Source organism: Zootoca vivipara, chromosome 15, assembly GCF_963506605.1.
Source record: "Zootoca vivipara chromosome 15, rZooViv1.1, whole genome shotgun sequence".
NCBI classification, from domain to species: Eukaryota; Metazoa; Chordata; class Lepidosauria; order Squamata; family Lacertidae; genus Zootoca; species Zootoca vivipara.
In genome coordinates this window covers 37694313-37766401 of record NC_083290.1, presented here as the reverse complement: position 1 = coordinate 37766401, position 72089 = coordinate 37694313, and positions in this window count along the sequence as shown.

Sequence of the window (72089 nt, the reverse complement as noted above, 5' to 3'; positions counted from 1 at the left end):
GGTGCCTTTCAGTGTTGTCTCAGGTTTCTGCAGCTATTCTTGTACTTCGCGTTTGGCCACTGGGGAAGTATAGTATGGGGATCACAAGTTTATGGTAACAGCAGCATTGGCATATTACTTCCTAAAAGACCATCTTCCCTGCCATTGCTGAGTAAGGACATTCAGATATACATATGGAACCAGGCAAGTCCTCCCACAGCTTAATGATTATTTGCTTGTGGTGATGTGGAAGTAGGAATTTCTACTGCTGGCACCTGTTTTGTGAAATGCACTACCTATCTGGCATTCATTCAACATTTGAAGATGCACCTGTTTCACACAGCCATTCCATTGATCACTCAGCCCAAGTCTCCTGTTTCAGTCATTGAGTTTTATTTACATAGGAGGTAAGGATGCAATCTTGCTGATTTATTATTACAGTTCAGGATCTCATAAACCAATATTGACCTCAAAGCCTTTTGCCTTTATGTGGTTGAATTAAGCTTTACTGAACATATAGCTGTCCATATTTGACATAGGAGACATGAAAAAAGATGGCTTGATGAAACAGTTCATGAAGGCATTAAATACTGAAGGTAAATGTTTTCAAATACAAGCACAAATTCTTACAACAGCTTGTATATACTGTTTTCCAAGGGAATACATTTTGTTTGCATACCTCCAACTGTACATAGATATACATGTCATGTTCAATGCTATATAAGTCACTTACATTTATAATCATATTGTACTACTTTGGCTATGTGTTTAATAAAATATTTAATTCTTGCATTGTGAAAAATGAATATTCAGGTGAAAAGTGAAAAACATGAATTGCAAAAAACCCAGGGCTTACAAAACAAAAACGACTTCAGATATGAAATCAGCACGTTGAAATTAGGTTAGAACAACTGCAGGTGTCAATGCAACAAAAAATTTGTTCCCCAGTGTTACATTTCCCTCTTCCCATTTGGATTGTGTTTCCTTTTGTGTTGAATTGAATGGGGTAGAATAAGTTACAGGTAGGTAGCCGTGTTGGTCTGACGTAGTCGAAACAAAATATTAAAAAATCCTTCCAGCAGCACCTTAAAGACCAACTAAGTTTTTATTTTGGTATGAGCTTTCACCTGAAGAAGTGTGAAAGCTCATACCAAAATAAAAACTTAGTTGGTCTTTAATGTGCTGCGCGGTAGAATAAGTTAATGACAATGTAATTGATGTAATGACTTGCGTCAGTTGCACAAGCTACATAATTTCACCATAGTGGATAGCAAGGCGAATGACATAGTTTTTGGTGGAAGGAGAGATCCAGCGGAATGGAAACACTGCTGCATGTGGGGTGAAACAGAAAGCAATCCCTTCTTCACCCCCACCTGCAGCTCAGCATAACTCTTTGCGCACCATATTCCATAACAAGTTTACTAGCCACAAAAAGCTCCACTGTTTTAGCTGCATGAGACTAACAGGGTGTGACAGATTGGCCTGGTGGGCAAAAGAACTCCAGGGTGCAGAGAGTTAAACCCCAACCTCCTGGATAAATGACGCATTCCGTTCCTGAGGGGCGGGACTGCCAGGAGTTTAAAAGGAATGGGAGGCAGTTAATTCGGTGAAGAGGGTTGTGGGAGCGAGGGAGAGTGTGGGTAGGCGTAGGAGGTCTTAAAGTGTTCTGAGGAGTTTAATTTAATATTATCTAGCCATTGTTAATTGAAACTAAGAATATGATCTAAGAGCCTGTACACATGAAACCATTACGCATTTAAAAGTCATCTAGTCTAAATAAAGCTTTCTTAAATGTTAGTGAATGTGCTTAGTTATTCCAGCTGGGTATCTAAACTCACAGAAGTGGTGGCTCAATAGAGGACAAAACTTACCTCAGGAATAGAGGCAACGGTTTGTGTCTTAGAGTTACACTGAGGAGGCTTAGGAGGATAACCTGGGGTGCTACAAAGTTGCCAGAGTGGAAAGGGCAAACTTTTGCAGTGGGGAATCAAACTGAGTGAGACCCTTTACTGTAGGCAGGAGGTTATTCCGTCAAACAGCCTAGAGTTTCTCATGATACCAGGCCACGTAAGCTGGAAGACTCTCTTTACTAAGGAACCCAAGTAACAGGGGTTTATTTTAAGGCGGCAGGAGAAGAGGGGGGTGGTGGTTTCACCCCTGGATTCCTGTGGCGCATTTTTAGTAATAGAGAGGGAGGACCTTTTTTCGTTACACAGGGCTACCCCTCTGGAAACGTCAGTGGGGAACGAGTTCTCCTGTAAAATGGATGAGGATCAGCACTGGGTGCACAATGATATTACTTTGGATTTAACACAGACTGTCTATGTGATTTAGTGGATAGAAGCTATGGATGGCAGACATGACGGTAGCAGAATCCAAGGGCAGACATTTCATAATAAAAGTGGGGGGAAATTGTGTGTACAGAGTACAATTCCCTTGGCAATCCAGTCTTTTCGGAAGTGAAATATTTTTAATTGTTTCTTCCAATCATTCATTCCTAATAAAAATCATATTTTAACAGAATTATTCAATTCTTTTAAAACAAAACAAAACAAAACAAACCCAAATTATTCCACCCTCTGTAAATGTTAAAAACCGAGAGCTGTATAATGAGGCAAGTACTTGTATTGCTCTCACAAATCCTGTCACTGGGTATGAGATGGATTTGCAGAGGTTAGTGAGGTCCATAGATAAATCTGTTACCTGTACAGTTAAAAATTGAAAGGGGGAGAATTGAAAAATAAATGTTCATATACTGGTTTTCTTCCTCTTGTTGTTACTTTATTTATCCAGAGAGCCAGGTGCAATGGGGCTTTCTAGAGAGCTGTAAATGTCACCCTCTCAACTAGGGTTTGGTGACATTTGAATATTAGTTATGGTGTGCATCAAGTTTTTATTTTTAGAGTGGGGGGGATAAAGAGAGAACACCCCATGAGGAATCCACAAGGTTGACAGGAGGGCAGTAGACCATTTTTAACATGGCTTCTATTGAAGTTTGTTTGCATTGGTTCAGTTCAGTCAAGACAATCAATTTTGCTTGCTTGAAGGAATTTAGAAGTAAGATGGGGCACCAATCAGCATATTGGAGCAGAGATTTAATCCTTGATTGGGGGCAAAGAGAATTCAAGGGCTTCTCTTTCTTTATATGTGAAATAACTAGGAACTTCCCTTTTAACAGGTTTTAGAAAGGATGGTGCTAAATAATGGGCCCTGTTTCAAATTTTGACAACCAACGTACCTCACAATTTAAGAAACTCTCTCTCATTAAGAAATCAAACTTCTAGAGTGAATCTTATTTCAGGGACTAGGACATATCAAAGACTAATGTTAATTAACAGTGCTCCAGCTGTTTTATAGTAAATCAGACCATCAGTCCACCTAGCTCAAGGCTGGGGTACTTATGACCTTCCATATGTTGATGGACTCCAGCTCCCAGCATCTCTGACCATTAGCCATGTTGGCTGGTGCTGCTGTAAACTGGAGTCCAGTGACATCAGCTGATTGGCACTGACAACTGCACTAGGTAAAGGTAAAGGGACCCCTGACCATTAGGTCCAGTCGTGACCGACTCTGGGGTTGCAGCACTCATCTCGTGTTATTGGCCGAGGGAGCCGGCGTACAGCTTCCAGGTCATGTGGCCAGCATGACAAAGCCGCTTCTGGCGAACCAGAGCAACACACAGAAACGCCGTTTAACTTCCCGCTGTAGTGGTACCTATTTATCTACTTGCACTTTGACGTGCTTTCAAACTGCTAGGTTGGCAGGAGCAGGGACCGAGCAACGGGAGCTCACCCCACTGCAGGGATTCAAACTGCTGACCTTCTGATTGGCAAGCCCTAGGCTCTGAGGTTTAACCCACAGCACCACCCACATCCACAGTGCCACCCGCAACAACTGCACTTGTTGTTGTTTAGTCATTTAGTCGTGTCCGATTCTTCGTGACCCCATGGACCAGAGCACGCCAGGCACTCCTGTCTTCCACTGCCTCCCGCAGTTTGGTCAGACTCATGTTCATAGCTTCGTGAACACTGTCCAACCACCTCATCCTCTGTCGTCCCCTTCTCCTTGTGCCCTCAATCTTTCCCAACATAAGGGTCTTTTCCAGGGAGTCTTCTCTTCTCATGAGGTGGCCAAAGTATTGGAGCCTCAGCTTCAGGACAATTTGACTAATCCCTGGATCTCTGAATTCCCTTCAAAGGGAGGCCTTGGTGGGAGGTGGAGATTAAGATGGTTGAGAAAGCAATGTGAGCTATAGGTGTTGTACAAGATTCTGCCAGGAGAAAGGGTCCATTCAGACGTAATCCTAATGAGTGGGGATGGGCTCTGAAGAAGCAGTTTGGTGTGTCCTCAACTTTTCAACTTGTGGCTTTGAGTTGCCTTGAGCCTGTCTCTGTGACCATGAGGCAAACGCCAAAAAATATCCACGTGGCCCCAGATTACTAAGGAGGTCTAGCAGAATTTATTGATTGTTATATCAACAAATGCATCTTCACTTTCCTTTTAGGATCATTCTTGGGGAAGAAAATCTGCCCCTTCTTCCATTTGGGGCTGGGAGTCAATCAAAAGTTTAGAATTTTGTGTGTAAGAGAGAAAGTAGGGGAAGTCCCACTAAACCCAGCACTCTAAGAGGAGATGGCATTCTAGAACTTTCTCTGTGGTTGCATACCAGTCAGAGAAAGGGGCTAGATAGTCTCAAATGGCATTCAGGCAGGACTTCCAGTTCTGAGCCGCAGGTTTTACCATCCGCCACCGCCCCCCAAACAATTGTGGGGTTCAAGGATTCGTTTGGTGGTTCTACTTGGAAAGAAATACAGTATCTTAAATATCTTAAGGGCTGTCACATGAAAGATGGAGCAAGCTTGTTTTCTACTGCTCTGGAGGTGAGGATCTGAACCAATGGGTTCAAGTTAAAGGAAAGGAGATTCTAACTAAACATTAGGAAGAACTTTCTGATAGTAAAAGCTGTTTGAGAGTGGAACTGACTCTCACAGGAAGTAGTTGACTCTTCTTCATTAGCTGTGATTCCTGCATTGCAGGGGGTTGGACTAGATGACCCCCAGGGTACCTTCCAACTCTGTGATTCTATGATTGTATGAATAGGCCTGAGCAAGTCTGTACATGGCTAGCCAGAAGTCAATACTTCAGTGAGGTTTACTTGCTGATGAGTCTGTGTATAGGATTGCAACCTGAATCTAAGAAGGTGTCATTACCATGGAAGGAAATATTGTGCCAAGAGACCTTGCAGAGTGGATGAATCGGTAATAAAGAATAATAATAATCACATCCTGCTATGTTTCTGGAAATAAAAACTGTTAGGGGGATAAAATATGAAGCTAAATTATGCACAAGGAACACCAATTTTGACAGGAGACTTCTTTGCAAACAATACTCTGCGTTTGCAAATATCAGCCATACTTCTGGAATAAAGTATGATTTCTTTTTGAAATAAAATAAAATAAGCGTAATTAATTTACGTATCAGCAGATGTGCAATTAACAACTGGCTGATCGTTGGAAGTGTTTCTAGAAGAACCAAGGGAGAACTGCTGCTCTGCACTTACTTAAATTGCAATGCCACTCAACACCCCCGCTACAACATCAGGGAATCACAGCAGGCATTGCGTGGGGCAACAGAATAGCTCACTTGGTAGAGCATGAGTCTCTTAATCTGAGGGTTGCGGGTTTGAGCACCAAGTTAGGCAAAAGGTTCCTGCATTGCCGAGGGTTGGCCTAGATGACCCTCATGCTTCCAACTGATTCAGTGATCAGTACATCCCTTGTTAAGGATACATCTAAACTCTCTGTGCCGGCATATCTACCTCAAAAGAACCATCTTCAAAAAAAGTTGTGGCCAATCTTACAAGCATTTTGTAAAGGAGAAATTCAGGTTTAGTGGGAGCATTGAGACTCCCTTCCTAGAGAGAGATAACTGTCACTCCTTCGTTTTAGGGAAGCAAAGTTGGTTCATTTTTCACTTTAATGCAAAACTACCGGTACCTAATTCACACTTTGCAAAACAATGCACAGATCAAAATGTAGCTCTCCTTCAGAATTTGCACTCCTTCTGATTTTGCAACGCAGTTCTCCAAACAAGCAACATGCACAGAAATGCATATATAACAGGAAACTGTTCATAAACTCATACATATTAGTGAAAGTGTTGTTGTTGTTGTTGTTTAGTCGTTTAGTCGTGTCCGACTCTTCGTGACCCCATGGACCATAGCACGCCAGGCACTCCTGTCTTGCACTGCCTCCCGCAGTTTGGTCAAACTCATGTTCATAGCTTCGAGAACACTGTCCAACCATCTCGTCCTCTGTCGTCCCCTTCTCCTAGTGCCCTCAATCTTTCCCAACATCAGGGTCTTTTCCAAGGATTCTTCTCTTCTCATGAGGTGGCCAAAGTATTGGAGCCTCAGCTTCATGATCTGTCCTTCCAGGGAGCACTCAGGGCTGATTTCCTGAAGAATGGATAGGTTTGATCTTCTTGCAGTCCATGGGACTCTCAAGAGTCTCCTCCAGCACCATAATTCAAAAGCATCAATTCTTCGGCGATCAGCCTTCTTTATGGTCCAGCTCTCACTTCCATACATCACTACTGGGAAAACCATAGCTTTAACTATACGGACCTTTGTCGGCAAGGTGATGTCTCTGCTTTTTAAGATGCTGTCTAGGTTTGTCATTGCTTTTCTCCCAAGAAGCAGGCGTCTTTTAATTTCGTGACTGCTGTCACCATCTGCAGTGATCAAGGAGCCCAAGAAGGTGAAATCTCTCACTGCCTCCATTTCTTCCCCTTCTATTTGCCAGGAGGTGATGGGACCAGTGGCCATGATCTTGGTTTTTTTGATGTTGAGCTTCAGACCATATTTTGCGCTCTCCTCTTTCACCCTCATTAAAAGGTTCTTTAATTCCTCCTCGCTTTCTGCCATCAAGGTTGTGTCATCTGCATATCTGAGGTTGTTGATATTTCTTCCAGCAATCTTAATTCCGGCTTGGGATTCATCTAGTCCAGCCTTTCGCATGATGAATTCTGCATATAAGTTAAATAAGCAGGGAGACAATATACAACCTTGTCGTACTCCTTTCCCAATTTTGAACCACTCAGTTGTTCCATATCCAGTTCTGACTGTAGCTTCTTGTCCCACATAGAGATTTCTCAGGAGACAGATGAGGTGATCAGGCACTCCCATTTCTTTAAGAACTTGCCATAGTTTGCTGTGGTCGACACAGTCAAAGGCTTTTGCATAGTCAATGAAGCAGAAGTAGACGTTTTTCTGGAACTCTCTAGCTTTCTCCATAGTCCAGCGCATGTTTGCTATTTGGTCTCTGGTTCCTCTGCCTTTTCGAAATCCAGCTTGCACTTCTGGGAGTTCTCGGTCCACATACTGCCTAAGCCTGCCTTGTAGAATTTTAAGCATAACCTTGCTAGCGTGTGAAATGAGCGCAATTGTGCGGTAGTTGGAGCATTCTTTGGCACTGCCCTTCTTTGGAATTGGGATGTAGACTGATCTTCTCCAATCCTCTGGCCATTGCTGAGTTTTCCAAACTTGCTGGCATATTGGGTGTAGCACCTTAACAGCATCATCTTTTAAAATTTTAAATAGTTCAGCTGGAATATCATCACTTCCACTGGCCTTGTTATTAGCAGTGCTTTCTAAGGCCCATTTGACTTCACTCTCCAAGATGTCTGGCTCAAGGTCAGCAACCACACTATCTGGGGTGTACGAGACCTCCATATCTTTCTGGTATAATTCCTCTGTGTATTCTTGCCACCTCTTCTTGATGTCTTCTGCTTCTGTTAGGTCCTTACCACTTTTGTCCTTGATTATGGTAATCTTTGTACGAAATGTTCCTTTCATGTCTCCAATTTTCTTGAACAGATCTCTGGTTTTCCCCATTCTATTGTTTTCCTCTATTTCTTTGCATTGCTCATTTAAGAAGACCCTCTTGTCTCTCCTTGCTGTTTTTTGGAAATCTGCATTCAGTTTCCTGTATCTTTCCCTATCTCCCTTGCATTTTGCTTGCCTCCTCTCCTCCGCTATTTGTAAGGCCTCGTTGGACAGCCATTTTGCTTTCTTGCATTTCCTTTTCCTTGGGATGGTTTTCGTTGCTGCCTCCTGTATAATGTTACGAGCCTCCATCCATAGTTCTTCAGGCACTCTGTCCACCAAATCTAAATCCTTAAACCTGTTCCTCACTTCCACTGTGTATTCATAAGGGATTTGATTCAGATTGTATCTTACTGGCCCAGTGGTTTTTCCTACTTTCTTCAGTTTAAGCTGGAATTTTGCTATAAGAAGCTGATGATCTGAGTTACAGTCAGCTCCAGGTCTTGTTTTTGCTGACTGTATAGAGCTTCTCCATCTTTGGCTGCAGAGAATATAATCAATCTGATTTCGATGCTGCCCATTTGGTGATATCCATGTGTAGAGTCGTCTCTTGTGTTGTTGGAAGAGAGTGTTTGTGATGACCAGCTTGTTCTCTTGACAGAACTCTATTAGCCTCTGCCCTGCTTCATTTTGAACTCCAAGGCCAAACTTGCCAGTTGTTCCTTTTATCTCTTGATTCCCTACTTTAGCATTCCAATCCCCTGTAATGAGAAGAACATCCTTCTTTGGTGTCATTTCTAGAAGGTGTTGTAGGTCTTCATAAAATTGGTCAATTTCACTTTCTTCAGCTCCGGTAGTTGGTGCATAAACTTGGATTACTGTGATGTTAAAAGGTCTGCCTTGGATTCGTATCGAGATCATTCTGTCATTTTTGAGATTGCATCCCATTACAGCTTTTGCCACTCTTTTGTTGACTATGAGGGCCACTCCATTTCTACTACGGGATTCTTGCCCACAGTAGTAGATATGATAGTCACCCGAACTGAATTCGCCCATTCCCTTCCATTTTAGTTCACTGATGCCCAGGATGTCGATATTTATTCTTGTCATCTCATTTTTGACCACATCCAGCTTACCTCCACTCATGGTTCTTACATTCCAGGTTCCTATGCAATATTTTTCTTTACAGCATCGGACTTTCCTTTCGCTTCCAGGCATATCCGCAACTGAGCATCCTTTCGGCTTTGGCCCAGCCGCTTCATCAGCTCTGAATCTACTTGTACTTGTCCTCCGCTCTTCCTCAGTAGCATGTTGGACGCCTTCCGACCTGAGGGGCTCATCTTCCAGCGTCATAACTTTTATATGCCTGTTGTCTTTGTCCATGGAGTTTTCTTGGCAGGGATACTGGAGTGGCTTGCCAGTTCCTTCTCCAGGTGGATCACGTTTAGTCAAAACTCTCCACTATGACCTGTCCATCTTGGGTGGCCCTGCATGGCATAGCTCATAGCTTCTCTGAGTTATTCAAGCCCCTTCGCCACGACAAGGCATTGATCCATGAAGGGGATTAGTGAAAGTAGCATACAATAATGCCTTATATTAGAGTAAATGGTTCTGCAAGAAGGTGTACTGTATATTTTTCAAAAAAAAAAGTCCAGTAAACACTGGTGAATTTTTTGTGAATTAAAAAAAAATGAAAATGAAAATGAAAATTGATATGGCAATGTGAACTGAATTTAAGAGTGCAAAAAATGAGAAATGAAGACAGTTGTTTAAGATTGCACTGTTCTGGTGAACTTTGGTCTTGGCCTAACAACCTGACACACACTGGAAATTTGAAGTGTGCATGCACATGAAAGCTCATACCAATGACAAAATTAGTTGGTCTCTAAGGTGCTACTGGAAGGATTTTTTTGTTTGTTTGTTTCGTCTATGGCAGACCAACACGGCTACCTACCTGTAATTGGAAATTTGGTTTCTCTTCCATTGCTTGCTTAATTTGATGTTGTTGTTTGATGTCATTTCCTTTTTTAAAAAATTCATATTTGATGTTAATGCCATTAGCTGCCTTTCCTTCCTTGCAGTCTTCCCACCCAGCGCTGCCCCCAAAGTGGGGAAATGTCCCATTTCTTCCAAGGGGTTCCAAGTTCAACTACCTTAGTTTAGCTCCAGATAGATATGGTTATTAGATACAGATAGAAGCTCTTTAAAAGCATTATATATTTGGGAAATTGCCGCAGGAGGGAGAGCAACAGGAACAAGAGCACAGACTCCTCACCTTCATCCTTGCTTTTGTCATCTTCCAACATCTTGTAGCCATGGAGGCTCTTGGAGATGGAAACTGGGATTGAGAGGGCAGAACTTGTGTGCTTGCACAAGCTGCCCACCCTTGTGTACTCATCTGTGTTATGCTTGAAGAGGGCTGCAGATATAAATATGGATCAGGAACTAACAGCACAATCCTATGCATGTCTAGAGGTCCCATTCAGTGGAGAGTAGGGTTTAATCCAGCAATTGGACTTCTGTTCATACCAGTGTCTGGAGGCAGTTGGAGGATGGATGGCGGCTAACAGATTGACAAGACAATCCTGACAAGACAAAAGTACTGTTTTGGGGGGACAGGGCTGTGTGGGGGACTCCCTGGTCCTGAATGGGGTAACTGTGCTCCCTGGTCCTGAATGGGGTAACTCGTCTAAAGAAGTGTGCATGCACACGAAAGCTCATACCAAAATAAAAACTTAGTTGGTCTTTAAGGTGCTGCAGGGTAGAATAAGTTGACAAAGAGAATTCAAGGTCTTCTCTTTCTTTATATGTGAAATAACTAGGAACTTCCCTTTTAACGGGTTTTAGAAAGGATGGTGGGGCCCTGTTTCAAATTTTGACAACCAACGTACCTTACAATTTAAGAAACTCTCTCTCATTAAGAAATCAAACTTCTGGGGTGAATCTTCTTTAAGGGGACTAGGACATATCACAGACTAATGTTAATTAACAGTGCTCCAGCTGTTTTATAGTAAATTAGACCATCAGTCCACCTAGCTCAAGGCTGGGGTACTTGTGACCTTCCTTATGTTGATGGACTACCAGCTCCATCTGGTGCACAGGCTGAGACCCTACCTGCCCGCAGACTGTCTTGCCACAGTGGTGCATACTCTACTTATCTCCCGCTTGGACTACTGCAATGTGCTCTACATGGGGCTACCTTTGAAAGTGACCTGGAAACTACAATTAATCCAGAATGCGGCAGCTAGACTGGTGACTGGGAGTGGCCATCAAGACCATATAACACCAGTCCCGAAAGATCAGGACTGGTGTTATATGGTCTTGATGGCCATTGGCTCCCAGTATGTTTCTGAGCACAATTCATAGTGTTGGTGCTTTAAAGCCCTAAACGGCATCGACCCAGTATACCTGAAGGAGCATCTCCACCTTCATCATTCAGCCCAGAAACTGAGGTCCAGCTCTGAGGGCCTTCTGGCAGTTCCCTCACTGTGAGGTTATAGGGAACCAGACAGAGGGCCTTCTCAGTAGTGGTGCTTGCCCTGTGGAATGCCCAGGCCCGTCCTAGCCATAGAGGCTAGTGGCGCGGTGAACCATGGCGCTGGGCGGTGGAGAGCGCTGGAGGGTGCGAGGGAAGTGGTCTGGGGGCCACGGCTCGGCAGCTGTGAACCGGGCATGCAGCGGGGCAGGCAAGGGAGCTCCTGAGCTTGCACAGTGCCCTTTCTCTTTCCCGTCCTGGCCCCGCCCCTCCTGTGCCGGCTGGGCAAGGCGATTGGCTGTGTGGTGGAGTCGCCCTTCACGACAAGGCCTCCGGCACGCCTCTCGACGGGCCACCCCTCGGGCGCCGCCTGCCCACCCGCCCTCCCGCTTGCCCTGCTCCTTGCCTCCCACCCGTCACGGGTTCGAGTCCCGACCTCGGCCTGGCAGGGCAGGGCGGGGAGGGGCGGGGCGGAGGCATGAGGAGAATGAGAGGCAGGCACTGCGCGGCACCGCCCCCCCCCCCAGCAGAGGCCTCCGCGCCAGAGGTGGAGGCGGCGGCGCCCCGGATGACGACCAGGCAGCCCAGCCCGCCCTCGGCGCCCGGCCCACCCGTGCCATGTCCCTTCTCTGCGTCCGCAGTGAGTCCAGGGGGGCGGCAGACCTTTGCGCCACGGCACTCAATGTGGTTAAGACGGGCCTGGGAACGTCCTCCCATCAGATGCCAAGGAAATAGACAAGTATCCAACTTTTAGAAGACATCTGAGGGCAGCCCTGTTTAGGGAAGTTTTTAATGCTTGATGTTTTATTGTGTTTCTAATATTCTGTTGGAAACCACCCAGAGTGGCTGGGGAGGCCCAGCCAGATGGGCAGGGTATAAGTAATAAATTATTATTATTATTATTATTATTATTATTATTATTATTATTATGGCACTTCTCCCCTGTACACCCCATGAAATTCCCCCCAAAATAAATGTTCCAGGGAGCTGTGGGTGGGGGCACATGGGAGATGAAGTTTCATTCCATGAATGGAAGCCATTGCATGAGCAGATAGTTCTGCTTGCACAGTGGATTTTTTTTTTTTTTTTTTTTTGCTGCAACCCATAGGCCTGGGTAGAGTGGGTGTAAGTTTGCAGCCTAAGGTAGGGATGGATGCCAGCACTGCAAGGTCACTCCAACAAAGAAGCCTTATTCCAAGCAATGCATCATTTGAAGGGAAATGCAGCAGTTTCCTTTCTTATTACATCCCGTAGAAGCAAATGCCAACAACGGTTCTGCACTGGAAAATGTTTTGAGAAAAACCAGAGTCAAAGGCAAATACTAGAAGGAACACTTCATTGCAATTGCTGTGGTTCAGTGTTCCAGTGAAATTTCAGGTGCAGCTCATGTTGAAGAGGAAAGAGTGTTTCAGATAAAGGATAGAGGAGGTCAGGCAAGAGAGAAGCCACTGAGATCATTATTTTTGTCCATTAGTTTGGATAACGGACTGAACTAACAAACCTTGGTGGCCCCTTTCAGATCTATTATCAAAGGGACCCCATTGTAAAAAGGAGAGGAGGTCAATCAGTAATGACATATTATTGGTTGATTGAAGAAGCAGTGGTTGGTTGTAAAGAGACAAAGTGGAAGTAATGTAAAAAATAAGATTGTTATTGTTGGAGATAGAAATGGGAGTCCACCAATATATACACAACATGATGTGCCATCAGGGCTACAGACTGGAGCATCTCCCCGGTTCTCAGGCACCCATGACCCACTCATCTATTGGTATCTGACAAGAACATGGGAGCTAATATGTAGTAACAAGAGTACAGCTATTGACTCCTCAAGATGTGTGAGGAATTCATGTGTATATTTATGTGTATGTATAGAGTTGGTCCTTGTTATTCACACATTCTTCAGTTGTGGTTTGGGAACTGTTCAGAAATGCATGCTGACATTCTCCTGGTAGCAGCCTAAGACAGTCTTGTTCCTGGGTACTTGAGGGTAAACTAAGAGCTGAAACAAAGAAAGGAAGAAAAAGTGAGAAGTGCAAATTCAAAAGCTTTAAGGTTCTTTTTTTATTATTAAATGCTGCACTAATGTCAATATAAATGCAAACAAAGAAAGAACAGCTGGACTGAGGCTTCTGAGAAAGAATCCATTATTTGCCTTAAAGTCTTCCGAATTGTATTAATCCAGTGTCTGGCAACAGATGCTTTTCTTCCACTCCTTGTTCATTTTAAATGATTTAACAGCTCTGGAAGTATTCATGAATTCAGGTTTCCACAGTCCCCTAATCATGTTGTCAGCTTAAAATTCACATTTAATTAACCTCTTCACCGAAGGCATAAATCAATACTAAAACTCCCAATGCTTGCCATACTGATAGTGATTTTCATTTGGAGAGGAAGTGGCTTGAAAATTAGGCATCAGGATACCTGGACGAAAGTAGAAAGTCAGTTGTGTAAAGTGAAGGCACAGCTACCAGATAAATGTCATCCTGAATGGCCTTGGAATAGGATGAGAAATCTCTTCACTTAGGATTCCAGTGATGAGTGCTCAGAGCAGCATGGAAACTGATGCTGTACCAGTACTAAAAAGAGTGGAATCCACTTGTTATAAGAATTTAAGGTCTCAAATATATAAATTAAATGTTCATAAATTTACAATGCAAACACATACATAAGTATGTAAACCACGTGTCTGAAACAGTACAGGACAACAATCCTGAAACCGTTTTTACTCCAAATGATTCTCAGCAAGGAGGAAGGTAATGGGAAATAATAATAATAATAATAATAATAATAATAATAATAATAATAATAATAATAATGCCACTCTGGGCGGCTTCCAACAGAGATTAAAATACATTAAAATGTCACACATTAAAAACTTCCCTAAACAGGGCTGCCTTCAGATATTTTCTAAATGTCAGGTAGTTGTTTATCTCTCAATTGTCTTTAGGGCATCTTTGTGTATGAATACGGTGAGCCTGTGACCTGGATTCAGGAATTAAAGTACAGTATTTACCATCACAAAAGAATGGCCAGGCTGCCCAAGTAAGCAATCACTGGCCATTGTCAGGTATCCAGGCAGACAGCCCCTTCTGTGATGTATGTATGATGTATTTGGGGGTGGTCTTGAGTTACAGGGTGGGCAATTTCAAAAGTCTTGCACACCGTGGTTCCTCCTCCCTCCTGCATGTGGTGAGTGAGGGCCCAGTTGCAAGAGTTTAATCAAAGCTGCCAAGTTTTCCCTTTTCTCGCGAGGAAGCCTATTCAGCATAAGGGAAAATCCCTTTAAAAAAGGGATAACTTGGCAGCTATGGTTTAATAAAGATCAGGCTTACTAGCTGCTTTGCTTCTCAATATTCTCTGGTTGGCCTCTGTTATTTTCTCCTGCATATAGGGAACCCACTTAGGGACTCTATACGGGCTCTTGGATACCCCATAGGGGGAAAGGAGCAGATTTTGTTTACATCGCACTTTTTGAAATGTGTGCAGCTCTACATTTTGCACCTTAAGCAACTAAATAGCAGCACAAGCAGAAGCAAGCAGAACAAGGCCCACTTGTGCAATGGGGCTTTCCCTTTTCTCTGCTCACTATGTGTGACCTTATCCTCTCCCAAACTGAATTGGGAGAACTCCCAAAACAATCCACAGAGGGAGGAGAGAGAGGGGAGATCATTCCACTGGGCACAGGGCAGTCTGGAGCAGATCGGGCGCCCTGGCACTGAGGCGCGGAGATCGCTCCGGCGCCCCCGCCCTCGCAGCGTCCCGCCCGGTTTCCGTGCGGCTTCGCTGCACAGCGCCCCGCCTCCCGGCCCGGCGCCCTAGCACGCCGCGCCACCGGGACCTTACCTAGAGCCGGCCCTGACTGGGCAAGCAAAAATGCATGCACTGATGGAACAATCTCCTTAGCACTATTATTAATACAATTCTTCTTCAAACACACACACCAAAAAACAACACCACCACATTTCAAAAGTTGGCAGTATTGGTGGAGGGTTTTTCTTGTTTTTTGCAAATGCAAAACTTTTTGAGTTCCAAAAGGAAGAGGCTTTGAAGGAGGCACGCATACCCATTTGGAACATATCCATTTCTCTTGCATTCATTTGATGACAAAAACAAATGAAATAAATGCCCCCCCATTTGTTTTCATTTTATTTTACATTCGCCACGAAACAAATGCATACGCCGTGCTTGTTGTAATTTTTAGAAATTATCCTAGCTAAACCCGAGCGGAGCGAGCATGGGGAACAATAAAGGAATGGAACCAGGAAATAGCACCTGGAAAAGAAATAGCACCTGGAGAAGAAAGAACATTACTTCTCTTTTTAAAAATAAAAAAAATGCCAGGTTGGATGTGCATAGCTGGCTGATGGAGAACCAGGGACATCTCCTTTTAACTTGAAAGCTGAGAAAATGTTATCATTGGGAGACAATGTTCCTTTTACAGGTTTGCTCTACAGAGGCCAAATGCACTTTAAGCCCATTAACTTCCTGCTCTGCCCTAGTTGTCCAATGATAGTAATTAGCCTCTGTGCACTTTATTGCCTCATTTTATTACCAGAAGGCTGCTAACCTGTCTGTTTTCTCTCTCCCAGATCAGTCAGAAGGTCACCAGGAGCTTTAAGGACACTAGTGATGTGACTTTTAAAAATATTGGCTGTTTCCCCCAGCTCCTTCTGTAGTCATGCCATAGTATGGTGTGGTGAAGATTATTTTATCACCATTCTTTATTAATTTCCCCGTTTTTTTTTCAGTATTCAGTAAGCTAAAATAAAAGTGTAAAAATAAAACAAGCTGCTTGATAAGAAATATTGAATATTTATTTTACATTACCAATATAAGGTCGAATTCAACTTAATCATTATGCAAGTGGTACAACTTCCACAAGTGCAATGGAACCTCCTCTCCTTCTCTTCCCCTGCATGCCCCTCCCCCACCACAAAATCTGCTCCAGAGGGTTTGGGGATCCCCTAAAACAGATTTAGTGGGTGCACAAGGGAAGGAGAGGGAAGTTCTGTTGTGCCCCTAGAAGTCATTCCTCTTGCTCAATGGCAATTGAATATAGCCCAATATTCTTTTAATGAAGTAGTAGCAGTAGTAATAATAAAAAAATAATAATAATTTATTATTTATACCCTGCCCATCTGGCGGCTTCCAACCAAATATTAAAAACAATACAGCATCAAACATTAAAAACTTCCCTAAACAGGGCCGCCTTCAGTTGTCTTTTAAAAGTAAAATAGTTGCTTATTGCCTTGACATCTGCTGGGAGGGTGTTCCACAGGGTGGGCGCCACTACCGAGAAGGCCCTCTGCCTGGTTCCCTGTAACCTCATTTCTCACAGCGAGGGAACTGCCAGAAGGCCCTTGGTGCTGAATGATGGGGGTGGAGACGCTCCTTCAGGTATACAGGACCAAGGCCGTTTAGGGCTTTAAAGGTCAGCACCAACACTTTGAATTGTGCTCGGAAACGTACTGGGAGCCAGTGTAGATCTCTCAGGACCAGTGTTAGGTGGTCCCGGCGGCTGCTCCCAGTCACCAGTCTGGCTGCCGCATTCTGGATTAATTGCAGTTTCCGGGTCACGTTCAAAGGTAGCCCCAAGTAGAGCGCATTGCAGTAGTCCAAGCGGGAGATAACCAGTTCATCAATAGGATACAAAGGTAAAACGGATTCAAAATATAAGAATGAAATCAATATAAATTAACAAAGAAATCACACCCAGTTTTGAGATAAAACCTTAGGATCATAAGAAGATTGGGTAAAAAGCCTCTCTCACCCAAAACATGTCAGAAGATGTACTGGACCAGAACAAAGTCCCATCTAATCCGTCATTCTGTTCTTCCCATGCCTGATCAGATGCCTTCAGGAACAAGCAGTATCTGTACAAAAAGAATGACGAGCTGGGAAGTGACTTGGGAAGCAATGGTCACAATTATTACATGGATGTAAAAGGATGCCAAACTTCATAGGTTTTAGGTTTGACGAAATCAAGCTTCATGCATCAATTTCTCATGAGTTTGGAATTAATCTACAAAACCCGACATGATTTGGAACTCAAGTGCTTGATGGACGTTTTCTCCTGGTAGCAGCCAGTTTGTGTTTCTCAAAATCAACAAATGAGGCCTTGCTTGTGGTGACACCACCAGGAGTGGCTTGGGAAGTAGCTTGAGACAGGGCCTTTTCAGGGGTCGCTCCCAGACTTCAGAGGAACCAGTGGCGAAGCTGCATGCTCCGGCATTGGGGATGGAGAGCAGGTGGGAGCGTGGCTGGTGTGTATCCCAGGGGTGTTTCATGCCACCCACGGGGGCGTGGCAAGCATCCTGGGGGCATGGCGCACCACCCATGGGGGCTTGGTGCCTGGCGCGGGGTGTGTGTGTCCAGCCTCCCGCTGAAAAATGCGGGATCAGCAGCGGCGCGGCACCGGGCGTTGCGTAGAAGCAACTTCTGGGACCACTCTGCCCATGTGTTGGGCACCGGAAATAGGGCAGAGCAGCGCCGGAAGTCGCTTCTACGCATGCCCGGTGGCCATCTTGGTGGTGGCCATATGGTGGAGGCCATCTTGGTGACAGCCGCTGCCATGCAGCCACCACCAAGATGGCCGCTGGGCATGTGCAGAAGCGACTTCCAGTGCCACTCTGCCCTATTTCCGGTGCCCACACATGGGCAGAGCAGCACCCAAAAATGGAGGCTCCCTGGCAGGTAGGAAATCAGGGGGGTTTCCAGGATTTTTCTCCATTCGGGAGAACAGTGGGAAACGGATTAAAATCCAGGAGTTTCCCGTGAAAAATGGGATACTTGGCAGCTAAGGTCCAGGGCCCCCACGGTGGTACCCCCCTCCCTGATGGTGCCGGGGTGGTGCACTCCCCCCGCCCCCCATTCCTCCACCAGTGAGAGGAACTCCCTTCTTTGTGAAAAATGATGCCCCCCGGTTTCACTGCTGTTTTTCAGGTGTCGGCTAAAGATATTCACCTGGGTTTGGGGAGATTAAGTATCCTAGGACTCAACAGTTGTACAGATGGAGCTCAGTATTGCAAAACAGCAACTTCGTTTTAATGACGTTATGAATTATAGAAATTCATTGGCGTTTTAAATCTAATTTTATCTTGATTTTAATCATTTATGTTGATGTGTTAATTATGCTGAACACTACATCTAGGGTGGAAACATCATTTCTGCTCGAGTGGCAACCTGCCTGTGTTACATGTACTGAAGGTGACTAGACCAACATCCGAATCTTACTTCAACATTGGTGATGGGACACTGTCCTTCATGGCTTCTGAGGGTAACAGTCAAGGTTAATTAAGGGAGCATAGGACAAGGTGGGAGACAGGCACACACAGCCCCATCTTCCAACAACCTTAATGTTGTCCCTCAGCATCTGCTGCCTGAGGCAGCTGCCTCAGTTTGCTTAAAAGTCGGACTGGCCCTGCTTCAATGAAAGCTACACTAATAGCCTCAATCTATTCTGAGAACAGAATGGGCACAAGTGCAATTTACAAGCTACAGTACTGCTACAACCTCTTGCATTGATGCTGTTTTTTTCCCCTGCAACTCTTTGCAGATTTGCTGGTTGCTTCTTTCACCATCTTCTCACCTCCTTCATGGTTGCCTCTTTCCTCAAATTTAGTTCTATAGTGCTGCCAGTAAAACATTTACCAGCAAAGATGGGGAACAAATTTGATTCGGTTCACATTTAAAAGTGAACCTACTAAATCACACTTTCCAAAGCAATGCACAAATCAAAACGCAGCCATCCTTCGGAATTCATGCGTCTTCAAATTTTGCAGAGCAGCTCTTCTGCGAAGCAAAAAAGGGGCAAATGCTAGGGCAAAGTGTGCATAAAAATGTATCAATGAGGGGAAATAGCACAGAACAACGCATTATGTTAAAGAAAATTGCTCTGCAAAAATGGGCGAAATTGCAGACCACAAGTATATAAGAGAAACTCACACTGAAATAATTATGGATTTTCATGAGGACATTTTTTTAAAAAGTTTCACATACTAATGTGGGAATGTGGAGAACTGAAATTGAGATTGGAAAATGAGAAACTGAGAAAACACAAAATTGATCGTCTCCCTCACCCTTACTTACTAGAAATCTAGCAAAATGGCTTAATCAAATCTCCCTTCTTCTCATGGTGATAGGAGTGCATGTGCAATTATTCCTTATAGTCAGTTATCCTTTGCCTCTGAAGTCCATTGATGTTTGACTCTTGACTTCCATGAACTCCAGATTCTGCAAGCTTAAAACACTCCCCTTTAAACAGTGGCAAACTAGCATAAAATGAATATGTAAACATATTAAAGAAAGCTTGAGATGTTTTCAGATTTACTTTCCTGTCTGGAAAATCCTCTAACATGGTTGATTAAGGTTGCCACTGCAATTTACTCAAAGCTGGAAGTCTTGAAATTTCTCTTTGTGGCCAACATTGCATGACTTGGATTTTAAAAAAAAATGGGGGTGGGGAGGGAGGTGCTTATTTCATTTAAACTTCAGAGAAAGGCCATGCTGAAGACATTGGGATGCAATCAGCCCTGTCCATTTCTCCTTAAAATGAGAAGGATGGCAAGAAGATGGTAGCAAAGGTCCTGGAAAATTGTACACACTTTGACTTGCAGGTTATATGGCAAGGATGGGGAACTAAGCCCTGCAGATGTTGTTGAGCTGCAACTGACTTCATCCCTTGCTATTGATCAGCCACGCCCAACAGGTAGATTGTGATCTACCGGTAGATCACTGGACGTCTGTGGTAAATCACTGGCTCCCCCCCAAAGAAGCTCAACAAGTTTGGCTTCCCTAAAAAAAGCTCAACATTTTTGTCCTGGATGCCAAAAAAACATGGCTTTCCCCCTCCCTAAAAAAGGTCAACAAGCTTGACCTGAACCCCTAATAAAGGGGGTAGATCACTGCCAGTTTTTAACTCTGTGAGTAGATCACAGTCTCTTGGGAGTTGGCCACCCCTGCAATTGATTAATGGATTGAGGTTGAAACTCAACAATACAGAACTACTGGTTCTGGGGGACAGGAGGTGGGCAGATGTGGGGGACACCCAGGTCCTGAATGGGGTAATTGTGCCATTAAAGGCTGAGGTGAACAGCCTTGGGGTCATTTTGGATTCCCAGCGCATGAAGCAAAGGTTGATTTTGTGTCCAGTACTAAAATAATACCGTGTTTCCCACATTTTAAGACACCGTCTTATATTTATTTTACCCAAGAAAATAAGTTGTCCTGCTCAGCGCCGGATCAAGGAAGCGGCCTGCCAGGTCGGCGCCCAACAGCTCCGCACGAAGCACCGCCTCCTCAATCCAGCGCCGCGCTGCTGGGCGCTGACTCTGCAGACCGGCTCCTCAATCCGGCACTCTGTGCGGTGCTGAGCTGCGCCGACTTGGCAGGCCACCTCCTTGATCCGGCGCTCTGCAGGACACCTTTCTTTTGGGCAAGGAGTTTGCAAGCAGTTTAACGGCTCAGCCCTGTCCCTGCGCATTCGGAAGCGAGCCCTGAACCGTTCGGGCGGCCTTACTCCACCTCGAGCAAGGAGTGGGGGGTCCTAAGCATTGCCGTTTTCGGCAGCGGCAACAGGCAGGCGGCACGCTGGATCCATGGGTGGGGGGCGCCTCAGCTCTGACATCTCTCCCCCGGGCTGTTTCCTTGGCAATGGGGGATGGAAGCTGCATCTCCCCCGGGAGCAGGAGAAAGGGCGGCAAGGCAAGAGCTCATCAGTGGCTGCAAGTCTCTGGCAGCGTGATGCCGCAGTGGCTGCTCAGTCTCCTCTCTCCCATGCCCAGCGCCGACCCTGCAGGCATGGCTTATTTTCGGGTTATGTCTTATATTTTACAAAGGCTTTAAAATCCTGCCATGGCTTATATTATGACTCCGTCTTAAAAAAGGGGAAACACGGTATACAGTGAATTGCTCTAGTTCATATGTACCAATGCCTTGGTCATCACTGAAAATGTATGCTTAGCTTCAGGCCTTATGCTTAAAGAGCAAACTTCTAATTTGTATTTGCAAAGCTTTCTTCTACAGCATGATTGTTTGCTTCCTGCTAGTGCATGTAAGTAATTTATTTTTCCTATGTAATCTGAAAAGCCGATTCATGTCTTTCTGTGGATATTTGAAATCTTTTTGAAATGCTTCAGTCATACCATCTATTTGCTATCTCCAGGATGCACTTGCTCTGAAATAAAGCTAAGGATAGGTTGGATTTATCTTTCTGCTTTCATGAAATCATTCCTCTCCCCTCCAAAAATGTTATTTTCAAACTCCTAAGATGTGTGTGTATGTGGGTCAGTAGGGGGGAAATGGGCTTACATTCCATGGCTGATAGTTGTTCTCCCCTATTATTTAGCACTTTAAAAAGGGATGGTGAACCTTAGGTCTGGACATCAAATGTGGCTCCTAGACCTCTCTGTTTGGCCTTTGGGGTTTTTTCTTGGCCTTACCACCTTCCCAGTCACACCCCCTCTTCCCAAAAATGCTTTGTACCCTCCTTGAGGTTGTTGTAGTTCTTGCCTGGTTGGAATGTGCCCTTGGACTCTGATGATGGACAAACCTACTGTACCTGGAACGAGTGTGGAGAGTGATGGAACATAGCAGTGCCTGAGAAAGTGCCATCCGCCTTGGGCCTGCCCATAAAAAAGCAAGCCTAGAGCGAGAGACTAGGGTGGTGGCCACTATTTCCAGGAACTCTTCTCATTAAGAGACTTTTGTGGGGGAGCTGAGAGTGAGAAATCGGGTCCTCCCTAACAAGAGGGCATGCGTTGTGGTGGGACCCGGCAATCAGGCCTAGGTGTTGCAGCGGGATCATTGGAGCGGCCACAAGACCCTATTGGTGGTCCCTCCAATGGGGAGCAATTGGGCTATGGGCATGCCAATCAAATAGTTAGAGGGAGCACTATTTAACCGCTGCACATGACCCTGAGCTTCTCTTTCGGGTCTCAGTGCACCAGAACACCCAGCCCACCTCTCCCTATCTTTAGGGCTTGCGCTTGACCTTGCCATGCCGTTCTGTGTCGCCTGTCTTTGGGACAGGGGCACAACAGGAATTTTCCCCATTTGGCTGAATGGCTGATGCCACTTGGGTTTTGCCTGCCGCATAGCAAATCGTCACAACTTGTAAGATTGGCAGATAGGCTCTGGTTCTTGTTAATAGGGGTGGCAGGATGCCTAGCCATCCCTATGTGTTGGGGATTCCTTTAAAAGAAATCAAAGGACTCATGGTTGGTCTTCCCCAAGCAGGGTTGTGCCCTGAGCCTGAGTTCAAGGCTCATCTGGGGAGGCGTGGCCGGCATCCCACCTGCTTCCGTCCCAGGTGTTCACCCATGGCTGACTTATGGTTGCTGCCCAGAGTCAGCGCTGCCTTCAATGCTGCAGGAGCTAGTTGAACCAGAACCTATGCAACCACTCACTTGATTTGTAATCAATAAAGTTGTGGCCCAAATTCTGCCAAAAACCAAACCAAAAATATGAGTCCTGTTTGAATTTATTTCTAGGTGGGGCTAAAGGGTCTCCACATGCAACTGGAGGCTGAGAGGAGGAAAACGAATTGATATTGATTTGTATATTAGTACAGTGTTACCTTGGTTTACGAACTTAATCCATTCCTGAAGTCCACGCTTTCCCTAATGAGGCCTCCCACCGCCGCCACCCTTCCACCGTTTGCCTTCCATCCATAGACCAAGGTAAAGTTCACAAACTAGAACATTACTTCTGGTTTTGCGAAGTTTGTAAACCGAATAGTTCATAAACAGGACTGTTTGTAAACCGAGGTACCACAGTAACTTTGTATTAATGTAACGTTTGTTACATTTTTGCAATATTTTAAGTTGTCTGTTGTTGGTTCTTTTTTCCTACACCACTTAGAGATATTTTAAATACATATATTAAGTGGCGTAGAAAATAAATAATCAATCAGCCCATTATGCTTCCTGCGTGCTTGGATAGAGGACACAGCAGGCTGTGTGAGTGAGCAGAAACTAACTTGCTGTAAAAAGGCAATATTCATATTTGCTGCTCTGCTCTTTTCAGCCTCTGCCCCTGCCCACCGCTGGCATGGAGTTTCTAGAAGATTGTCCAGGTGGGTATGCAGCCCTTGGACTGAGAGAGGCTCCTCACCCTGATTTGAGAAAAGCCTTGCCAGCTTTTACCAGAGACAGTAAGGCTCCCCATCTCTGCAGTCTTTTTTCTGTGACCCTTTGGGTATCTTCTGGCCACATTGCTCTTCCTTGTGCCAGAACAACATGGAAACAATGCAAATCAGAAGGCTGTGGAGAGAAGGCTGCAGAGAGGCATTAAAAATATTAATAATAATAAATGGAGGGTAAATTTGTCCCCCTCATTGGTCAACTAAGTGAATCTAACGACTACACCAAAATTGCCAGGAGTTTATCCCACTGCGTCTCCAACTTTACAAATTGCCCAACTGAGATCAATGGAAAATATTGGGTTATAGTTCACATGGGGCCACAGGTGATCCAATGCTTGAGATTTGAAGAACTATCCAAGCCCACACAAGGCCTGCTGAAGATGTACCCTAGAAACACATTGCGTGTCAAGATCCCGAGGCCACACACCCCAAAGAAGAATAACGACACTAGGACACAGTATATTAGGTTAATGGTTATTGAGCAAATTTAGGACACAACTTTATTGGTTACAGAATGTGAGTGGTATTGGCTTAGGCATTGGAATAGACCCAACTATATCTGACTCCTCCCTGCCATGCAGGGAGTCCTGTAAGGGTCAACCACCGATAGGGGGAGCCCCGTCAATGCAAACCATCTTGAGCTCACCCCAGGGTTCCTGATGGGGTCGTGGCCTGGCCCTAGCCCCACCCTGGGCTTTGGATAAGACCCACACCCCCGGATTCCTTTAATGGAATATCCTTAATATTGGAGGGACAGGTGATGGCCACACCTCACCTCCCCCAAAATAAGTTCTACCAATGCATAACCGCCAAACCTTGCAAAGTTGTGATGATTGCTACGAGGTAGGCAAAAACAAAATGGCCCAAGCCCATTTGGCAAGTGGGAAAATCCCTACCAGGCCTCTCAACGGCGACCAACCGTGATCCATAGCAAGGCCAGTATTGGAACCTGAAAATAGGGAGGGTAGGGCGGAAGAGTGAGCCAGAAGGAAGTTCCTTGGCCCACGCAGCAGCTTAAATGGTCCCGGCCACACACACACACACCAGCCAATCACATTGGTCAGCCAAAATTATGGCGCGGCCAGGACGCTCCTGGTTATGCAGGACACTGTCCCGTCCCGTCCCCGGAGCAGAGTTGATGACCACTTGGTCTGCCCGCAACTTCGCCCCACTCAGAAGTGGAGAGGACTTTTCATTTGCAGGTGAGAAGTGAGCATGCCAAACATATTTGAGTGGGGGATTTTTCAGGATTGGAGACATACAGGGAGTCATTGTGACAGCCTAATATTTTTTTATTCTCCTGTTGGTAGAAACCTTTTCGCGATTTGTCTTTGTCTTGGAATGAGCCAATGGTAGAGCACATTTGTCAGCGAAGCTCAGAGGCTGACAGGAGGAGAAGAAGCAGGCATAGGGAGAGGACAGTTAGCAGCGGAAGGCAGGGAATAGGGGGAGAGCAGCTGTAATCTGAGCTTGGAATAAAGGGGAGGAGAAAAACAGGGCCAGAGTGACAGGCATCTGTGTGAGAGCGGCAATAGTGAGTCAGACTTTGGAATGCAGGAAGCATTCTCTCCCAAATCTCGTAGGATCTCAAAAGTGGCCAAGACGTGTGAAAGATACAGGAAGAGAAGGTGGGGGCTTCCGTGGTGGGGAAGGGGGAGGAGGAGCTCAGTCCAGGCAACTCCATCTCCTGGGGAGGAGGATGAATAGAGGAGCTCTGTCCTAGTTTGTTGTTTTAGCAATAAATCTGAAATAATTAACAGCCAGAGACGTCTCGCATTTGTGGGAGAGACCAAGCCATAACAACATTCTTTACATGCTGAAGACTGTAGGTTTAATTCCTAGTACATCTAGTTAAAAGGGTTGAACAGTTTATGACCTCTCTTTGACTAGGACGTTGGAGATCTACTACCAGTTAAAGTCGAACACCTTTCCCTAACCTAGTACTATCCAGATGTTTCAGATGCAAACTCCCATCAGCCTCAACCAGCCTCAACTAATTGTCAGTGATGAAGAGAGTTGTAGTCTGCAACATCTGGAGAGCATTGGTTTGAAGATGGTTCAATGCCACACACACAAAAATAGGCATATAATCTGACCTGGTGTAAACTAGCTTCCTATGATCTATAGGCCCATGTGAACATCCCGCTTAAAAGAAAATATAGGAAGTAATAAATCATCACTAAGTTTCTTTTGTAATGGATATTTCAGTCTGTTTATTAAAAGAGCTTGTCACAATTTCAAGGCTTTGGTGTGTGACTTAATTGAAAGCCCTAACATTCAAAATATAAAAGAGAACGCTGCCTTTGATCTGATAACCACAAAACAGCCTGAATACTTTACTGCAGAGATGAGAGTAAGCTTGTCCTTGTTCAAAGAAACCTGGTCATTCTAGCTAATACCAGGGAGGTCTCAAATCAAAAGGGAAAAGACTCTTAATACCCTACCAGGATGAGAAGATTTTCAGCTCTTCAAACCTCTGAACATGTACACGTATCAAAGCCGGGGAACAGTTACATATTTTTTTTATCAGTTCCCCGATAATCCTGCACTATAAAGCTGCTGCTTTAATCCTGCTCAAGTCCTCAAAACTCTCCTGTTCATAATCCTTAGGCCTTTGAGAATTAGTGGAAGACCCACTTGATGACAAAGATGCAGAAGAATTGCACTTCTATCCTGCCTTTCTTCCCAAAGGAGCTTAGGCCAGCAAACAACAAAGTAGTAGAAAAATACATGCATTTATTTAAAGGTAAAGGCATAAATGAATGAATGAAACAAAAGATCATTGGGATGTACAAAGAGCAAAATAAACCATAAACATTTGTTTGTGTGTGTGTTTTATTTAAAAAAACCAAGAACATCAAAAATTATTTGAAAACATGTTCTAAAAACATTTTTAGAGAGGAGCAGGGAAAGTTCAAGTAATATATCATTCTCTTTAACTCCATCGATCAACCTTGCTTCCTGAATATGTGATACCTCACTGCATGTACCTGCACTACAGGTGCATAGTTTGGGGTGATCCTGGATCCATTTTGTCACTTGAGGCTCAGGTAGCCTCCATGGCTAGGACGCTATTCATCAGCTTCTGCTGGTTTGAGAACTGCAGGGGTAGCATGGCTGCAGTGATTTGTGCACTGGTATCTTCCAAACCTGGTTAATGCGCTGCGCTTTACTTGGAATTGTGTCCAGAAATGGATGGCAAGATAGTGAAACCAATCAGTCCTGGTAAAAATCTAGTTGCAATGTCTTTGCCAACTGGAGTAATTTTCAAAGTCAGCCCCAAGCATTACACATGGCAGCAGTCTAACCTGGATCTTACCAAGGCACAAATAAAAGCTGTCTAGACTTTGTCTGTCCAGAATCAACTGTGGTTACCAGGCCAAAAACCCATGAAAGAGATGGGTTAGAAATTTAGATTGAGGGTAATGAAGGTTTGGGTGAGCGTCAGTCTGCATAATGCCCTGAGTCTATTCCAATTCTTGGATTCCTGTATTTGTGCGGTTGTTGTTGTTGTTGTTGTTCCCCGCCCATCTGACTGGGTAGCCCCAACCACTCGTGGGGGCTTCCAACAAATATAAAAACATAATAAAACATTACATATTATAAAGCTACCCTATAGAGGGCTGCCTTCAGATGTCTTCTAAACCTTATACTTACTCATCTCCTTGACATCTGATGGGAGGGTAGAAGATATGAGAGAAAACTTCCCAAACCAGTCCCTTTGTCTAGGACTCTAGGCAATGGTTGTGACTGGCTTGTTAAGCACCATAGCTAGCATAACCAAAGAAGTTGCATTATGCCATACAATGAATGGGTGGGTCTCACCACCACCATCGCCGCCACCGCTCTTTGTTGTTGTTTAGTCATTAAGTCATGTCTGACTCTTTGTGACCCCATGGACCAGAGCACACCAGGCACTCCTGTCTTCCACTGCCTCCCGCAGTTTGGTCAAACTCATGTTGGTGGCTTCAAGAACACTGTCCAACCATCTCGTCCTCTGTCGTCCCCTTCTCCTTGTGCCCTCAATCTTTCCCAACAGTGTGTGAGAGCTGAGCTGTGAGCCTCTCCATCTTATGCTCAGGTTGGATTTATTGGTAAATAAAACCATATATTCGGAAGACACCGCAGTCTCTGCTGAACTTCAGTCAAAGAAAACCAAACTCTGGGAAAGGGTCTCGATCCCTGGAGTCTCCCACCGCTCAAAGAATAAGATGGTGTGTAACTGGGGTGAGGGACGCTATCCAATGGAGAAACCGATACCAACCGTGATTAATATACTTTTCAGCCTGAGATTCAGGTTGTCGAAACAATAAAGGCCACCAGAGAAGGGAGGGGACTGCTTTTCTCTCCTCTTAACTTTAGCAAAACACTTTAATTCGCAGCATTATGGATTAGCCGAAAACGGCCTACTTAATGTTCAGTGTAACTCTGGTTATAAAATTTTAAATCAGATACAAATTTATGCCTTTTTTTTTATTTCATGGGCTCTCATAAAAAGCATCCTGGGCTGTTAGTGAAACTTATAAGTGGGTTGAAATATGCAAGCCGAGTGCTATGCACATTTAAGTTTTACATTCCAAATACGAGTATATTAAAGGACATAAAAACTCTGTTATATTTGTGATGCTAACTGAAGGGCGGAGGAGAACTGGAGACCATTGCAAGGGATTAAGACCTGACTATCACTTTCTCTGTCAGGACAGAGGGTGGCTTCAAGTAGTCATTATTAAGTGGTAACCTGCAGGGAATGGAACCCAGCTACGTGCCAGGCATGAGATCTGTGATCATTAGGGATGGAGGAGGAATCTCTTACAGCCGAGTACAATGGGGCATGAGGGAGGTGTGTAAAATTATGCATAGTGTGGAGAAAGTAGATAGAGAAAAGTTTTCTCCCCTCTCTCTTAATACTAGTACTTGGGAAGATCAAATGAAGTGGAATTCAGGGCAGGCAAAAGAAGAAACTTCTTCACACAGTGCAGTTCCCGCACTGCGAGAAGCGAGGGCCTTCTCGGTGGTAGCACATGCCCTGTGGAATGCCCTCCCATCAGATAGATGTCAAGTAAATAAACAACTACTGTATCTGACTTTTAGAAGACACCTGAAGGCAGCCCTGTTTCGGGAAGTTTTTAATGTCTGATGTTTTATTGTATTTTGATTCTTTTGTTGGAAGCCGCCCACAGTGGCTGGGAAAACCCAGCCAGATGGACGGGGTATAAATTATTATTATTATTATTATTATTGAATTCATTCCCACAAGAGGCAATGATGCCATACTGGGATAGCTCAGTTGACAGAGCATGAGACTCTTAATCTCAAGGTTGTAGGTTTGAGCCCCCTCCTTGGGCAAAAGATTCCTGCATTGCAGGGGGTTGGACTAGATGACCCTCAGCGTCCCTATGATTCTATGGCCACCAACTTGGATGGCTGTAAAAGAGGATCAGAAAAAAGTGTGTGGAGGATAAAGCTATCAGTGGCTAGCAGTCACAATGTCTATGTTCTGTTCGCATATTGGAGGCAACTTGCTTCTGAACGTTGGTTAGTAGGAAGCACTAGCGGAGAGAGCATTGTTGTGCTCAGGTTCTGTCTGCTCGAGGGCTTTCTGCAGGCATTTGGTTGGTCACTGTGAGAACAGAGTGCTGGACAATATGGGCCTTTGGTGTGATCCAGCAGGGCTCTTCTTATATTCTATAATAATAATAATAATAATAATAATAATAATAATAATAATAATTTATTTATACCTCGCCCATCTGGCCGGGTTTCCCCAGCCACTCTGGGCGGCTTCCAACAGAAACATTAAAATACACTAATTTGTTAAACATTAAAAGCCTCCCTAAACAGGGAGAAACAATATGAAATTTGGGGATTCAAACCTGATTAACCACCTCTTCCATCAAGTGCCCATTTAGGTTCAGACAACTTGTGCATGGTAGATTGTTGTTTTTAAAGCCTGGCTCTAAAATTATGCAGAAAAAAATGTATAATATGTGCCAAATCCCCATGTGGTAATATATTTCTGAATACAGGTGAACTGATACCAGTGTACTGGAAGAAGCAAAGATCACCAGTGTTGATGCAATGATTCTTCAACATCAACTTTGTTGGACTGGTCATGTTGTGCGGATGCCTGATTATCGTCTTCCAAAGCAACTACTCTATTCCGAACTTTAAAATGGAAAGCGTAGCGCTGGTGGTCAACAAAAGAGGTTTAAAGACTGTCTCAAGGTAAATCTAAAAGAAGTAGTATAAACACTGACAAGTGGGAAACACCGGCCTGCGAGCGCTCCAGTTGGAGAACAGCCTTTACCAGAGGTGTCATGGGTTTTGAAGACACTCGAACTCAGGACACAAGGAAGAAACGTGCTAAGAGGAAGGCACGCTTGGCAAATCCACACCATGATCAACTCCCGCCTGGAAACCAATGTCCCCACTGTGGAAGGCTGTGTGGATCCAGAATTGGCCCTCACAGTCACTTATGGACCCATTGTTAAAACTGTGTTTATGGAAGACAATCTTACTCGGCTACGAGTGATCGCCAAAGAAGAATACTTGTATGTGTTGTATTCTATGTCTATGTGCCGGTTACTGGAAATCTGAAGGATTATTCTTATTTTTAGGAGAACTGGTTAAAAAAAGTGCCCCTTATCAATATTATGTAACAAGACAGGCATTTTTAAACATCCATTCAGATAAGCTTGAGGTTTTCATAAAATTTCATCCCTAGTGATCATATCTCCACATCCAAGTGAAGGGCTCAGCATTTAGCCTCTGAGTACGCCCATCGCACTCAAAGGTGCCTAAGGATGCTCCTTGTTAAATTCCCTACACCTTTCTGCCCAGCAAGCAAACGGATTGAACTATATCCCTAGGCCATTATTTAAAGCCTCCAGTACACAGCAGGCAAAAAGAAAAAAGAAAAGGAAAACAGCCCATGGCCAAAAAGAAAGAAAAAATACTACTCAACCTTGAAGTTACAGGATAACAGGGTGGGCAGAGAAAGTGAGACATGCCAAAGGAGGCCTTAAATATCCTATTGCCATGCTGCTACCATTGCCATGCATTTGAGTGCACATTTCCCAGCATCAGGCACCCTCATTCCCTGGCCAGAGGGATCAGAATTCTCTCACAATCTCATGATTGTATTGCACACTTTGGGCAAAGTGGCGATCTAGAGGCAGCTCTGACGCCCAGCTCAGTGACTGGTGATATGGACACCACTGATATTTATTACTTTTAAAAAGCAAGGGGGGTGTCCTCTAAATAACAAACAACAACAGCAGCAGCAACAACAACAACAACAACAACAACAACAACAACAACAAAACTAGTAAACAATTGTGGTGCTGCTGCATTTGACCCCTTTATCACTAAACCCAGGCATATAACCCATTGTCAATTTTTCTTTCTTTCAAAAGTTATCAAACTCTGGTATTACCAAGTCCCACCCCTTGAGCTGCACACTTTGGGAATCTGGAATCCCTATGCTGATGATAGTTGCATTATCATGCAATTGCACAGATTTGTGATTATTATTAATATTATTATTATTAATGTTGATAGCTAGATCCAGCAAAGAATGATCAGCATCAATGGAGTCTTCCTATAAATGCTTTGTAGAAAAGCTTGTTTTCCAGACCCTCCAAGTGTCCCTATTTTCCAGGAACAGTCCCAGATTTACAGATTTACCAGAATGTCCCGCTTTTCTTTAGGACGTCCCTATTTTCATTAGAGGAATATTGGAGGTTATGGTAGGGTGTCCCTGTTTTCATCAGGAAAATGTTGCAGGATATGGAGTTTTGTGACCCACCAAGCCTAGGAAGTACAACCTATACAACCTTTAGAAGACATCTGAAGGCAGCCCTGTATAGGGGAGTTTTTAAATGCGTAATGTTTTATTATGTTTTTATATATGTTGGGAGTCACCCAGAGCGGCTGCTGCTGCTGCTGCTGCTATTTAATGTTGGAAGCTATGCCCCCCCCCCCCCGAATATACACTAACATGGCTCAGCTGAATTTTACCTCTCTTTGAGATAAATTCCCATCTCAGTGATTGATTCCCAAATCACCACGCTGGCACGCTGATTGTGTGGAGGAAGAGGCAGCGTAGCATACTTAACAGTCATCATGACATAGAAAGAGATATGTGAAGGGAAACTTTTTGCTAACGAGGCACTAAATGTTTAACTCAGCATTTTATTTTATTTTTGAGTCAATGAAGATGTGGTGGCTGGGAATGCACAATTCAGCACACCTGAAGGCAAGCAGGCTGCAGGGATTTTAACATCTCTCCATGGAACTGGAAGCTATGCATCAGACTGATAAGCAATACCATATGGTTGGTGACCTGGGGCTCTTTGCCTAAGGTTGGTGAGTGGAGCAGGGGAAGATCCTGTGGTCATTAAGTGAAACAGTTCAAGGTCAGGCAGTAGCTACAGTATAAATCCTCAGAGTGCTCTGTGGTCTTGCTACATTCTGTAGCTAAACATTTAGTCTCTAGGGGCTTCTCCCCTTGCCTTTGGAAGAAGGGGAAAGTCAGAGGGTGTGGATTTTCTGCAATAGGCAGGTGGTGGGTGTTTTGGTTCCTTCAGTTTCACGAGGCAAATAATACGCTGATCAGAACCAGGTTTGAATTCTGCTGCTGACAGGTTTTCAAGGTACATCACTGCACCCACCCCCACCCCGTGATAGACTTCAAACCCTACATCCTTTCGCCAATACCCAGAAACATCAAGCCTGCAGCACCAAGCGCTGTACACAGAGTGACCACATGTAACTTATTTACCTTGAAAGCTGCACAGGCTTTATCGGAATGAGAGAGAAATGCTTGTACTTACTAGAGAGAGAGAGAGGGGGGGGGATATGACCCTCTTCTATATATGTGTCCAGGTTTCCAGAGCCCTATCTTCATTTACAGGGACCCAGGTGGCACTGTGGGTTAAACCACAGAGTCTAGGGCTTGCTGATCAGAAGGTCGGCGGTTTGAATCCCTGTGACGGGGTGAGCTCCCGTTGCTTGGTCCCGGCTCCCTCGGGCAATAATGCGAGATGAGCGCGCAACCCCCAAAGTCAGTCACGACTGGACCTAATGGTCAGGGGTCCCTTTACCTTTACCTTCATTTACATGTGTCCAGGTTTCCAGAGCCCTATCTTCATTTACATCTTTATGCTTAACCTGGGGCCAAGGAAGCCTAGATGCAATTGGTTTTTGTTATGTAAATAGCAGACAAGGGGGAGTTTGAGCAGACACGGGACTGGTCTAAGGTGGAAGCAAGGGTGCTACCAAGATCCCGGCAAAAAACCTCTCTCCAAAGCTGCTATTTGCATTTCAAGGGAAGTTTTCATTTGTACTACCTGGTCCCAAGGATGCTCTGGCTTCCCCTTGGCTGCTATTAGTATTGACATATTTTTAAAATCTGCATGCTAATTGCTTTCACATAGTAAACATCACATCTAGTGTGACCTAAGAAAAGGAAGGAAGTGGAGGAACCCTGTTAAGGATGAGATGGATTTATTATTATTATTATTATTATTATTATTATTATTATTATTATGTATTTTAATGTAGAGTGACACAATTCATACTTCCTTAAGTAATATGTGAACGCAAATGCAGCAACCTGAAATTCTCACGTCTCTGAATGTTGTGACGCAGTTTTCTCTCCCCGCTCCCCGCCCTTTGCCCCATGTGTATGCTAGGGGAAAGTGATTTGCAGAGAGAGAGAGAGAGAGAGAGAGAGAGAGAGAGAGAGAGAGAGAGAGAGAGAGAGAGAATGTCTATATATCTAAATCAATGCTTATATTAATCAAAATGCCTACAATGTATATTCATTTTCATGTTTTAAAATGAAAACATTACAAATTGATGCAATAGGGCAAACAGAGCTTAAAGGTAAGAAAAATGTGAAACTGAAAATGAACAGGTATGTCCATTCCTATGGGAAATGAGCAGGAACAAACAGGAAATCCCCAAGGTGCCAATCCTATCCACAAATTTATCATGGAGTACATGTGACAAAGGGGCTTCTATCCAAGTCCGAAGGATCACATGCATGTGAAAATTATGCCAGTATGGTGCCCACAGATACCACTGCACCCACAGAGATCTTCCTTGGTACCTATTACGGTTGCCATCTTTTGAAAAGCAAAAAAGGGAACACATTTGCTGACTTCTACTTTAAACTATGGATCACTATGGCAACTCTACCCACGAAAAAGAGGACGTGTCCTGCAAAAAGAGGACATATGGCAACCCTAAGGGACCCGGGTGGCACTGTGGGTTAAACCACAGAGTCTGGGGCTTGCTGATCAGAAGGTCGGCGGTTCGAATCCCTGCAACGGGGTGAGCTCCCGTTGCTTGGTCCCAGCTCCTGCCCACCTAGCAGTTCGAAAGCACATCAAAGTGCAAGTAGATTACCTTCCGGCGGGAAGGTAAACGGCGTTTCCGTGCGCTGCTCTGGTTCGCCAGAAGCAGCTTTGTCATGCTGGCCACATGACCCGGAAGCTGTCTGTGGATAAACGCTGGCTCCCTTGGCCTATATAGCAAGATGAGCGCTGCAACCCCAGAGTCGGACACGACTGGACCTGATGGTCAGGGGCCCCTTTACCTTTATGGCAACCCTACTACAGGTTTTACTCCTGTTGAAATTTGGCTTGAAAGAAAGATTCTGTTGTTACAATAAAATAGGTTGTGGTGTATGCTTGGTTGTGATATGTGTCACAACAATACCTTTGGTTTGAAAATGTGTCCACGGGCCCCAGAAGGTTTGTGACTCCTAAATTAAGTGCTGTCGAAGAAAACCAAACATAAATATCAAAAGCTCTGCCTCCATAGGGGTTGACAGAACCAATCGGTGGCCTGGGCCTGGGTGAGTACAATTCATTTGTCAGAGCAAAGGAAGTAGATACTGTTCAACAGGAAACACATTCCATATGGTTGGTGGTAAAGGTGAGTTTGAGTCACTTTGGTCATTAGCAGAACCCTTTGTTCTTATGGAACCAAATGGAGTGGGTAGTCTACGACTCATGGCTACCGCACAACTCACCAAGATTTCCTTTCCAGTCTTGGATAGTGATAACTCTTGCTCAGCTGGTCAATCCATAAGTAAGCTTAGATGAATCAGACACAAAATATCACTGCTAGGTTTCATCAGACTTCCATTGACATAAATAGTTCCCGAGCCAGGCATTGCATCCATGTAAGCAGCCATCGCTTCAGCTTTCGTTTCATCCTGTCACATCTCATTTATAAACCAGCTCTTTAGCAGAGAGTGGGAGCCAGTCAAGAGGGAAGGCCACAGATAATAAGCAAATACAATCAAGCTCGCGGAAGTAGGCAATCATTAAAGCTGACATCCCTTCACATATTTATTAATTATGGATCCATTTAGATAATGAGCATTGTTTAAGTTGCTGACAGAGGCATTATGCTGCATTTCTCAAAGCCATAGCCCAAACCACAATCACGAGTAGCGATAAGACTGAAAAGCAAATACGAAAAGCAAGTCAACTTTATGGTTCTGCAAAGGCATACAGAGCATGTGAGTCCGACAATCATTGGAGGAATTATTCCAACTTGCTAAGGAAATGCAAAGGGGGAGCTTCCGTGCATGATTTCTGCTCAAGGTATTAGCATTTTAGTGAGATGCTGCCATATCTGCCTAGGATCTCATACAGTAGTACTGGATGTGGTGGGGTGGGAAAATAGGGATGGGGAATAAATTCAATTCAGTTTGTATTGAAATCTGAATTTATCAAATTTGCATTTTCTGAAACAATATGAGAAGCAAAGTTGCCATTCAAAATTCACACTTGTCTGAATTTTGCGGTGCAGTTCTCCAACCAATGCATATATCGGAAAATGCATGTATTAAGGGGAAATGAACAGAAAAGCTACGATATTAGTGAAAATAGCATACAAAAATATTATATTGTGGGGAAACCCTTGCAAAAAAATGTATAAATTACACAAAACTGCATTAAAAATGTGTTAATTGGTATAAATTTACATTCAAACAACTGAAGGATTCTTCTTAGAAACAAAACAAAACCCAAACAATCACAGATTGCTGAAATGTGGAGAACTGAATTTAAAATCGGGAAAATGTGAATGTGAGAGAATTGAAATGCCTGGGGCATGGTGGGGATGGCCTTGGGGCTGTAAAGGTGTTCCAGAAAGAATGACAGGTTGGCCCTATGGTGGACACACACAGCCCTTCCTTTTCTCCTGGGATGAAATTGGTATGTGTTTTCTGCGATTCCCCCCTCTGTAATTCTATCCCTCTCCATTTTCTTTCTCACTCAAGTTTCAGTTCCACTATCCTGTCTGGACCTTAGAATGAAACTGGCAAGCCACAGAACTGCTGATCCAACAATATCCAGTACTTGATTGGAGCTTTTTATGGCTCAAGGCTCAGATCATACCTCCCAGACACTGCCCTTTTCTTGAGGAATGGACAGCTTTAAAGGGGCAGACTTGTCAGTAGGCTCTTAGTACTTTTGCTCCTCCCTGAGAATTTCACCCACCCAGACTTATTGACATGGGAATACAGATGACATTAAGTTGAGGTGGTTGGTTTTGGGTATGTGTGCAGGCTCTGGGAATTTGGGTGGTGTTTTATCAATGCACACCTGTACATTGCTAACATACATTAGGGGGAAAGGTGCCTACAAACTTAAGGAAGTGAAAGCAACCAATGTATGCTCTAATTCAGATTTCCCCCCAACTGTTTGGGACTTGCAACATCTCTGACCGTTTGCCATGTTGTCCAGGATTAATGGGGGTTCTAGTCCAACACATATGGAGGTGCCAGGCTGAGGAAGGCTGCTCTAATTCTGGCATTGATCTTAGGAACTCTCTTGGTTGAACTGGGGCAGAGCAAACCAGAGGAATGTTGAAGGAGTGAAATACTCTCACCCCCAGAACATGCATTTGAAGTCCTCTGAACCTATCTCCCACATCACCAAACTTAAGTCTGGATTCTGCCCTGTGTTGGTCAGTTCCATTCTTGTCCTGACTACTAAACTGTGTAGGGAACGCATATGATGGCTATGCAATGTCATACATTTGTTCTGTAGTACTGTGTATATAGCAGTACTGCTATCACTGTGAAATGCTTCTATTAAATCCATAATATTATGCATATTATGCAGAAACATCTCTCCCTGCAGGAACCAAGTTGTTTGGTTTGCTTTTGCTCCTGGAATGAGTAGCCTTTTCTTTTTAAAATGACAATTTGGTCTTAATGCTTATAGATTCACACTCTAGTGCCCTTGGGGGTAGGGAAAAGGGGGGTAAATTGGGTCCTTTTAATTGAGTTCATTCTCTTTTCTCTGCCATGATGGATTGGGGAAAATATAATGGCCAATTCATCATTTAGCTGCTGCAATTCTATATTTTTCACCTTTACTTTCTAAGATGATTTTTCATCATCAGAAATAATTCCTAGACTTCCTATGTCAAGATGCAGAGAGTAGCATGGTGAGTGTGCCTCCTCTCAAATCACTTAAGCCCACCACCTCAGGATGGTTTATAGCCATGACATCACCAGAAGTGACCCCAATCCTATAAGTCCTGGACATCTTTCCATAGAGGGGAAGAACCAGAAATGAAGCACATTGCCCTACCACAAACCAATAGAAGGAGGTTTCAGATCCCCGAGACAAAATGGGAGGCAGAAATGGCATTTTCAGGCCTTCTCCAGATTGGCCCAATGGGGGTATTTGAACCCTCTACTACCACCATGGACCGATAGGAAGAGGTCTTAGAGCTTCAGGAGAAAATGGGAGATCAGAAATTGATCTCTTTAAAGATTGGCCTAAGGGGTCAAGCATGACAGGCTACCCAAGCCAATAGAAAGATGTTTTAGACCATTAAGATGAAATAAGGGTCAATCCTTAACCTTCCTCAAATTTGTTGAAAGTGGTCACTGTGAACGTGCCCTGTTGCCACAAACCAATAAGAAGCCTCTTGGAATCCAAGAAGCTCCCAGAGCTAATCAAAAGAGTGAGCTTCCAGATTTGGTGTTGGGGTCGGTATTGAATTCCCAGGCAGGCAAGACCATAGAGGTAACCAGCACCCATTTGAGACCTGTGGGGTTTCCTGCTCTCCTAGCACTCAGAAAGAGAGAGATAATGCCTACAGGTTGGTCATTTCCTCCAGCGGGTATGAAAAATAGCCTAATAAAGGATGTAAGAAAGGAAAGATTCTCTTGAAACAGAGACCTTACCTGTACTTCTGCTTACAGATGAGTATGTGACCCTGAAACCACATTCCTTGGAGGATGGACTCCAGTGATTTTGACCCAATGCAGAGTGTGACTATGGGGGGAATGGGCAAAAGGGGCACAGCCCCAGAAAACTCAGTCTGCTCTCATTCAGGTTCACCCGCCTGCCTTTTTACTTAGAAGCAGTCCAGCATTGGCTGTCAGTCTCATATTTCTTTGTCTCAGTTTTGCTATTGTAGATCTCAGCAGGGAGGAGATTGAGAACAAAACTATAATTAATTGGTTGTGCTTGTCATTGGCTCCACTTGGTCTTCTGTCGTATCAATCCCAAGGGGTACCAGCCATCTCTGAATTATGGAAATAGGGGAGGAGAAGCATCCTCAAGAGGGAACCCTGAAATTGTCCCTAAAGGTAAAGGGACCCCTGACCATTAGGTCCAGTCGTGACCAACTCTGGGGTTGCGGTGCTCATCTCGTATTATTGGCCGAGGGAGCAGGCGTACAGCTTCCAGGTCATGTGCCCAGCATGACAAAGCCACTTCTGGTGAACCAGAGCAGCACACTGAAATTGTCCCTTGAAGGTTGTAAAAGTCTTTGGCAATGTGAAAACTTTTTTTGAGAGATTGGGGGGAAATCATGCTGGCAGCTATGGCTAGTAAAAGCAAGAAATTATCTCATTAAATCTCTTCATTTGCTGCCTGAAGAAGCTCTATTAAAGCCTCAGATAGGATTAAGAAAGGGCATCAAGATGAATGGAGTGTGGCCATGCCAAGTAGGGCTTTTGCAGATTACATCACTCTTTTTCAAGAAGAGAGTTTTTGACCTTAAAATAATGCTAAGCAGCTTAATAAAGTACGTAAGGAAGGACAGTGGGATGACTATGAAGGGCAAAATTATTATTAGATGAAGGAAGCCCGAAGATAAGGCAATGCTGTAGGCACAGTCCAACTCTTAAACACTGAAGAAATTCATGAATCCAACCCCCCCCCCAACATTCATCAATTTTAGCATATCATGGTCCACCTTGTCAATGTCTATACGTCTGTTAGTTGTTGTTTTTTTAAAAAAATATTTTTATTATTTTCTTCCTTAAACAATATTCCCAGCAATACAATAACAAACATAAAACTTTCTGCTCTGGAGAGCATGCAACTTCCCTCCTTCCCTTCAGCAGGTTTTCCGCTTTCAAATCCTGTCTCACATTTTTGTTCTTTTATCTATTGTCCACATTGTAGGATTCATTTCAATCCTGCTAGTGTCTTCAAATTTTTGCAATTATGATTCAAATATATAATCAATTTACTCCAGTCCCTTTGAAATTTTTGATCATCCTGGTCTCGAATCCTGCAAGTCAGTATGGCCAGTTCTGCAAAGTCCATCATCTTCGCTTGCCACTCTGCAACCATAGGTACATCAACGTCTATACATCTCAGTGAAAGTGGGGGAAGTCACAGAATGGCCAGGAGCGGGAGCCCACTGTCATTTGTAAACTGGTGATCTATGCCAAAACCAAGGATGAAGGTAATGTTTAGACTGGGGATGCCATGACCCCAGCAGGCAGCAGCAATCAAGACTTGGTGTTGGAAACTGCAGAATCTCAAGCTAAGATGTCAGAGAAGACCAGATTCAGGCATCTGAGCCTGATCCTAGAGATCAGAAAGTCCACTGAGCCTGAAGCTGGTAGACAGGAGCCCTCAGAAGAACCTCCCATATCACCAGGGCTATGGGGCCAGAGCTAGGATACTAATGGGCACTTTCCTCTGAGAAATCAAGACCAGTGGCATAGGGTGTGTACCAAGCAGGAGGTGATAGAACAGAGGAGAAGTGCCCATCTTCAGGGCAGAGGGTTACCTTGCAGGAATCCTAAACTTATCCACAAAGGAGTGACGCCTGGGAGAGGTAACCTGGGGGCAGAGGCTTTAAAATGCCCTGTCTGCTCTCAACTTTTGTTGGAACAAGTTACTTACCTGAAGCTGTCCATGGTCCTGCAGCTCCTGACTGACACCCAACCAGAACATGACAAAAAAAAATAGAGTAAAAATGGCAGTGGTCTTCAAATATCTGATGCTTCTTTCAAGCTTCCTCCTGTTGATTCTAGCCCTGCATCTGAAATAACTCTCAGTTATTGCAGATGCAGGGCTAGGATCAACAGGAAGAAAACTGAAAGAAGCCAATTTCAGCAAAACATTAGGAGAAAGTTTCTAATGGTAAGGACTTTTTGATAGAGGAACATACGTCCTTGGCAAGTAGGCTCTACTGGTAATATTTAAGTAGAGGGTGCCAGATATATTGTTTTAGAATCCTGCACTAAGTTGGTGGTTGCAATAAATGACCTCATGGGTGTGTTTGCATGGTGTAGCCTAGAGAGAGCTCTGAGGTTTGAATATGTGTTTAGCTGCACATGACCCTACTCCAAAACTTAACTTCTTGACATCCTGGGAAGAGAGTGTTGTGATAGATAATACAGCTGTCTTGGTTCTTCTGGAATTGCTAAGAATAGCTCATGATGATAGTATCAGTTCAATTTTGAGTAAGGAAAAGGCATTGTATTTTGAAAAAAAGTAAACTACATCCAAAGGTGAATGGTTTGTGAAAAATAAGTAGGACTTTGAAGAGGTAGGTAAAAACAACAATTATATTAAAGAAGGAGTTAAAGCAAGCACATAATGAGTTTTGGGTAATTGACATCAGCTGTATTCACAAGGGTTATCTAGAAGAACGTGAGATCATAATTCTTTAGTGTCCCAGCTTAAACGTTTATCTCAGGTTTGGTGGATTATAAACTTATGTCACAAAAATACTTGGTTTTGTTTATCTGTAAATAGTCAATACAGTTTGGGTTAAGTAATGTATTCTTAGCATAATGACAAACTTAGTTGGTCTCTAAGGTGCTACTAGAAGGAATTTTTTAAATTTTGTTTTGACTACAGCAGACCAACATGGCTACCTACCTGTAACTATACATAACATAATAAGCTGACTACATGGATGTCACGATCAAGATAGTATTAAAAGTTGATGTGCTAATGTTAGGATCAAGACATGTTAGAAGTAATTTTAGAGCATACTTTATCTAGAAAACAATATGCGTCCCCACGTATGTGTAGATGAGGAATGTTTAAGGGAAGTTATTTAGTAAGAGTGATAAACTCCCTTTCTATTTATATAATTTTTGAGAATGTTTAGAAACAGTAGAACAGTTTAGACTGTGAGCCTAATTTATGGGACATCGACTTACTTTTTTCAGCTGATCAGAGTGCTAGAAGCTGTATAATTATGCTCTGAAGTTTGACTATACCATCTTCCTACTATCCGAAACTCACTTGTCTTATAACAGCTGGTAAGACCTTGATTGTGAAAAAATTGCTCTCTGATCAGCTCATGGATAAGGGAGGTGATACCTAGAGCCAAGCTGGCATTCAGCAATAAGCAGTCACAAATCCCAGGGTTGACTGATAGGACAACTTCAATTCCCTAGGTTGGAGGAAGGGTTGCACAATGGCACAATCATGAACTGTCTGTGTCATGGGCCCCTTACCTGGCCTGCCCCATCTCACACTCCATACTTCCTGCTACCCTGAATCACCTGATTGGGGCTCCCTGCTCTCCCCAGCTCCTCTTCTCCCAGATGCATCTTCCCTCCCTCAATTAAAAAAAACTAAACAACAAAAATTCTACACAACTTTAAAGCAGTTAAAACAGCAAAAATAAAATAAAAATGTATATGTTTATCAATAACAAACAGAGAACAAACTTTGATTTCTCCCATACTACAAATTATGGTTGAACTAAATCACTATAATTCTAGGCATAACCTTTTGTTGAAGTGTATTAATTGGCTAGAGAAGGTAAATTAATTTAAGAAAGACTGGCATTATAAATTGATAACACTTGCAAAGTTAAAATTCCTGATAGCTGAACCTTAAAAAATGACTGGGGGGGGGGAATGAACAAGTTCCTAAATTCCAAAATCAGGATATGATAGGGACAGTGATTTATGAGCAGCAGATACCAGACACTACACCTGTTAAATATGGATAGATGGAGTCTACAGTGTGCAGCTATGTGCTTCCCTATTGAGGTAATGCACATCAAAAGGAGGGGGACGTATAACCATTAAGTTCAGGGTCAAAAATTATCTAGCCCCACCAATGCCGCTGCCCCACCACCAAGTCTTCTGATACCTTCCTGTTGTGTGGGCGGTGTATTTTGGCTACTTGCTTAAAGAACCAATACCCTCTCACTTCTTCAGCTTTTTCAGATTCCATTCCTTACAAAGTTGACTGAACTTAATGTACACACTTGAAGTACATTAGAAGCTTAATAGCCTTATTCATAGGGTTGTTTGCAATGTACTTCTAAGCATGCTAGCACCATAGATGCCTTTGCACTGGAATTTACTGTCGTACTGCTGGAACGATTACTAGCATTCACACTTGACCAGCAGCAGTTCAACTATAAATTAGTGTTAGAAGATCCAATAGCCAGTCAATGCTGTTTTCCTGTGAGATGATTGAAAGAGAGGGAGAGAACAGATCTAGAGCAGAGTGTGCTACTTCTATCCCCATGGGCACAAAAAAGAGAAAAGTTAGACAAACTGGCCTTTTCCACAGCAACAGCATCCAGATTTTGACTGCAATTCAACCCCTTCATAGGACTGGGCTGTGGAAGGTTTGGTATGAGGAGAAATGCCTGTCTACTCTACTAGTGGTTCCAGCCTCCAACCCGTCATTGGATGGGCAGGTGGGGAAAGCACCGAGAAACTCTGGACGTACTGTACTAATGGCAGAGAAGCAAAGTATTTTATTGCTGGGATTAATGTGAGAGAAAACTATGGCCATTTCAGAAAAAAAAAATGAATATAGGAGAATGCATGAGGTAAAGAAGATTCCCTTCCGAAGGGCATCTTGCTCTTAAGTATGATGTACGATCAAATTCCTCAGGGCACTACTAAATCTTGCCATCTGAATGGCAAATGTGTATTCTATCCCGCAGATGGAGGCTGAAATTCTGTCTAACAGTGAAGGCCTTTTGAACACAGTGGGACTCACCCCTCTGTGAATGGGTCATAGTGAGAAACAACGGAGTATTGGAACTGAGCATTGGCATGAACAAAACAAAACAAAAGACCCTGTCTGTAGATGCAATTCAGCAATGGGAGAAATTTTCTAGGCCAGCCTTAAAGGAATGTGTTGTCCCCCATCCCACTTCCTACACATACACACTTTTATAAAGCCATCAATATAAATTATATCTGAAGGCAGCCCTGTTTAGGGAAGTTTTTAATGTTTGATGCTGTATTGTGTTTTTAATATTTGATTGGGAGCCGCCCAGAGAGGCTGGGGAAACCCAGCCAGGTGTTTTTTTTTGGGGGGGGGGTATAAATTATAAATTATTTTATTGGCCCTTTTTTATGAAGAAAAGAAATTCAGGAACGTTTTAATTATTTTTTTGGAGGGAGGGAGGTAAAATTCTCCAGTTGTGGTGAAGATGGTAGAGAGAGTTTTCCCTCTCAATATGTGACACAGTCTTAAACACAGTTTACTCCCTGACATTATTTCTGCTCCCTTTCAAAGCAGTACCTAATAACTGCTAATTAAGTCTTTTGTTGTCTTATTCTGAACTAATGAGGATTAATTAAGCTTGCTTGTGCATTTCCTATTTCAGCGCTTGCCTCAATAATCTGGGGAGCTGTAGATTCTTGAATCCTGTCACTGGTTAATGTAAAGATCCTTATTCACTTTCCTTTTAACACTCTTCAACAGCTCAGTTTAGTTTATTATTATTTTTCTGGCTTTCTAGTTCAGGAAAATCAAAACATCTTACATGATATAATGAAATGGCAAAGAAAGAAAGAAAGAAAGAAAGAAAGAAAGAAAGAAAGAAAGAAAGAAAGAAAGAAAGTGGCTTTTCTCTATGTTCTATCCCCATCTTGTCCAATATCCACATGAAACCATTGAATAAAGTCATTTGGGGATTTAGGCTGCTGTGTCTACACTACACTAGTGACACTTAGCTCTGCTCTTAATCTAATTCAGGTGGTGCAGTGCCAGTGTCTGGGACTGGTAATGACCCGGAGAGACAATAAACTGAAGGTCTATCCCAATAATATGGAGATAATGTTGGTAGGTCAACCATCTGGCTTGGGAGATGGTGTGCAAAGTACAAACGCAATCACATTTAATGCTGGCAGAAAGTCCAAATTGATCCCAAGTTAGCTCTGCAAAAGACCACTCAGACTGATTCCATCACATGATATGGAGTTGTGCTCTTCCTTAAGAGCATGTGTATTTGTGTGTGTGTATTGGATTCAGCTCTCACTCACTCTTGTGCTTCAGGGGTGCAAAATACTTCCCACTGACTTAGGCTAGTGTACCTATGACAGTCTAGTCTGGGGGAAGGGCCATAATACAATATCTGAGCATCAGCTTTATATACAGAAGGTCCCAGATTCAATCCCCAACAGCTCCAGGTAGGGCTGCGAGAGAGACCTGCCTGAAACCCTAGAGAGCCACTGCCAGTCAGTGTAGACAGGACTGAGCTAGATGGACCAATGACTCTGATTCAGTATGAGTCAACTTCCTATGTCCCTATGCAACCCATGTTGTGCTATTGTCCTGTTTGGACTATTACAGAGTTGTTGTTTGTGGAAGATGTTTTAGACAGATGAGACAACGGCAGCTGGGGTGTCATTTCACCTGTCTTGACAATTTCACTGACTCCCGGTCCATGTATGGGCCCAGTTCAAGAAGCTGGGATTCAATTTGGGAAGCAATGCATGAATTAGGAAGAAGCTAATTCAAACACTTCTTTCCACATGAACCTGTGTGGGCATTAAGATCTGCTTAAGAGGCCCTTCTGCAGTGGCAGAGGTAAGTTGACACTTCTGCAGCCCTGCCTGCACCACATTGAGCCCCCTAAGTCTTGCTCCTGTCCTTGTGCCTCTTGGCAAGTGGCTTTGATACACAGCTTTGAGAAGTGGCGTGTGCCTGCACCACCCTGCCAGCCACTGCTGAAGTGTGGGGTGGATGGATCTTGTCCAAGCATCCATATTCTGAATAGCTGAAAGGGAAACATTAACCAAGGGCTGTTTGGAAATCTTGTGCCTTGGAACTTTTAAAGATGGGATTCAATGACATCTAACATGATGATTTAAATAAAGTCAGACATCCTTTGGGGTAGGGATGCAGAGTCCTGTTTTATGAAAAGCCCCCCCCCCAGACACCCAGGGTTGTCCCAGTGCAGGCATAGGCAACCTTGGTTCTCCAGATGTTTTGGAACTACAACTCCCATGATCCCTGACCACTGGTCCTGTTAGCTAGGGATCATGGGAGTTGTAGTTCCAAAACATCTGGAGAACCAAGGTTGCCTATGCCTGTCCCAGTGTGTTATTGGTAGCACCCCCAGAAGTCTCTCTTCACATCAATTTTCTATTACTTTAGTGTTAGTTATAAATACATTGCATTTCCAACATCAAGCCTCAGAGATATTGCACAGAGACCTGACTGTAACTATTAAGCAGCAGGCAATATGTCTGAATATTCATTTTGTTTCCTTGACTTCATGTTATATTTGATGTGGAACAAATCAAGCTTACAATCACTTTACTTTTTCTATTTGTTTTCACGCAGCCAGAGAATCACTGGCACATGTTACTATGCACCGCTTTACTCTTTCCTGGTGTGACTGATGACATTTCCTGCTCTCGCCCCCCGTGATTTCTCTAATGCTAGATTTCTAGCACACAGTCTTCTTTCTAAAAATGCAAAACAAAATAGTGATCTTAAACGTTTGGAATGCTTGCAGATTCACCACCGTGAATTCCAACACCTATAGAAGGTATAGAGCATGGGTAGGCAACCTAAGGCCCGGGGGCCGGATCTAGCCCAATCGCCTTCTCAATCCGGCCCACAAACTGTCCAGGAATCAGCGTGTTTTTGCATGAGTAGAATGTGTCCTTTTATTTAGAATGCATCTATGGGTTATTTGTGGGGCATAGGAATTTCCCCCCCTCCAAATATAGTCCAGCCCCCCCCCAAGGTCTGAGGGACAGTGGACTGGCCCCCTGCTGAAAAAGTTTGCTGACCCCTGGTATAGAGATTTTAAAAAGGAGTATTCGTTTGATCAAATACAATTGAGGAGGGTACTGCAGGCAAGGGAGCTTCCTTTTCACGTTTCAAGTCACCTGCAAAACTGATATAACTCCTTTCTGAGGAGTAAGACCCCTCAAAGTGTGGCATTCTTCTGAGTTAACATGGTTATAGCATACTACCGGTATGTCATGCCATCCTAAATAGAACAATCCTAACTGCCAACCTAGCAGTTCGAAAGCACATCAAAGTGCAAGTAGATAAATAGGTACCGCTCTGGCGGGAAGGTAAACGGCGTATCTGTGTGCTGCTCTGGTTCGCCAGAAGTGGCTTAGTCATGCTGGCCACATGACCCGGAAGCTGTACGCTGGCTCCCTCAGCCAATAAAGCGAGATGAGCGCCGCATCTCCAGAGTCTTCCTTGAATGGCTCTAACGGTCAGGGGTCCCTTTACCTTTACCTTTTAACTATAGAAAGCCAGAGTGACTTACCTCTATTTCAAACCCCACCTCCTGAATGCATCATTTGAGGAAACAGGTTGGGTTCTGTTCCGCCAGCTGTGCCAGTGTGAGGGACTGATGCTGGGATATCTCTAGCTCTGCTGGGGTGGAGTTCATCCCAACGTAGACTCAGCTGGGAAAGACCAGACACCTACCAAATCCAAATTATCTCATTCTAGTGGAACATGGAATGGGCTGTTAGTCTAAATTCCATTTTTGCTATAAGCTTACTTAGGAAAACCCCTCTGTCCCAGCCTCAGTATCCTCTATCTGTAAAATGAGGACAGTAATGTTCTCTACCTTAGATATCTCACACAGTTGTGTTCAGGATTGTTGTAAGGATTTCTTTGAACTTTTGAAGTCACTACAGTGGTACCTTGGTTCTTAAACAACTTGGAACCGAAACACTGCAAACCCAGAAGTAAGTGTTCAGGTTTCTAAAAAAAATTCGGAAGCTGAACGTGCTCCGTTTTGAGTGTTATGCTTCCAATTTGAGAGCCACACTTCCATTTTGAGTGTTACACTGAGGTCTGTTTGTTTTTGCTATTTATTTTGTGTTTTTTTGTGGCTTTTTGTTTTGTTTTTGTGACTGTGTGGAACCCAGTTCAGCTACTGATTGATTGATTGATTGATTGATTGTGTGACTGCAGTACATGGTTTATTGCTTTCATTTTATGGATCAATGGTCTTGTTAGATAGTAAAACTCATGTCAAATTGCTGTTTTAGGTGTTGTTTTTAAAAGTCTGGAATGGATTAATCCATTTTGCATTACGTTCTATGGGTGGGAAAGCATGCCTTGGTTTTGGAATGCTTTGGTTTTGGAATGGACTTCCAGAACGGATTAAGTTTGAGAACCAAGGTACCACTGTATATTAATGGAAAAAATAAATTAAATTGCACTCTGCCCTAATATATTTGAATGGTTAGTGGTTTATACATCATTTGAATAAACAAATAAAAAAAATAAAATATTGTTGTCTATTCCCTTTGTTGGGTCACACATAACACTGGACAACCCTAAAATCACACACTTTGTTCTTTCCTTAAGTTTCAAATATTTATTTGTACAAACTGTATCTTATATGGGATACAAGTTTTGTTGTTTAAAGCTTTTTCTCTATTTTGAAAAGGAAGGAAAGGGAACCTGAAGTCAGAGAACAACTTGCTTTATCGGATTTTAAAATATAGACCTTGCTTCCAAAATCCATGGGTATCATAACTAAACTAAACTAAGGCCAGGGCTTATTTCATAATGATTATTTTATGATTCTGAGGCAATGGCTGAGAAGGAAGTTAAACAAATGGATTTTCCTATTAAATATCCTTCCTGGGGAACGATATTAGCATGTTCAGGCATACCTAGTGAATAACACCATCACCTTTCCCCCTTGTTGTCTGGTTATTAGGGTTAATTTAATATTAATTGTTTGGCAAATCCTGGATTGTGAACAAGGGGTTAGTTGGCTATAGTGTTTTTCTTCTGTTTTGGGTGAAAAACATGCATGTGATGATTCACCTCAGTTGTTGCCTCGCAATCTGAAGCGAGTCAAGTCTCCTTCTAGCCTTCCTGCTGTGTCTGAAAATTGTATCAGAATGTCTCGGATTTTAATAAGCTATCAGGAAATCAGCTTCTTTCCTGCATTTACATAATTAAACGCTTTGTCGGTTGAAATCCAGGCAAGGATCAGTCAGTGTTTCTTGCAAAATTTGCACTACCAGGCAAACTGAAAATTGGCTCTCAGCCATTTGGATTGGAGAACTTTGCATCAGAGGCAGGGGCTGCAGTATCCCATAATTTCCACTGTTGAAATAGCTTCAGAATTGCCCATGTTTTTCAAACTTTCTAGACTGCTAGGAGAGGAAACCAATTAGATATGATAGCTGTAGTTCAGACTTCCTGTGCTTGGAGTTGTACACTGTTTTTTGGGTGGAGGGGAACTGTTTGGCATATAGAAATGGGGAAAAAATTGATTCAGTTCACATTTAAAGGCGAACCTACTGAATTATCATCTTCGAAATCAATTCACAAACTGAAACACAGCCATATTTCAAAAGCCAAACTTCCCTGAATTTTTCATTGCAATTCTCCAGCCAAGTAATGCAGAGAAAAGCATATAGTAGGGTGAAGTGTGCATATAAATGCATATTTTAGTGAAAATAACATTAAAAAACATTGTATTATGAAACATGCTTTGCAAAAAAAGGGTGTCTATTAGGCAAAATTGCATATGGGAATGTGTATATTGGTAGGCATTCAGGCTAGTGAGTTTTCATGAGGGTGTTAAAAATAAATAAATCACATACTGATGTAGAAATGTAGAGAACTGAACATAAGGCGGAGGGGAAGAAATTGTGATAAACCAAAACTGACATCTTCTCACACTGGTTTGCACCCTGGCAGGACTTCCTATATTTCCCCTGTGACCATGTGACATGGTGCGGTCCTCTGGGCATTCTGGGAAGCCTTTCTGCAAATGCCTTGCACTGCAGCAAGTGTACACAGAGTGTTTTTAAAAGGTTTGAAGGGTAAAAACAATAAAAATGACAGGCCTTCCACCCCATGAAATTTATCCCCGCTCTCTACTAAAGAGGCATTAAAAGACCCGCAAAACGTAAAGGAGGGAGGAGACACTTTAGAGCTGGCATCCCCAAACTTCGGCCCTCCAGATGTTTTGGACTACAATTCCCATCTTCCCCAACCACTGGTCCTGTTAGCTAGGGATCATGGGAGTTGTGGACCAAAACATCTGGAGGGCCGCAGTTTGGGGATGCCTGCTTTAGAGTGTGACTCTTCATGTGTTGGTGAAAAGCATGCCTAATGTCAGAGGGGGTCAAAGAAAAGTCCTACCCTCCGGATGCTTGAACAAGATTGGCTTTCTGTCTAGTTGCACATTTCACTACGCTAGGCATAAAAGCTCTGAGAATACATATTGGAAATGACAAGTTCTGGGCTGCAATCCTGGTTAGAAAGTCTTATTCCATTCTAGGCATTCATAAAAAGAACCAATCAAACTGACAATCAAGCTCTAGTAGAGCAGAAAGCCACTGCATTTTGTCACTGATAGATATTTTTAAAGGCTTTGCAAAACAACATAAAGAGAATATCTTATTAGTAGACAGCGGCTGGAACAGCGCACTATGCAAATGATGCTTTCCAGAAGACATCTTTTATGGAAATTAATATCCTATATTCATTACCCAGCTGCAAGATTAGAATTAGAGCCGTGTCAGTTATGTAATAACACAAATAAAATCTCAGTGCAATCAAGCACCAATACTCGGGTGAAATAAAAAACTATGCAGAGGGCAGGGTTGTGTACTCTGAGCTTCTTGCCTCTCTCTTCCATGCTGATTATTCTTTGTTATAGCCTAACATGCCCCAAGACAAAGACTAGAAAGTAAACAGCCAAGCTGCTTATGACACTTCCTATTTCAGTAAACATGCTACGAGGGGGGAAATGGAATCTGGGCTCCTGTCCTGCAAGCTAAACATCAAACCATGAGATGCTTGTGGTGCAGAATGTGGCAATATTTCAAGTGCTTCAGCCAACCAGGCAGGAGACTGGGAGCAACGCAGAATTAATTAGTGTGTGCTGAACTTCCAATTCAGCCCCGTGTGTCCCACTCCCTTTTGCCTGACAGCATTCATATTTATGGATCTGAAACCTTTTGGTGTGGCAATCCTGAACAACAGGAAGAAGACTGACACCCTCCACCCACCTGTCCCCGTGAAAGCATTGTAAATATTATAGCACATGGCTGAGAAAAGCAGGGTTCCAGTCAGGATAGGGATGGAGAACCTGTTCTTGGATTCCAGCTCCCATCAGTCCGAGCCACCATCAGAGATGATGGGAGTTGTAGTTCAGCAACATCTGGAAGGTCACATGGTTCCCATCTCTGACTTAGGATCTGGTCCAAAATAGTCTCTCCCAATTTTGCAGCCCTATACACAGGGTGCCAAGCAAAAGGGGTGGACACAGCTTTCAGCTATTTTCAGAAACTGTAATTGTTAAGAGAGTCAAGTGTCATCTAGCACCAGCCATTCCATCAAGTTGCATGAGTGTTGTGGGAGAGACCAGCAACTTTTAGCTCCTGCTTTTTTTTTTTTTTAAGAAAACTTTATTTCAATTCTTTAAAAAAGTTACATATAACTATAAACAAATAACTGGTACAGAATAAACACAAAATGCAAAATAAACTATATCATTATAATCAAAATTAAACATCAAACTTATCTAACAACTGAAAATAGAAAAAAAATTACTTCCTGCTGTTTGAATACCGCTTTCCTTTATATAATTTCTTTTGTCTCGCTTTACTTCAATTATTGTTTATACCTGATCTCCAATTCCCCTCTATATCTTTCAGTCTAAGCAAATCACCAAATCTACATTTAATCCTTCTTTTTTCAAAAAGTCCTCCACATACTTCCATTCTTTTTTACAAATTTGTCTGGGGGTATTCCGAATTGCTGCTGTCATTTTTGAGAGATTCATAAACTCTACTAACTTTTCCTGCCATTCTAAAATAGTTGGGATTTTCTCCCCTTTCCAATGTTGTCCAATCAGGAGTCTTGCTGCCGCGAATGCGTAGAGGAGGATGTTTTTCCTGTCTTCTGGGATGTTCTCTGGTACCATGCTTAATAAGAAATACTCTGGTTTTTTGTCAAAAGTTATTTTTAGCATCTTTTTTAATTTTTCATAAACCAAATTCCAAAATTCCCTAATTTTCTTGCACTGCCACCAACAATGATAGTAATTTCCTATTTTTTCATGGCACTTCCAGCATTTGTTCGAGCTTGTTTTATAAATTTTCGCAATTTTCTCTGGAGTGAGGTGCCATCTATACATTAATTTTAGCATATTTTCTTTTATCCCTGCACAGGCCGTAAATCACCATCCCTCTTTCCATAATTTCTCCCATTGGTTGCTATAAATGGGCCTCCCAATGTCTTGAGCCCATTTAATCATGGTTGCTTTAACTATTTCATCTTTCATCTCCCATTCTAGCAAATAATTGTATAATTTTGCCAATGGTTTTTCGTTATTTTCTATCAAAATTTCTTGCAATTTAGATTTCCCCTCTTTAAACCCAATTTTCTTATGTTTTTGGAATAGGCTCTGTATTTGGCAATAATGCAGCCAGCTTGTGCAATGCTCCTTCATTTGCTGATATGTTTTTAATTTTAATTGTCCATTCTCTTTTATTAATAATTCCTGGTAGGTTGCCCACTTTTCTTCTGTATTTTTGCTAAATAATGATGTCATCTCTGTGGGGGAAACCCACCACGGAATTTTAAAGTCTAATATATCTCTGTTTTCCTTCCATATCTTCAATAGTGGCTTTTTAATGACATGGTCCCTAAACTCTCTATGACCTCCTTCTTTCTCTTCCATCAAATAAGCATGCCACCCTTGGTTATTTCTAAATCCTTCTACATTTAATAATTCTTTATTTTCTAACCTTATCCATTCTTTAATCCAGCATATACCAGCCGCAGTATGGTACAGCTTAAAATCTGGTACTCCCCAGCCTCCTCTTTCTTTGATGTCGGTTAGCAGTCTAAATTGAATTCTTGCTTTTTTTCCTCCCCATATAAATTTAATCAGATCCTTCCTCCAATTATCGAATTTCTCTCTTTTCTCTATAATTGGGATCATTTGGAATAAAAAAATCATCCTAGGCAATACTGACATTTTGATCGCAGCTATCCTCGCGGAAAGGGTTAATTTTAACTTACTCCACCTCTCTAAATCTTGCTTAATTTCCCTCCATTTCTTTCTATAGTTATTCTCAAATAAATTCAAATTATTGGCTGTTATTTCTATTCCCAAATATTTTACTTTTTTCACAATTTCCCATCCTACTTTCTTTCCTAATTCTTCCTCTTCTTTTTTCCTCATATTTTTTATAATTATCTTTGTTTTCCTTGCATTTATCTTAAAGCCAGATATTTCTCCGTATTTCCGTAGGTTCTCTTCTAGGTTTTAATGTTTTCTGTGGGATCCTCTAGCATGATAATAACATCATCGGCAAAGGCCATCGATTTATAATTAATTTTCCCTACTTTCACCCCTTTGATTCCTCCATCTTCTTCTATTCCTTTTAACATAAACTCAATTGATAATATGAATAAAAGGGGTGAAAGCGGGCATCCTTGTCACGTGCCCCTTGTTATTTCAATATCTTCTATCACTTCCCCGTTTATTATCAATTTGCCTTTCTGCTTCCCATATATCGCCCGGATGCCTTTTAGAAAGTTCCCTTCGACTCCGATATTTTCTAAAGCCCTCATCATATATTTCCAGTTGACGTTGTCGAATGCTTTTTCAGCATCTAGGAAAATAAAGGCTACACTCTGTCCAGGGTTCCAATCTAGATACTCTATCAGGTCCAATAAAATCCTCACATTATTATTCATTCTCCTTTGGGGTAAAAATCCCTGTTGGTTCTTGCCGATTATTCTATTTAATATATCTTTAATCCTATTTGCCAGGACCCCTGCGAAAATTTTATAGTCCACATTCAAAAGGGATATGGGTCTAAAGTTTTCTACTTGGTCATTTTGCTTATCGCCTTTGGGAATGAGTGTTATGTAAGCCTCTTGCCAGCTTTGGGGGAATATTTCTTTTTCTAATATCTCATTTATCAATTTCACATAAATACCTCCTAATTGTTCTTTGAATATTCTGTAATGCTGGTTAGTGAGGCCGTCTGTTCCCGGGGATTTCCCTGGTCTAAGCTTCTCTATTACATTATACACTTCTTGTAATGTTACCGGCCTGTTTAATTTGTCTCTCTCTTCTTCTTTTATTTGGCTTAATTTACAGTTTCTAAAATGAGCTTCTAATTTCTTCTCACTTATTTCCTCTCCTTTATATAAATTTTTGTAATATTTAATAAAACATTTATGAATATCCTCTTTCTTTGTCCAATATTTCCCATCCATTTTTATACTTGCAATTATCCTCTCACTCTCTCTTTTCTTTAGCTGCCATGCCAAGAGCTTTCCAACTTTCCCTCCCATTTCAAAAGTTCTTTGTTTTGACCATCTAATTTTCCTTTCTAATTCTTCTCCCATTAATGTTGATAATTCATTCTGTAAAATTTTAATTTCAGATACTATCCTTTGGTCTTGTGGGCTCTTAATTAATTCTTTTTCTTTGTTTTCTATTTTCCCTTTTATTATATTCAAATTATGTTCCTTTTCTTTTCTAATTTTACTTTTTTGTTGGATATAGATTACTCGTAAATAAGCTTTGCTCGTTTCCCATATTGTTTCTATTCCCACATTCCCCATTTGATTTATTTCAAAAAATTCCTCTATTGATTTTCTCATTTTTATTACAAATTTTTTGTCATTTAAAATTCTTTCATCCAATCTCCACCTATTGCTCTTTTTATCATTACCTTTCAATTTCAACATAATTGGATTATGGTCCGTCAAGGACTTCTCCATTATTTCACATTTTATCAATTTTGTCATTAATTTATTTGTAATCCACATGATATCAATTCTCGTTGCCGATTTTTGAGCTCCAGAATAATATGTATATTTCCTATCCCTTGGGTTCTTTAATCTCCAGCAATCTTTCAAATCTAATTCTTCTGTTATCCTAAAGAAAATCTCTGGCAATCTCCCTTTATATTTTTTCCCTTCATTTGACTTATCTAAATCCGGCCTTATCACCCCGTTGAAATCCCCAGTCAATATAATTTCTTCTTCGTCTACATGTTGTTCTATTTGATCTTTTAACCTTTTGAAGAAATCTGTTTTCCCTCCATTCGGCGCATATATATTTATCACAATAATATTAGCATCTGGTAAACACAATTTTGTTGCGACCACTCTCCCTTCTTTGTCCTGAAATAGTTTTTCAGTTTTTATCTTTGCATTGACGTATATGACTACACCTTTCTTCTTTTTCTGGTTGGAGGAAATGAATTCATTACCTAGTTTTTTATTTATTAAGACTCTCTCATGTTTCTTAGAAACATGAGTCTCTTGTAGGCAGACCACGTCCCATATTCCCTTTTTTAATACATGTTCAATCTTATTTCTTTTAATTTTATTATTCAAACCATTAACATTCCATGAAATCACATTAAGATTCATAATTTTATTTATCCGAGAAAAGAAAAGGGGAAAAAAAAACTTTTTCCTTTTTCCTTTTTTTTCCTTTTTTTTTAAACTTTTAGCTCCTGCTTTCCTTGGACACTTTCTATTCCAGCTGATCATTCTAAGAACTCTGGTAATAACTAGTACTTGAGTTTGTTTTTTTGCTCCTTCTTCCCCAATCTCTTTCTATCCTTTTGTGTCATATCGTTTAGGATTTAGGTTCATTATTGATCTTTGTAAGCTTCTCTGGGAGAATATGAAATGTGATGAAATTAATCAGCAGCTCTGCACTATCTTCTAAGAGTATGAATCTGAGGGATACTTGGTTTGCTCAAGGCGAAGCAGAATCTCTACAACTTCTCCAAAGCTGAAGCAGAGACCTCCAAAGGCACCTCACTCACTCAGACACTAAGAAAATGCTGGAGACCTTATGTCCACAAGAAACAAAACGTTTGTCTCCAAGCTTGTACCATTTAAGGAAAACATCATCATGAAAGGAGGGTGGTGGGGAGGGATTGCAATATGGGGGTGTGCATCTGAGTTTGGCAGTCGGGCTGCTGGATCTCACCCACTCTCTTGTGAGCTACGTTTGACAGGTGGGCAGGGCAACCTATCAGTCAATCACATTACGTCGCATTGCCATCAAGTGACCCATTTGTGCCTGTGCTGATTATTGAGCTTCCAACACACAACAATCCTTGGCCTTGCATAGCATTGGGCACAGAGTTGGCAAACTTCTAAAACCAGTTGATCAGTTGATCATTTTGACTTGCCCACTCAATCGTTTAATCTGTGGAATGGGGACTGTTACATAATACCTGCTCTGCACTTATAAGAAATCTTGAAAGAGCTTGTATGTGTGGCAGCACCTACACTTTAGAGCTCCTTGATGTCTGACGTTGTTTTAAGGTCTCCCTTATTAAAGCAAAGGATTAAGGTGTTAGGAGAACCTTAGAATTTGAGGGAAAACAAACCATACAATGTACTATATCAAACTATTTTACATGAATAACGCAGGCATTCTGAATTTTAAAAGAAATCAACATTGTTAAAAACAAGGTGTTACATAATAAGATAATTTGTCTTAAATCTGCCCAAATCATTGTGGTGGTGTCATATATATAAGTGCATTGTTAAAAAACGAGCAACTAAAAAAGTTTGTTTATGTTTCCTGTTTTTCTTCCCCAAGCAGAGATATGTGTAAGCGTGGTGTCAGCTCCCTAAAAAAAAGTTTGGTGACCCTGGGAAGGGGGGGGGCACCAGAGGGATCCTTGCACCATGGCGCCGGAAATGCTTAAGATGGCCCTGTAGAGGAAGGTTGTAATTTTACATGCCCATTCCATAGGTTAAGAAGAAAATAAAACCCATGTTCTGCAGTATATGCCCTGAGAAGAACAGACTGGACTTTCAAAGTTCACCAGGATCAGCTTTCCAGTAATCACAATCTAATACTATTTTCTAGAAAGCAAGTTGCTGGTTCATCTCTCTCCCTTCCCCCCCCCCCTCTGTCTAATTTGGGATGTGGGGGTGCCTTCACTAAGGTTTGTGCTCATGGCTTTGATTACTGCATGTATTCAGACTTTTAAAAATTGTCGTTAAGATAAGGGTATCATGAGAATTCAAGCAGCGATGCTTACATATGCAAGCATACCTCTTCAGTTCTGGTGAGGAACCATCCATTGATTGAATCCCCACTTTACTTTGCCCTAGAGGTGCATAAACACACATCAGGTTATGCCAGAAGTGGCATCTTTTCCCCACAATGTAGGACCTACAAGAAAGTACAAAGTCACTTCTTATTAGTGAAAATAGCAAGGAGAACATCATTTTCCCACTAGGAACTTGTAGCAACAGTCTCAGTCCCCAGTAAATCCACTGGAGGCTGGGAACATATAGAGCTTGAAAGGGTCTCTGTAGAGCTTGAAAGGGTCTCAATGGCCATCTAGTCCAACCCTCTGCAATTTCGGTGGTCACCACTGTTTCTATGAACTCTTGGAGTGGGAGAGCCTTTGAGGATGGGGCAAGGTGGCATCATCTTTGTCTAGTATTTAATAAGCCCCAAGTCTCTTCCAACATTGCCGAAAAGATGCAGTTTCCCCATGGAGGGGATATAGTGGGGAATGGAACCTTCTGCGTGCAGAGTGAGTGCACTTACTCCAAGCTATGGTCTCTTGCCATTTGTGAGCTGTCAAGGGGAAGAACTGTGTGGCAGGAGCTCTGGTCCTGGATTTGATCTCACGGTGGTGAGGTGTGCTTCCAGGGAGGGGCTGCTCATTATCTAGGGGAAGACAGCCAGAGCTACCACCATAGGAGCCAACTCCTAAGGGTCTTTGCCCTCCCGCCCCATAAAACTGTGCCCCTCCCAAAGTTGATGGGCATTGCCATACAAATGGTGTGTGTCCACCACATCTTGTGATCAATTATGTGGGGCGGTGCTTATTTGGGCCCCCAATGTTTCACGGATATTGGTTAGGCCACCATGAATATTGGTTAGGAGGAGTTGTTGCTCTACTAGGGAGTCAGAATTTGCATAGGCAGAACTATTTGATTGCATTATACCAGACATCCCCAAACTGCGTCCCTCCAGATGTTTTGGCCAACAACTCCCATGATCCCTAGCTAACAGGACCAGTGGTCAGGTAAGATGGGAATTGTAGTTCAAAACATCTGGAGGGCCGAAGTTTGGGGGTGCCTGCATTATACTGTAAGGACTATAACTTTAAGATCTTGTGTTTCAGCTTGCTTTCCTCTCCTCCCTCCCATTCTTTTTTCCTCACGTGCCATGCCTCTTTAGATTGTGAACTTGAGGGGAGGGACCATCTTAGTAATGAATTTTGTAAGTCATTCTAAGAGGCTTTTTCCGTTAAAGGAAAGGGTGGAGTATCAATGTCTTAAATCAGCTTTCACTAGCCCAGCAGGGTTTTCCCATCATGTTCCCTTTGCTTAGACTAACTTGGTTCCATATTTCTTCCTAGTGGGAAGGGAGCTCAAAGAGGTCAGATGACAAAGTGTGTGCTGTTCCTAGCTGCCCATCCATCACGAAGCGTCCTTTATTGACTTTTTGGAGTTGATGTTGTTAATTTCTTGTGTGGGGTCCTTGAAGCAAAAATGAAATAAGTTTATTAAGGAGTGGCAAAGAAACACTTCTCTTGCTGTGTGTGTGTATGTGTGTGCGCGCACACACACAAACACACACACACGCTCAGCCGATCAATACCGTGGGAGACTTGGCAAAATATGCTGTAGCCTTGACAGCCCATCCAATTTATGTTTCTTTCTTTCTTCTTCTTCTTTTAAGCTTTTGATATGTGCTAAAGGTCAGGAACTATATTTATCACAACCAAATATACCCCCAATGATTGGAAGCTATCTCCTTTTTGATAACACCGTTTGGAAAAGGGAACAAAAACTAATTACCTCTCTCTCTCTCTCTCTCTCTCTCTCTCTCTCTCTCACACACACACACACACACACACACACACTACATTAAATCAGGCACCCCCAAACTCGGCCCTCCAGATGTTTTGGGTCTACAACTCCCATCATCCCTAGCTAACAGGACCAGTGGTCAGGGATTATGGGAACTGTAGTCCCAAAACATATGGAGGGCCACGTTTGGGAATGCCTGTGTTAAATACTCCACAGTAGGGGTGAGTTTTCAACAGAAGATGAATTGCAGAAGAATGGAACAGTGCTGTGTGCAAAAAATAGAGGTGGCAATGGAGAACAATGGTTTTTTTATTTCCCAAAATCTGCCCTGGGCCACATCCCAGGAGGGAGGGAGAAAACCAGCTGAGTGGGGCAATGCCAACATTTCCTTTGGAGCCAGATGGGCATAATTATCATTTTCTCAGGAATTTATTTTAGTTTTTACTTCTTCATTTTATTAAAAAGCCTCCAAATATTTTTTAAGGTTGGGTGAGCGTAGGATGGAATAAAATATTGCTGAATATGGAACAGTTGTTTCCGCTTCGCCACAATGAATTCTTGGAGAAACGCATCATAAGATTCTGAACTAAGGGGCTCCAGAATATAGTTCAGTCCAGGACTTCTGCAGTGGTGTATAACCAGCAGCCCTCCAGGTGTCGTTAGACTCCAATGCCCATTAACCCTAGCCAGCATGGCTAATGGCCACGAATGGTGGGAGCTGGAATCTGATAACATCTGAAGGCCTGCATCTGAAGGCCATACACTTGGGCTTTTGCTTCATATTCTCTGAACCTTTTAAAGATCAGTCAGTAAGCAAATCTTAGTGCACATCCAAAAATGGTTAGACTATATATCAGAATAATGTGAACAATTATTAATACAAAGCACAACTGTCTTGGAGTACTGAAGGCAGTGACTTGGAAGGAAGTTAGGTACATAAATCCACAGATTTGACCACATCAGCTAATGAATTAAATTGTGAATTAATTAGGAGATGTGAATTAGAAAACAAGTTTCTCTTCAGGACAAACAACAGGGCCGCATTTATGCAAAGATGATTAAAAACAACCTCTGGGCAGTGTATGGACTTCTCCTAAGGGTTCCAGTGCTAATTGCTAAGAGCTATTCTGCATTCCATCCTTTAAATGCCCTGCATAACATGCATCATTAATAGAGAATATTTGTTAATTACTGTGGATTAGATTTGTTTGTTCATGCCCAGGTGTGCATTATCAAGTTGTTTTCAGGCAAAAAATTCCATGTGAAGGTGATCATAAAATCTACCAAAAGGAGTACAGTATATCAGACCAGTGACCCTAGAACTCATCTTCCTCCCTGCTCCATTAATGCAGAAAGAAGAAAAATGAGAGACCTTCCCAGCTTCATTTCTCTGATAACTTACTTCCATTTGTCTCTATTCCAAACAGCAGATTCATTTAAGTCTGATGGAGGATTAAGCACTCTTACGGGGAATTAGATATTTGCAAGTTCCAAAACAAACTTACTTGACCCCTAGTGCAGATTGGAACTAAGACTGCAATACTGTACTATACACACTTACCTAGGACTATGCCCCATATAGAACAGCAGGATTTACTTCTGAAGAATATTCCAACACAGCTATTATCTAAAAGATGTATCAAACTATATCTGAAAATGTTATTTTGAGATAAAATACAGTTTTGAAATATGTATTAAAAATATATTGAAGCACAATAAATAAGGAAGCAACAGGAAAAGATGCAGAAGGAAGCTGCAGTGGCCAGAGCATCTCGGGAATTATTGGTGGATAATTTGGCCTTAATTGAATTAAGGCAAAAAGAGATGCTTTTGAAATTTAGACCTATTCCTCAGCAACCAGATGAAGTAATAAGGGATAAAATAACCAAGGCATTTGCACCCTTGCTTGAGATGCAACAACAGGACACGGATAAGGCTATTGATCTTGCATGTAGGGTTAAATCTCTGAATGTGGAGAAGAAAACATTTCCAGGAGACTGCCTCGTGTGTTTTTTTAATGGAAAACATAAGGAGCCAAGTTACGGATTGGTTGCAATATCACCAGATATACAACATGTTTAAATTAGATTGGATTGCTGGACCAAAGCTCACAATTTGAAAAAGAACTCTTACAAAATAAGGATAAACTCCTGTCTAAAATGTTTAATTTTTTATTAGAATGGGAAACAAAAGATGAGCTAGTTAAAGCTTCAATGACATGTTGCTGGGCAATAGATATAGGACACAATATAGATCTTAACCTCTGGGGAAAACTTTGGAAAAGCGACCTGAAATTTACTGCATGCTACTCACTGAAAGAGAATTATTTTAAAATGATTCATAGATGGTACCTAAATATAAGTAGGTTGGCTAAGATTTATAATACAGAATAAGATATTTGTTGGAAGTGTAAAGAAGCAGAGGGAATCTTTTTCACATGTGGTGGACATGTAAAAAGGTAAAAGTATATTGGGAAATGATTTATAATGAATTGGGGGGGGGGATGTTTAAAACTACTTTCCCCAAAATACCAGAGTCCTTTTTGTCGGGAATAACCAGGACAGTAATTCCTTGGTGTCAGAAAAGGATGTTTATGTATGCAACAACTGCGGCCCAAGTTTTGTTAGCCCCAAAATGGAAAGTGAGCAAAGTCCCAACTAAAGAGGACTGGCAACTTATGTTGACAGAATATGCAAAACTTGCAGATTTAAAAAATAGAATAAGAGAGCAAGAAGAAGATATTATTTAAAGAACAGTGGAAAACATTTATTGAATATATGGAAAATAACTGTATACAGCTGAAAACGCTGGCAGCACTAAGATAAATTCAACAGAGTAAATAATGTTGTGTTTTGATGGATGTAAAAGTGGAAAACTGATTTGAATGGTTTATAAAATATGCAGGAATGTATGATATGTAAAATGAACCATGGAAGGAGAAGAAGGGAAGTCATTGGATATTTTAAAGTTTGTAAAAAGTTTATTTTGAAATGTTAAATTCAAAACTTAATAAAAGTTATTATTAAATAGAAAAGATATTTAAACACAAAGTTGTTTGCAGTGTTGGGTTGTTCTTGTTATTTTGATCTTGGAGGGCTAGGCCCATGAAGAATTTTAATTTGAAATGTGTTGTGCATTTTTGTACACCTTTTCAGATTTAATCTCATCATGTCTTTGCTTTTGCTGCTTCTTGAGGAATATTGTGCTGGGTGTTCTAATCACAGGACTCCAGAGTACCATAGTCTTGTTTAGCTAAAGGAAAGATCAAAGGTTGTAACTAGAGGTGCCAACTCCTAGGAGTTGAGCACTTTTGAGCAACCCCAATATTTTTAGGGAATAGCCCAGAGGGCCCCCATTTTCAAAGGGCAGAGGCCAAGCATGGAGCCAAGTGCAACATGGCTTCTGTGGCTGGCTCCTTCTGCTGCTGCAGCAGCAGCTAATGGGAAGTAGTGGAGCAGCAGCAGCAGGAGGAGCTATGGCCCTTGCAGCCACACTGCCTCCATGTTGCCACCACGTTTAGCTCTGTCCATGGCTCCTCCTGATGTCCTCACACACCCTGTAATGTCAGTTCTCCCCATTTTCCAGTTGTAACAGTTAGGTACAAAAATTGCCACATACACGAAAATACACTCAAATTCTCACCTGCAGCAATAAACATTGCAACTCTATCAAAACAAAACAACTGTGTCCAGACTGGACAAGGAATGAACAATCTTGTGTCGACCATCATATTTAAAACTATATATATATATATATATATATATATATATATATATATATATATATATATATATATGGCGCTGTGGTTAAACCACTGAGCCTAGGGCTTGCCGATCAGAAGGTTGGCGGTTCGAATCCCTGTGACGGGGTGAGCTCCCGTTGCTTGGTCCCAGCTCCTGCCAACCTAGCAGTTCGAAAGCACATCAAAATGCAAGTAGATAAATAGGAACCGCTATAGCGGGAAGGTAAACGGTGTTTCCATGTGCTGCTCTGGTTTGCCAGAAGCGGCTTTGTCATGCTGGCCACATGACCTGGAAGCTATACGCCGGCTCCCTCAGCCAATAATGCGAGATGAGCGCGCAACCCCAGAGTCAGTCACGACTGGACCTAATGGTCAGGGGTCCCTTTAACTTTACTATATATATATATATATATATATATATATATATATATATATATACGTATATAATTTAAAAACAAACCAAAACAGAGCTCTCTCTGCCCAGCAACAATGGCAGCAGTCCTTTATGGAGCCTGTCAGGCCCCCCCCCCTAAGCCAGGTGGAGAGAGGCAGGGCAGGGCCCTTCAGAATGATGTGTAGAGCAGAACAGAGTTTAGAGATTCCCAGATGTAGTTTGAGACTGCTTGGGAAACATCCAGCACAGGAGTGGGTTGAAGGCAGGGACTGTCAGTCCTGGCAACTGCTTTACAGGGGAAAGACTTACCGGTACTGGGAAGTGTTTCTGAGTTGTACGCCGTTCCTTCTCTGGCAAGCTCTGCTTCTTGCTTGACCTGCGCCTGACTCCAGTCTTGACATCTAGTAAAGAATATAGTGATAACTGTTTTCAGATGCCCAAGTATGACAGATAATAAGTGTTTGATGTAAGGAAGGTTCTAATGATGTCCCTCAAATGTGAACTTCCTGTCAGTAAACAATTAAAGGCAGTAACTTTAAACATGAGCAGAACTTCCATCAAACACTAAAACCGTGAAAGACCAGCTGAATGTATTCCTGTCAGGTTGAAATCAATATTCTCCAATGTTTAAATGGAAACCTATTGTACTTGCATGCTGTATCTTTAAATATCTTTGTACAGTATTCCAAATCTGGTAAAGCTGTGGCATTGGCTACAATTGTCATCATTCCTGACCTGGCTGGGCTTGATGGAAGTCCAACAACATCTGGAGGGCCATAGGTACCTTATCACTGCTGGACTCAAAACACAACATTATCAATGATGATAACATGCCGTCTTCTGACAACAACACAACAAAAACCAGGATCATTAAGCCAATGTGCATGGCAATCTCATTCCTTTCTGTCTTTAATTATGTAAATGATGTTATAGCTCAGCTTAAAGGTGATAATTGTTTTTTAGAGTCAATTGCAAAGAGACAGTGTTATGTTCTACTTCACACAAAAGTCACGGTCTTATTTTCTTCTGCATGCTCATCTTTGATTGAGAGGTGTATTGTGGCCCTAGGAGAATTTGCAAAGATGAACAGGTAAAAATAAGTTGTAGAGTTTAGAAAACACAGCAACAGCTTTATACACATGGTAAATTGACAAGCAAAAGATAAGACAGGCAAAAGCTTTTGATACCTGGACAATATAATTCTCCACAGCTGGGGAATATAGAATCTACCAAGCTGAAAGCAGATGTGTTGATGTGTCAAAATTTTGAAAACAATATGGTGTCAGGAAGTTTAAAATTAAGAATTAAGGGCATTAGTTTTTTTTGGGGGGGGGTGATTTTCAGTAGGAAACTCACTCTCCTCAGTCTGTGATATCAATTGGATTAGGGCCCCATTCCTTTGCCATGATTAATCCAAGTACATTTTAAAATCATGTCCATAAACTAGGTCTAGTTTGATGCTTATGGCCTTCAAAATAAACCCTGGATGGAACTGAAATATCAGTAGGGGTGATGTCCAAAATAATTAAAGCCTGATGTTTCTTCAGGCCCATTTACTGGATGCAGGACGTTGCAGAGTTGCATGGATTGTTGTGGAAATGTCAGTAAGTCCTCTGTGAATGTGGGTCTTGTGGTGACTGGAACAGAATATAGCTTCCAATTCCTGCTTGATGTATTCAGTTGGCCCCCGACATACCAAAGCCATCTGTTTGTTAGGTTATGTATATAAGTAATCCAGATTTCCAGTAATAATGGACAATAAAGATATCTTATCTTATCTTATCTTAATAAATGCAAATGCAGCCAAATGTTGACGGTAAGATATTTTCAACTTATTCTCATGAAACAGGGGGGCTAACTTGTGGCCATCTAGACCAGGCATGTCAAACTTACAGCCCTCCAGATGTTTTGGACTACAATTCCCATCTTCCCCAACCACTGGTCCTGCTAGCTAGGGATCATGGGAGTTGTAGGCCAAAACATCTGGAGGGCCACATGTTTGACATGCCTGATCTAGACATTGCCAGCTACAACTCCCATCACCACTGACTATTGGCCATGCTGGCTGGGGCACATGGAATCTGACATCTTCTGGAAAGCCACAGGTTAGCCATCCAGACATAAAAGATTTCTTATTGTCAGCTTTATCCCACCTTATGTTCATAATGGAAATCAGGTAATGCTGAAAAGATTATTGTTGCCTTCAGACCTGCTGATCTACTGTTCAGATACGTAATTTTGCTCTCAACTGTAGAAAGCAATAAACTCCACCATTGCCAGGATGCATCAGAAACCCAGGTCTACAACTCTGGCTCAGTTTCTTCCCCAAAAGTGGTAATGGAGAGTTGACTTAATTAACTGTTATGCCCAGAGGGCTAGAGGCTGCCATTCTTTGTCAGAGGACATGGGCTTGTTCCAAATTCTCAGAAGCCACTGCCAGCTGCCTTTCCTACTGGAACCAGAAGTTTATGTGAATACAGATAATTAGTGTGAAAGTTGGCCAAGCTGCCAAATCTTCTCACATGAACCATTTTCACAGGTTTGGAAACTTACATTTATAATCAGCTTCCACAAGAGTCAAAAGCAATTTGTGGCTCAGACGGATTAACTGGGGCTCGGCAATGGATCATCTCTTCTGCAATGTTTCAACAACTAACACCCACAGCCACAATATGAAACCATGTGCAATTGCTTCTGCAGTGAAATATAGGAATGGACATATGTCCCTGTACATCAGTGCTGTTCAATTAACTAAAACACTTTGAATCAAGACAGTCAAAGCTATGCAATTCAGAAAAGCTGTGCCCATATATTTTCACCTCTAAAACAAGGATGGGTTGGTGTGCTAAATATTGGGGAATTGGCAAACAGTTAAACAACATCTCCCCATCCAAATTGCCCATACCCTGTTCTGTCTTATTAACAAAAATGTTGGGAGCTTGAATAAGAAAACTTCTAGCTTGACCTTCAAGAAGTTTGTACAAAAAAAATTATGTTACATTCTAGAATACAAATTTCAGACTAAAAACTTTGAAATGTCAGACTCTGGAAAATATTGTAAATTTTGTGCGACTGGGGCAAAATGAGGTTTTGTCTGTGTACAGAAATTGGATGGAGCCAGTTGGAAGGGCTGGCGATGGAGCCAGTTCTGGGAGAGGGAGGAGCTACATGACCACTAGTCATGGCTAGATCTCTTCAGGTAGACATTAACCTTGTATGAGAAGAGAACAGTCCCCTTGCATGTGAACATGATCCATTCACCGAAGCATGTATTTTGTCACAGACTCCTCTAAGGATTCCATTCTGCCCTGATGTTGGTCAATTCCTAGCAATAAAGTTGCAGTTTAATAGTCCTCCTCTCTATGGGCATTAGCAACTCTTTTGCCACTGGGGTTCAGCATTCTGACAATGGACTTGATTAATCGGTCTGGGGAGGGTGCAGAAAGTTCTAATACAAAGCTTTATTAAAAGGCAAAAATTAAAAGGGGCACTAAAGGAAGGCATCACCATACAGTTGCAAACTCTGGGTTTTGCCTTTCATTTGGGGGTGCCCAAATTCATGGTGGGCCATCCATGGTGGGCCATCCATGAAAACATAGCAGGATTTAAAATAAACAAAGGAAAGGGAACTGAAAGTGAAACTACTGAGACAGGTGACCAGAAACTTATGATAAAATACAGCCAACTCCCAGTCACTGGGGTTACATTTCAAGACACTGCACATTTAGGTGAAATCACATGTATTTGAAACTCCATTGGAAAAGCCTGCAGACTATTTTGTGACATTTTTGAGTCACTTCTGGGTTCAGTGTGATGCGCACGTGCTCCGTTGCACACATATCAGATTCATCTAAAATGTTTGCTGCCTGTAATTCACTCTTATTAAAACCTAGACCAGTCAATGTACATGCGAACTTCCATTTCACCAGGAGGATTCTTCTGGTTGGTTGGTTTTTGAGGGGTTTTTTTTTGGGGGGGGGGTTGCAAATAATAAAATAAAATAAAAATTCTGCAGAAAAGTATCCACTTACAGCTGGATTAAGAATAGCTAGAAAACTTATTTAGGTGTACAGTAATAAACTGTGTGATGTCACATGATACAGAAAACTGATTGAGCCTGCTTCAGCACTGCTAAGGGAAGAGCTCCTCAAAGAGGCATCTCATGCAATATGTCTTTAACTTTTCCACAGGAACGTAAAACCTCAGTTGATGTGGGTGAAGCAAGAAAGGCATCTTTTGGCATAGGTGGTGGGGCTGCCCCCCAAGGTCCACTGTATTAGTCTCAAATATTTCACACTGCTTCTGATTTCACTCAGCAGCATATTAATCTCTACTCGGCTTTAGCCCTTTTGTTTGTCTTTAACAGCACAAATAATCAAGGGATTATTGGCATGTTTATGCACTGTAGTTTGACTGGAAATGGCCAAAAATTGGGGGGGGGGAGCCTCAAGCCTTTTGCTGTTCATATGGTTTGATTGGGTCTTAGCAGAAAAGCTCAGAAACAAATATGACTCTGCAAAGGTTTCGTTTATTTGTAGAAGCTTGGTGTACATTCACACTTTTTGTGTGGCTAAGTGTACCAATCCATATATCCTGGCTGCTTTTGCAGATAAAGTTTTGGAAACATGCTTTCTGATAATTTTATGTTTGATATCTTCTACTGCCAACCCAAATAGTTGAAAGAAGGCGTGAGGGCTTGTTTGTTTGTTTGTCTTGCTGTGACTCCTGGAATATTGTTCATGGTTATATGCTTTGTCCTGTAGTTTTTCCTGTTGAAAGCAAATTTTAAAATAAAAAAATAAAACAACAACTATCAGGATTCAGAATGGGCTACCTTCAAGTAATGACTTTTATAGCTGTGATCAATGGCCTCCTTGTGGCTATAGGAAGAGGTCAACTGTCAGATGAGTGGAGAAAGCCTTCATGTCAGAAAGTCAATGAGCAGGCAATGTTTACTGAGGAGTCATCAGTCAAGGCCATGTTATACCATGACTGCAAACAATCTGCATGAATAAGGAGGATAGTAACGACTAAATAAATGAAGAAAACAGAGAGCATGGAAACAGCAAGCAGAAAGTGAGGTGGGCATGGGAGAGAGATCTGATCCAGTTCTTATTTAAAGGCAAATCTACCTAATTCAAGCGAATTTACCTAATTTGAACTTTTAAAAAGAATATGGGAATTGAAACACAGCCAAGGTTCGAAATTCGCACTTCTCAGAATTTTGCAGTGTGGTTCTCCAGCCAAACGAAAATGCACATGTGAGTGTAAAGCATGGTTTAAAATGCCTATATTAAGGGAAATCACATGCAAAAGGGCATAACATTTCAGTACTAGAGTTGAAAATTTTGCAATAGGAGGCAAAAGGGTTTCTTACCTTTGTGGGCAACCCCAGCCGACAAAGCAACAAGTGGCAAATGAGACACCTGGCTCCAAGTATTGCAGCTCATGGAAAGAAACAGGCTATGGTTGGAGCAGTGGTAGCTGTTCCAGGAGAGGCCAATGAGCTTGGTCCATGTCAGGCAAGGTCCATGCTGTACAACTGCTCCAAGGCGTGATTGTCACACGCTGCCAGGCCGAGCAGGAGGCAGCAGGTAGAGCAAGGAGTGAGAGTAGGACAGACCTGAGTGCCCATTCGCTCACTCGCCAGCTGTCACAAGGCTAGCATGGGACAACAAGAGGCTGATGCCCACCAGAGATTCAGATGGAGGGAGGCAGCCTGAGCCACAATCACTCGCTGGGGACATTTGGCAGGCATGTCTCATTCTCTGCTTCTGACAGTGGCTCCTCCTCTTCCCTCGGTAGCACAACAGTTTTCCCAAAGTTGCCTGAGTGTGGGAGGTAGTGGCAAAGGGTTAGAGACTGTGGAGCTATAAGAGCTGGAAAAAGCATGGGCACCAGAAGCCTGCAAAAGCCATCATAGTTGCCTCCTCCTTCTCCTCATTGCTGCAGTATTCCCTGGGCTATTAGCAGCAGCAGTAGCAGCTGCCCCACACAGAGTCTCCTATTCCTCACTCTCATACATTTCTCCTCTCTTCTTTTTCATATGCCACATAATCTAAGCTAGGGGCAGGATGCTGTTTGCTGCCTTCCTAACCTGCTCCCTGGAACATGCACTTCTTTTCATCCCTCCACTCCAGATCCGGGGTGGTCAACTTCAGTTTCTCATTTTTTCCCCATCTCCCATTCAGTTCTCTACAATTCCATGTCAGTTTGCAACCAAAACAATCACCCCCCCCCCAAAAAAACCCTCTCATCATGAAAATTCAGCAGCATTTTAGTGTGAATTCCTTCTAATTGCATGTTTTCTTGTACTTGCCCTGGAATTTTATGATTTGGTTGTATATGAAAGTAAAATAGCAGGAGACGGGTCTCCAAGACTCAGAATTTTCCAGCCTTGCTATCCAAGGTGGGTTCAACTGCGGATGCTTGGCCTTCCCTCCTGATGTTCATCACCACTGTTTTAAAAACAACTTTACAGTCTTTAAAAAAAAAAAAAACTACAGTGTGCACTATTGAGAGGGGAGGGACTAAAAACACAGACCTTATTAAAGAATAAGAAGAGTTACCCAGCATGATATGATTATGTTCAAGAAGGATACTGACAAGCTGGAATGTGCCCAGAGGAGGGAAACCAAAATGGTCAAAGGCCTGGAAACAATGCTTTGTGAGGAACGGCTTAGGGAGCTGGGTATGTTTAGCCTGGAGAAGAGAAGGTTAAGGGGTGATATGATAGCCATGTTCAAATATATAAAAGGATGTCATATAGAAGAGGGTGAAAGGTTGTTTTCTGCTGCTCCAGAGAAGCGGACACGGAGCAATGGATTCAAGCTACAAGAAGATGAAGAGGAGATAAAAGCAATAACAGAGTGGGAAATCGTGAAGAAAGTAAAGTATCTAGGAATTGAAATAACAACAAATAATATTAATTTATTCGAAAATAATTATGCAAAAATTTGGAAATCCATTAAAAAAGATTTAGAAAGATGGGGAAATTTGAAATTATCATTCTCAGCCAAAATTGCGGCAATCAAAATGTCAGTCTTACCCAAAATGTTATTTCTTTTTCAAATGCTTCCTATTATAGATAAAAAAGAGGTTTTCGAGAATTGGAGAAGGGATTTAAGTAAATTTATATGGGAGGGAAAAAAAGCTAGGATTCAATTTAGGTTACTTACTGACATTGAGGAAAGAGGGGGGTGGGGAGTCCCAGACTTAAAGATCTATTATGCCGCGGCAGGCTTGTGCTGGGTCAAGGATTGGATAAAATTGGAAAATAAAGAAATTTTGGATTTGGAAGGGTTTAGAAATTTAGCAGGCTGGCACACATATTTATTAAATGAAAAGAGAGGAAACCCAAAAGAATTCTTAGATCACGTTTTCAAAAAAGCATTATTAAAGATCTGGATGGACTATAAACACCTGTTGGAACCGAAAACGCCTTGGTGGACATCACCTTTAGAGATGACGGCCGTATGTAGTAGAACTTATGATAAAAGATGGCTAACTTATCAAGAATTATTGATTAAGGAAAATGGGAAATTAATATTGAAACCGTATTATGAGATCAAGGATAAGTGTTCGAGCTGGCTGCAATACCATCAGATGCAGAGTCTTTTAAACAAGCACAGGGAAATTGGTTTTGTAGATAACAAATCTAAATTACAGGAGATCTTGTTAGATAATGAAAGTAAACTATTAGCAAAATTATACAGCCACTTGTTAGAGTGGGAACTGAAAGACGAAGAAGTCAAATGTACAATGATAAGGTGGGCACAAGATTTAGGAAGACCGATATTCAGAAAGCAATGGGATAATTTGTGGAGGGAAGGCATGAAATTTACAGCTTGTTCAAATATAAAAGAGAACATGATGAAGATAATATACAGGTGGCATCTCACACCGGAAAAGATAGCAAAAATTTATAAAACTAATTCGAAAGAATGTTGGAAATGTAAAAAGAAATTAGGAAATTATTACCATTGCTGGTGGCTGTGTGATAAAATACATGAATTTTGGAACAATGTGTATGAAAAATTAAAAAAGATGCTTAAGTTTACATTTGAGAAAAAACCAGAGATAATGTTATTGAGTATGGTGCCAGATAATTTCCCTAACGATAGGAAAAATATATTATTATATGCATGTGCTGCAGCTCGCCTTCTTATAGCAAAGAACTGGAAAGGAGAGAAAGTACCAACAATTGGTGAATGGCAAGTAAAATTAGTGGAATTCATGAACTTAGCAAAGATGACAGCAGCAATTAGAGATATCCCGATACAGAAAAGTAAAGCAGAATGGAAATATGTTGAAGAGTATTTAAAAAAAGAAAAAATAAACACAAGTTTGGTGATATGCTTTGAGTAAAATACATATAGGATGAATAACAAATGGGTAATAAATGGAGGAAATGTTAATTTGGTAGATAATGCGGGGATAGAGATAAAGCAGGACAAGGTAGAACTGATAAGGGAAGCAATGTTCAAACAATAGGAAATATGTGTTTTTTTTCCCCTTTTTTCTTTTTCTTTTTGAATCTGTATTATATTTCTATGTTTATGTAAGCGCTGTTTTTTATCTGGTATGTATATGTATATGTGTATGCATACATATTACATATGCATGGGAGTATATATATATGCTATACTCCTTTTTTCTTCTTCTTTTTCTTTTTCTTTTTCTTTTTCTTTTTTTCTTCTTCTTTTTTCTTTTTCTATCTTATTGATTTATGCTTTACAATTCTGTTATGTAACTTTGATATATAATTTATGATTTATGGTATATGTTTTATGATCTCGTTTGTGACTATGAAATACGAAATAAAGGTTTTTTAAAATTAAAAAAAAAAAGAAAGAAGCTTCCACCTAAACATTAGGAAGACCTTCCTGACAGTAAAAGCTGTTCGACAGTCGAATTTGCTGCCAAGGAGTGTGGTGGAGTCTCCTTCTTTGGAGGTCTTTAAGCGGAGGCTTGACAGCCATCTGTCAGGAATGCTTTGATGGTGTTTCCTGCTTGGCAGGGGGTTGGACTGGATGGCCCTTGTGGTCTCTTCCAACTCTATGACTCTATCATCAATACAGAGGTGGAGAGGAGTAGCAGTGGAGGCAAGGAGAAAAGTAGGTGAAGCTCACCAATCCAAGTAGAAGAAGGTCCATGATGTGATCCTGGTAGGTGATGATCCGCAATGCAATCCGATGTGCAGAGAAAGAGAGTCTGAAAGGCCAGGCAGGCCTGAACATATCCTGGCCCTGGGTGGTGGCCAAGTGCAGCCATTGGGAGGTTGGCCCCATGCCCAGGGAAACACCCTCAAATTCCTGTCGCCATTGGCCATTTTGGCGGCAGGCAGATGATCCAGACTGCCATTTACCAGTTCACAGGGAAGCCCATGGCTCACCCACAAAGCTGCCTGCCCAAGAAGGGCAAACAGACTTATAATAAACACAGGTGTTGCTAAACATGTTAGTACATGGGAACAAGCAAGCTGCCTTCTACCAAATCTGACCATTGGTCCCTTTAGCATAATATACTCTACACTGGTTGGCAGTGGCTCTCTAGGGTTTCAATCCGGATGTCTTTTCCAACCCTATTTGGAGATGCTGGGATTGAATCCAAGACCTAGTGTACCACATGCAAAGCAGAGGCTCAGCCACTGAGCTATATCTCTTTCCTTTGTATATTCTGCTGCACAGACATATTTCTGTTCAATAGGAACTATTGGGATGTCTGCAGAAAATTAATTTGAATAAACAACTGTGTTGTGAGACTGTCCATTTTATCTTCTTTCTCTTCTGTTTAGGGGCTTTGGGGATTTGGACTCTTCTTGATCCTTTTCAAGGCAGCCATGTATGAACTGGAGGTCCTCGCTGCTCCATTGCCTTGCCATCATTACCTGCCTTGCTAGCGGTCTGAAATTATAACAGCACTGCAGTTTCCACCTCTGCTAGCTCCACTCAGCAGGTTGTGAGGACTCATCACACACTGTTTCACACTTCAGCTGTTATCTCCATTGCAAATGCAGAACACAAGAGGCTCAAGTAAAGCTAAACCAAATAATAATAATAACAATCTTGTGTGTGTGTGTGTTTTAAAGGCATTCTGTGAACCTAAAACAATTAATTGCAATTATCAGCCCTATTCCACATCATCACTGTCAATGTGCATAGTGGTTCATGCA